This window comes from Carica papaya, chromosome 2, assembly GCF_054855325.1.
Source record: "Carica papaya isolate Zhongbai chromosome 2, ASM5485532v1, whole genome shotgun sequence".
Taxonomy (NCBI): domain Eukaryota; kingdom Viridiplantae; phylum Streptophyta; class Magnoliopsida; order Brassicales; family Caricaceae; genus Carica; species Carica papaya.
In genome coordinates, this window is record NC_142310.1 from 411,496 (window position 1) to 483,102 (window position 71,607).

The 71,607-nt window shown below is 34.0% G+C and overlaps 6 protein-coding genes and 1 long non-coding RNA gene across 20 annotated transcripts in view; 4 read left to right on the forward strand and 3 right to left on the reverse strand.

The window, feature by feature from the left end:
- Window positions 1-17,175, reverse strand: part of LOC110814540 (uncharacterized) — a 21,980-nt gene extending 4,805 nt beyond the window's left edge. Inside the window, exons 1-4 of one of the 6 annotated variants that reach the window (XM_088212407.1) lie at window positions 17,016-17,169; window positions 5,743-5,951; window positions 5,526-5,656; window positions 3,449-3,588 (exon numbers count right to left, since the gene is read on the reverse strand). In XM_088212407.1, the coding sequence (XP_088068533.1) occupies window positions 3,449-3,506 (58 nt within the window). In that variant the 5' untranslated portion in view covers window positions 3,507-3,588; window positions 5,526-5,656; window positions 5,743-5,951; window positions 17,016-17,169. The other 5 variants (XM_022042023.2, XM_022042026.2, XM_022042025.2 and 2 more) reach the window with 5 other exon arrangements.
- Window positions 17,176-18,301: 1,126 nt separating this feature from the next.
- On the reverse strand, window positions 18,302-23,410 carry LOC110814604 (rhomboid protein-like protein). Its single transcript, XM_022042132.2, has 8 exons — window positions 23,214-23,410; window positions 22,898-23,022; window positions 20,527-20,587; window positions 20,263-20,429; window positions 19,875-19,980; window positions 19,559-19,761; window positions 19,304-19,441; window positions 18,302-18,629 (listed from the first exon to the last, which is right to left on the reverse strand). The coding sequence occupies exons 1-8, from the start codon at window positions 23,223-23,225 to the stop codon at window positions 18,542-18,544; spliced, it is 900 nt and encodes a 299-aa protein (XP_021897824.1). The 5' UTR covers window positions 23,226-23,410; the 3' UTR covers window positions 18,302-18,541.
- Window positions 23,411-24,839: 1,429 nt separating this feature from the next.
- Window positions 24,840-38,898, reverse strand: ATATH8 (Protein kinase superfamily protein). 4 transcript variants are annotated; one of them, XR_015816756.1, is made up of 17 exons: window positions 38,412-38,896; window positions 37,655-37,830; window positions 36,883-37,048; window positions 36,632-36,684; window positions 35,494-35,637; window positions 35,259-35,363; window positions 35,056-35,181; window positions 30,789-30,989; window positions 29,932-30,038; window positions 29,686-29,848; window positions 29,422-29,487; window positions 28,801-28,894; window positions 27,940-28,052; window positions 27,391-27,461; window positions 26,345-26,501; window positions 25,048-25,802; window positions 24,840-24,976 (listed from the first exon to the last, which is right to left on the reverse strand). XR_015816756.1 is itself a non-coding variant. In XM_088212409.1 (16 exons), exons 1-16 carry the CDS (start codon window positions 38,728-38,730, stop codon window positions 25,362-25,364), a joined length of 2,502 nt encoding a protein of 833 aa, XP_088068535.1. In that variant the 5' UTR covers window positions 38,731-38,896; the 3' UTR covers window positions 24,840-25,361. The 4 variants fall into 4 exon arrangements, 3 of the variants coding, with proteins under 3 accessions (XP_088068535.1, XP_088068536.1, XP_088068537.1); XM_088212409.1 differs by having other exon boundaries at window positions 24,840-25,802; XM_088212410.1 differs by having other exon boundaries at window positions 24,840-25,802; window positions 36,883-37,016; window positions 38,412-38,552.
- Window positions 38,899-39,495: 597 nt separating this feature from the next.
- LOC110814546 (E3 ubiquitin ligase PARAQUAT TOLERANCE 3-like) lies at window positions 39,496-49,981 on the forward strand. 6 transcript variants are annotated; one of them, XM_022042035.2, is made up of 16 exons: window positions 39,496-39,933; window positions 40,044-40,468; window positions 40,741-40,837; window positions 41,145-41,229; window positions 41,326-41,492; window positions 41,626-41,702; window positions 41,927-41,992; window positions 42,098-42,254; window positions 42,362-42,510; window positions 42,710-42,874; window positions 43,036-43,341; window positions 43,596-43,637; window positions 43,723-43,969; window positions 44,134-44,253; window positions 46,939-47,017; window positions 48,842-49,981. In XM_022042035.2, exons 2-16 carry the CDS (start codon window positions 40,303-40,305, stop codon window positions 49,568-49,570), a joined length of 2,652 nt encoding a protein of 883 aa, XP_021897727.1. In that variant the 5' UTR covers window positions 39,496-39,933; window positions 40,044-40,302; the 3' UTR covers window positions 49,571-49,981. The 6 variants fall into 6 exon arrangements, with proteins under 6 accessions (XP_021897727.1, XP_021897728.1, XP_021897731.1 ...); XM_022042036.2 differs by having other exon boundaries at window positions 39,496-40,468; window positions 46,942-47,017; XM_022042039.2 differs by having other exon boundaries at window positions 39,496-40,468; window positions 43,036-43,332.
- A 2,071-nt stretch (window positions 49,982-52,052) lies between these two features.
- On the forward strand, window positions 52,053-54,235 carry LHCA1 (chlorophyll a-b binding protein 6). The gene is made up of 4 exons (XM_022042224.2): window positions 52,053-52,334; window positions 52,483-52,585; window positions 53,185-53,473; window positions 53,936-54,235. The coding sequence occupies exons 1-4, from the start codon at window positions 52,135-52,137 to the stop codon at window positions 54,085-54,087; spliced, it is 744 nt and encodes a 247-aa protein (XP_021897916.1). The 5' UTR covers window positions 52,053-52,134; the 3' UTR covers window positions 54,088-54,235.
- Window positions 54,236-56,817: 2,582 nt separating this feature from the next.
- On the forward strand, window positions 56,818-59,687 carry CCR2 (CRINKLY4 related 2). Its single transcript, XM_022042019.2, has one exon. It carries the CDS (start codon window positions 57,317-57,319, stop codon window positions 59,624-59,626), a length of 2,310 nt encoding a protein of 769 aa, XP_021897711.2. The 5' UTR covers window positions 56,818-57,316; the 3' UTR covers window positions 59,627-59,687.
- A 7,516-nt stretch (window positions 59,688-67,203) lies between these two features.
- Window positions 67,204-70,983, forward strand: LOC148268635 (uncharacterized). The gene is made up of 2 exons (XR_015816757.1): window positions 67,204-68,661; window positions 68,747-70,983. It is a non-coding gene; the product is annotated as an uncharacterized LOC148268635 (long non-coding RNA).
- The last annotated feature ends 624 nt before the right edge of the window (window positions 70,984-71,607 follow it).

A 71,607-nucleotide genomic window follows, 5' to 3' on the forward strand; every position in this document is an offset into this window, starting at 1 on the left:
CATTCTTTATTTCAATTAACTCCCATATGGAATTTGATTCCATACCTATTTAACACTACCTTCTTCTACTTTACTTCAAAAATCCTAGTTCACTTTCTTGTCAAAGTAACTAGGTATCATACCTAGGATCCCTTAAGTATCATGCATTGGAAAGAAATGTGGAAAAAAGCATGCATGGGTAGGAACAAATTCTAAAATTGTATAAGGTAAAGGGTTGTCATGGGGGACAAAGTTCGCTTCTGGCATGCTGCTTAATTAAAGGGGATCACTCAGATAACAGTTTTCCCAAATATATGATATTAGACAGCACAAGAATATCTCAGTACACGAGTCATATAGAGATAATAGGGAGGAAGGAGAGTGGTATGTGGAAGTAATAAGAAACCTCAACAATTGAGAAGTCAATAATTATGAAACTCTCCTCCGTACACTCTCTACCACTACATGCAATGAGAGTAACAACCAACTTATTTGGAGACTCAATGCTAGGTCTTTCTCGATCAGATTATTCTATAATTATTTGACTAAAAATGGGATTCTAGACACTAGTTTTTCTTTTCGGCAAATCTTAAAGGTTAATACTCCACCTAAAATTGCTTTCTTTGAGTGAGAAGCAGGTCGTGGATGTATCCTTACTATTGAAGAACAGATGTTTCTTATGTAAGAGGGAGATGGAATCCTGTAATCATATTTTCCTTTTGCCCGTTTGTGTATAAATTGTGAATCTTGGTTTATGAGTTACTCGGAATCCTATATTTTGGATAGGATGCAAAGAGAGGAATAGGAGAGCTTACGAGGAGTTAGAAGATAATTTAATAAGGTCGGAGATAAATGATTTCAGATCCTGGTATTTGATTATGGATCATTCTCTTTACACAATGGAGGATTTTGAGGATTTTATTGATATTTTAATTGACGTGTAAGTATTCTTTGTAAATGGGTTGACACCATTTGGTGCTTGTGAATGATTGAATCACACCATATTTTTTATTTAAAAAAAATAGTGTGCTTTGATTGCACCAAAAAAAATAAAACACAGTTGCATCACACAATCATAAAGCATAAATATATATGCCCAATATAAATTCCATCAATAACGTGTTCTATCGGAAGAAATCACAAGAGTACTTGTAGACCCTAATTTTATCTTACCACTTATCTTACCCTGTTTTTAAGATAACAGGAGAAATATAATATTAACAAGCACCAATGAGGTGCTAACACATCCAAAGGGTTTTACAAATGATCAGACAGCAAAATATCTATAAGGTTTCTCAAATTCTCTCCATTCAAAATAGAACGCCATATAGAAAAATTACTCTGGGTACGGTACCAATAAGCTCTGGTTCTATCAAAAGAACCAGGTGTCCTCATAAATCCTCTTTTTCTTTTCTCTAAATAACCCAAAAGATATGATTAGGTATAGGAATTAAGAATTTCTTTTCTCTGCTTAACTCCAAAGGGCTCTTTGCTGTTAAGACTTTTTACATGCATCTAGTGAATAAGAATGAAACTAGTATGGAGCTGCTTGCAAAGCTGGTCTGGAGGTAAATGCGTCGCCTAGGGTGGGTGGATCTTTTTCTGCTTGGGAGACTGCTAGGGAGTGTAACCTAACTTCGGAAAAGTTGATTAAGAAGGGAAGAGTTTCGGTTAATGGCTGCTGTCTATATAAAGAGTGATGTAGAATTGTGTGACCATATCTTGCTGTAGTATCCATTTTCCTTTCGTTTATGGATATTAGTCTATTGTTTGTTGGGTACCAATTGGATAACATCTGGTTTAGTGTGGAACGAGATTAGGGCAACGAAGGGAGCCTGTAGGGATAAGAGGTCTGGATATGTTCTGGGGTATCTGAAAGGAAAGGAATAGGAAAGCTTTTTGAGGACACTGAGTCAAATTTTAATAAATTCAAAAAACTTTGTTCCAGACCCTTTTTTGATTAAAGGTCATCCTCTTTGTCCTTTTTAGGATCTTGGGAACCTTAGATATTTTGCTTAACAGGTAAATCTTGTACACAAGTTGCACTCTCTTGGTGCTTGCGAATTGATGATATTTTTTCTTTCAAATTGCTCGCCTAATTCAAGCCCATAGCTCCTCTGCTACCAACCGAAATCAAACAAAGACAAGTTGAGAAGACCTAAAGGAGAATCTCACAACCTTCTACTCTCCAAAAACCAAAAATGAAGATGGTTGGGGAATTTTTATTCCTATAGGCACATAGGAGGTCCATTGATAAATTTCTTTCCTTTCTTCCTAACACTTTTTGTGGCCAAATCCTTTTCGAAGCTCCTTCCATGAAGAAAAGAAACAATCTTGGGAGATGTCATGCTCTCACATATCTACTTCCATGGAATTTGAAGGCCTGTTCACTCTGATCGCATATGCTGTGATGTGATTTCACTTAGAACTTTCTATCTTTGCTAGGGATCACATTGGGCAGCTCATCTTTTGATGGATCCATCTGGCATTTGGATAACAATGCCATCAAACCAAAGAACTCAATCTCCCTGCCATTAAGATTTCTAGAGTGTTGAATATTCCAAGTCACTTGGCTATCCGAAATGAATTCTAATAAGTCATAAACTGCCACATTTTCGTTATTGATCAACAAAAAAACCATCAAATGCTCAATGTTCTATCTCCACAACCACCTATCCTCCCAAAATTCATGTATCTTCAGAAATACCATATAAAACCACCTGATCTGAGAACAAGCCCTAAACATTCTTATCCATCTCCATAAATTAGTTCCATAGGTAATCTCCATCAACACAATTCCTACGACACCTCCCCTTCAGTTCCATACTTAGCTTCTTATTACCTCCCACCAAAGTTGACCCTTGCACGTTATAAACTTACGCATGCTAAGCTAATAAAAGCCTTTTCATCTTAGCCAGAGATCTAATGGCAGGTTCCCCTACCATGGGGCTGGTCCTCAACATCACCTCATTGCAACTACTAAAACCTTTATTTTACCCATACTATTACAATGAATACCAAATCCAAAAAAATATATTTCCTAATTTGTTTAGGAAATCTAAGAAACTAAATCTCCTCTGCATGGCAACAGGACACCCAGAATGGATACTGGCAAACTCATAGATGTATTGTCCATGGATAGTAGGAGGACAATTAATGGGATTTAATGTCTCCCTTGCAATGTAAACAATGGTTTATAAAAATTTTCCCTCCTCAAGATGTCTAAAGCAAAAACTTAAAGGGATCTTAAAGCTTCATATTGGAGTTCAATTAAAAAAAGATGCTAAGATATACAATAGTCCGTTAGTGGAGAAAAGTTCAATAGCCTTCTTGAACCATATAAGGAATCTTTCTTAGATTTTCCTAACCTCAAATCATTTCTAAAATGTCAATAAAATGAAAGAATTTGAGGATTGTCAGCAAAGACACTGAACAAGGAATATATAAAGTCAACAAAGAAATCCAGTACCCATGTGAATATTAGAATGTTCAGCTGTCATATTATTGTGGTTCCGATCTCGACCCATCTCAAATGATTGCAATATGTGGGTTAGACGTCTCCGTTCTATAGCCCCCACAATACAATATTTCACATTCTACAGCCAAGATCTGCAAAAACACCAATATGCATTTGCATAAATGAATATCGATGATCATTAGTGTCATAAATACAAAAAAAATCTTCATAACACAAGCTTACATGAATAAGTAAGAAAATTAATTGGCAAAGAAATGCTATCCTTATCATGAGTTCAAATCTGAGAGAAAAAGAAAAGTAACCAATAGATTTTTGCTCCAAAGAATTAGTTTTTCTAAGAAACTTCCACAGAAAATTAAACTGCTCTATAGAAGTCAGCCACATAGTAAGGTCTGTTAATATAGCACAAAGGACGGAATTGCTACTACAATAACTACTAAGGTTTAACTATGACACAAATCTCTCAAAGGCTTGTTCAAACTAGTCAGACTACAAACGAAAGGAACCAAAACAATAAATTCTGGTTAGCAGAAAACACCTCCTTTATTTGTTCTCTACCCTTCATGACAAAATGAAAGAATTTCCTATATTGGTAAAAAATATCTTCCGAGAGAATAAAATTAACATAGCCCTAATGATTGCCCCAGTAGAGGAAAACATAGGAAAAAAATCTCAAAATATGGATTCACAAAATATCCAATGGTTACAAGGGGAAGATATTTGTCAGAACTTTCCTTCAAGTTACTGCAGCAGTAACTGAAATGTTAAGTGAAGCATTCTGTTATGTTCTTGATAAAAGTAAAACTTATCCAACCACCTCTGGACATAAACATATGCCACCAAAGGGACGGAACTTTTTCCATTTATTGAGAAGAAACAAACAAGTGCCGTGGCAATACACCAATAAGATCACTTGGTTAGCAACTGTTCTTCAAATTATTGTCTACAAGATTTCATATACCACTAACTCATTTGCTTCTAGAGTTACTTTCAACTTCAAAATCTTGAGAAAATCATCAGATGCAGAAAGAGGAACATGCTAGGAGCAGTGCAGTCACTTGTTGACGGTAATTTTACGGAAGGCTTGATGTTTTATCATCAGATGAAACTTTGAAACAATTTCAGATGCACTCATAAATCCACCATATTTGGAACACAAAGTCACTATTTACCAGCAAAATGATAATTCAAAGGAAATGGTATAACTACAATGCTAAAGAAAGGTTGGGCGAAAAAATAATCAGGACAGGCATAGAGTATAATAATCTTATCAATTGATAAATCCAACTTCATTTGCACACAGATTTTATCATTTTCCCAACAAAACCATAACCCATTAATGCCTCATAGAAGCACAAGGACATGACCATTGCACAAACTTGAACAAGTATCCAAGTAATCATCTTGCTCATCAAATTCAATTCAGTAGCCATGTGAATCCTAAAGACATAGTTTGGGAACAACACTTCTCTGGATGAGTAATTGCCTCCATCAGTGCAGATTCCAATCACATAGTGACTATACTCTCTCATCTCATGGAATCAACAACCTATATTTAACATTTTATTGCTTCAAACTATGGGCAGCATATAAAAGGAGACAAACAGCAAGCCTTTCATCATTTAGGCAAGCAAGTTTTAAATTAAGAAAATTCTGCACAGGATTCAGAGATATCATATTTTCTGGCTGTATCATACAGTCTCTTACAGCACCCCAAGATTTAGATTGCAACTGATTACAATAACCACTTTCTTTCGGGAATCCATGGTATGCAATAATATTAGTAAATTGATGGCAGAATGGATCACTTAATATTTGCAGAATTCATGATAAAACCTCCTTGGAAAAGTCATCAAAATATTTTATGATAAAACGCCTAGGTTGCCCCATGGATTCTAATGAAATCGTAAATCATGTGAGAGAAATCATACCACAAGAGATATTACAATTTCATGCAAGAAAATCGTCTTAGCTCAGCATGAGGTAATGTGAATATAAAAAGCAAACTCGGTTCTTTCACACCCTAGAATAATCATCACAAATGGAGAGAATGCACCTCAAGACATACACTAGTTCTATGGCCATATCGTCTTTGAGATCAACAGTTTTTACAAGATAAATTTGGGAAACCCTCCAAGCTTGCAGTAAGTCAAGTATCTTTGTTGTCTCCATTGTGAAGAAGATGTTATAAAACCCTTCCTTTTAATCAAAGTAAAAAAGTTATTGGACTTACTGCAATTTTTCAGCAGCAAATAAGTGAATTCTAGCATGTAATTGCCGTTAACCTTGTATGAATAAAGGATTTAGAAAATGTAAATCCTTTCTTCTCGGATCAGTTTTCTCAAAAGCGCCTCCAATGCAACACTATTGCATTTTAGCTATATACTGACATGGATGAAATTAACTATCTATCTATTAGATCACATCCATCATTTAGAGAACCAGCTACTAAAACTCCAACTTCTAAGTGAATGGATAAGTTGGAGAAAAGGACCTGCAATGGCAAAATTTCATAGATTAAAGAGTAGATAAACTAGATGTTCACATTCCTTTTTTTTTAATAGAAAAATAGGTATTATTGAGAAAAATATGAGAACATTATAAAGAAAATGACGGATAAGTTATCCAGCTGAAGCAGAAGAGAAAGAACAAAACAGAGTAAAAATTAGATAACAAAGAAAATATAACAGATCACATGACTATAACATCCCAGCTCTTATAAAGGATAGTAAGAGCCTTGTCCCACAGGGAAGCCATAAAATTCATTTTTTCCCAAATAAACATGTCTAGCAAAGATTGGTTGTTAGATGTTTGCCAATTTCTTTCTAATCAAATTGTCCAAAGACCTGCAAACAACATTAGTTGCCATAGTGGTCTAGCCTTCTTCCTGCCACAAACCACCAATATTAATGTTGATGAAACAATCCAAAGGAGTGACCCACGATAAGTTAAATGTGTCAAATAAATAATCTGTTCTATAACTTCCACACCACCTCACATTGTAGAAAGAGATGATTATGCGTCTCTCATCCTTTATGACACATTATACACATGTCAGGCTTACGAACTTGCAACAGCTTGTTGGTGTTTAGCCAATTAATAATTGCTGCCCATACGAAATTCTTCACTTTTTAAAGGAATCTTGACTTGACAGAATGCTTTGGTGAATATGCTATGATAACAATAAGGGTTTTTAGGTATGTGATCAAAAAACGATTTATACGTATATGTACCTGATGATTCAAGACTCCATACCCAACAATTAGGCTGCTGAGAGGATTGAAAAGGTTTTGATAAGCTTAACATGGTAAGAAGCTCATCAGTTTCTCTTTTGTTCAAACTACGAAGAAAATGAATATTCCAAGTACGAGAATTGTTGGAGAAGCAAAAAAACTGGTGCATCGGGGTTTTATGATAGGACGATATACAAAAATGATGGGAAAATTGGGAGTTGAAGAGTCAGTTGCCCCTCCAAAGACCCTCTAAATGTTCACATTCGTTTAGAGGCCCCATTTGTAATACTGGAAGAATTTGGTCATTGCACATACATAAGAATTTTATGATGACTATTTAGCAAAAAGGAAATGGAAGGAGAGAGAGAGAGAGAGAGAGAGAGAGAGAGAGAGAGAGAGAGAGAGAGAAGTGGTATTTGTGGATCTAGAATGAAACTGATGAATCAGTTAGCTCCAAACACTGTTTTCAGGCAAACTGGAAAGGGATGTGGGCTCAACAGCAAGCAAGTTCACTCATTTTGGAAGCAGATCTTATTCATTTATCTGTCCCTGTTAATAAATCAAACATTTTCAAATGGAAAGAAAAAAAGCTTTCAAGTAATCTCAAATGAAGAAAGAAGAGTTAAAACAATAATCCTTGCATCATAAACAAATATGCATTTTACGAATCACCTAAACCTACATGAAGATTAAAAAAACGTGGAAGTGAAGCAATATTATTTCTTCTTTTGATAAAGAAAAGTTTATTAGAGAGAAAGAGAAGTTATAAAAGAGGAGAGCAATAGATATCGTCCAACCAGTAAAAAAACAAGAGAGAGAGAGAGAGAGAGAGAGAGCACAAAGCCTTAAGAGAAAATAGAGATCTAATCCCTTTGTAATGTAGATAGAAGCATCGCCCTAAAGAAACCATGGGGTTTAGCTCAAAGAGACATGAAGATCATCCTATTCCAAACCATATGAAGCATCTAAGAACATGTCCTCCTTTAATTGCAAATTGAACTCAATTAATTTGAGCCTAAAACATATGAGGTAATATTCAAATAGATATTTCAAAAAAAGCTAATTATTCAAATAGTGGTAGAAGAAACCAAATTGGATTTGTTTTCCCCTAGAGAGAACAAAAAAAAGAAACTGAACTTAAAAAGAATATTTGAGGCCTATGACAGCCACTTAAAGCAAAAGATATTTGAGCTGGGATATAAACGATTACTTTAAGCAATTTCTAAACTTTAGAAAGTTGAATATCTGTTTCAAAAATTCATTTTGTTGAAAAGAGAAAAGGCAAAAGGATTAACTCTTCTCAAGAGATATAAACACTGCTCTTCACCTGGAGAATGAAAGAAAAGTAGAGATGTTATAAATGGCCCAATGGTTCCAATAAGTATACTTTATAAAAGCAAGGAACATGAAAGAAGCAAAACTTAAGCTATCTTGATTTCCATAAAAATGGTCTGAAAATGTTTTCTTGAGAAAATTAGAGCAAAAGGAAAAGAAAATAATTTTCTTGAAGTGTTTGGCTTATAATATTTCCTCTGAAACCCTTAGGTTATAGCATGTTAAACCCTTTTCACCTTGAATTTCCTATGAAATGTGCATGATTACTCTTGAAGGAACATTTATTTGTAGGGAAAAAAGTTAGTGGTCAACTCCACAGGCTTTCTTTCAAACCAAATACAAAGAAAGTGAAGGGAAAAAGTCTACTTTCACTTGTTTTCCTTTTCAACCAAATGGAAAGAAGGAAATGCCAAAATCTTCGATTTCTTTTAAGTAAGATAGCCTGCTTGATAAAGAGTTCAGCCACAGAAAAATTATGCTGTCACAAAAAGCTTTCCAGAATGTAAATCTTTTGTCTTTAGTCACTTAAAAGTTCCCTAAAGACCAAGTTTCCTGAAGAGTCTAAAATGATTTGGTAAAGCCTGAAAAAGATAGTCTAAAGTTAGCAAGAAGATAGTAAATTTGAATAAAAGAATTTCCCAGCAAAAACCAAAAGCTTAAACTTCACAAATAATAACTGAAAAAAGAACAAGACAATCAGATGAAACAGTTTTTCCATTAAAACCAGTAACTCACCGTCTTTCCAGAGTAGTTGCTGCCATTTTCCTACAATATAATAGTTTATTTCAAAAGGTCCCCTTTTTGTAAAATGTTCCCTAAATCTCAAAAGAAACAACATATAACCATTTCTCCCCAAGATCTACATTAATATACATGAACCTAAAGAGAACCATTTTTAACTTGTCTACTTAGGCAAACAAATGATAAGGAATTCTTTCTCCTCTCCCACACAATCATAAAAGACTGTCATCTCCAAACTCCATAATTTCCAAAATGTCAATCTTCGGTATAAAACACACCCAACAATATGAATGTCAAATCACCTGTTAGCAGGTCACTTCCATAATAGTATCCATAAATTAAACCTATTAATCATTTTGTAGATTTTTGAATATATCAATCAGGAAATATACTCTGAGTCTATCCATGTTTTGAACATAAATTATCTGCTGCTTTGTTGGATCAGGGCCCTTCTTTTGGAATTATTTTTCTTTAACAGAGGGGGCAGTATACCAACCGATTTTTCAAATCTGCACTAGAATGTTTTTTTCTATTCCCTGTATCAGCATACTTGTATCTTTTCTCCTCTGTCATCCTATTAATAACCAACCTACAGATAACTAACATGGTTTTCTGCATATATATGCTTTCTATATTCCCTTATTTTTCCAGGAATATTTATAAAATTTAACAAACGCATCTCTTGTGCGTACTGAGCTTATAGTGCATAAGTAAATCTCATGTTCAGTAGATTATGCATTAGATTCTTTCATTCATAACGATTAGCAAACAGAACATTCAATGTTTCTCTATCTCCAATCCTCTAGTATACGATAAGCATACACTGTTATAGGGCTCTTGTAGTACTTTCTTTATGTAATTAGAATATATAATCCATCAACTGCTATAATGGCTTGTCCATCTCTTTAGTGTTTTGACTAACTCTAGCAAAAAGCATAAGGTCACAAAAAACTAATATTTTTATTCAGAACTAGTACAAATACACAAAGTGATATTGAGATCTCTAAGAAAATATACAATGTTAGTAAGATTTCAAGAAAGGACTAGAGAGATACAAATATGTCCATCAGAGTGGAGAGACATCTAATTTGCAATAGAGTAGGATGATAAAATCACTTCTGAATCCAACATTCTTGAAATATAAATAAAATGGAAAACAAAACTTTCCAAATACTAACATCCCATCAACATGTTGGTTTATCTCCTTAGGCCTTGCAAAAAACTACTGATTGAATCTGCAATAGCCCTTCTATCCTAAATTCCAAGATTTCTCTACCCTTGCCTCGCAAAGCCTGAACAAAGTTCCATGTTTGAACCATCATCAGAATCTTGATGTCTAAAGAAAGTGAAAGAAATGGAACCCATTTCCCCTCTAAAGAACTGTCAATTTCAATAAAATCCACATCAGCAAAAAGGCACCAAATGAAAAAAATCTGGAGGTAAAAGATAAGCAGCATGCTGCCAGAAGACATAGCTCCACACCTGTTTGTCATAACTTTTAGAAACAAGGTTTTTTTTCACAATAAAGAATGCCTCTGTTCCATAGTATTTCTTCCTGTACAGAAAAATGAGTCAGCCCACCTCAAAATTCTTAATCTTTTCCACTGGCTTTTCACATAAAGTTATATGAAGATTAAACCCCTTTGTTTTCTGTTTCAAATTTCATCTTCATATTGACACTACTACAACTTAAAAGTAAAATATACTGATTGCAACTATAGATATTAATCAAGGCCAAATTAACTAGAACAATGATAAGTTATGCTGCTTATCAAATACCAAATGTCAAGTATAACAACTTAAAATTATGAATTTTATTGCATTAATACAATACTACTGATAAAATAAGAAAGAGGCAAAATAAGTAGTGATGATGAATTTTTTACTGAAGAGTTAATATGAGAAATAGGTACCCACTCATTGCATGATATGGTAAATAAATGATGAAAATAAAAATAATTATTTATGCATTCGTACACCAGTCACACATAACCCTTTCTCATCTCTCCCCATCCTCCAATCTTATCCGGTGTCTACCTCATCAACAATTTTCTTTCATCTGAATAAATATTATTAATTCATAAAGGAGGATTTTTAGCAAGGGAGATCGTCTAAATCCGAAAGAACAAGAACATTAAATATCTTACCGTTTTGTTTATCTACATATTGAAAAGAACAAAAACATTAAATATATAAACAAGGCACCAAGGACGTGCCATGCACTTATAGAATAGAAACTTACAACGTTATCAAAATGTCCATGAGATCCCTAACATCCTCATTAAAAGTAAGATGTCGGGAACCATGAATCCCTAACTCTACCAAAAGGGCAACATCCTTGAAAGTCCTTCTGTTCCTCTATCTTCAGATAACAATGTAGTCACAGAGTTATTACAGAGATGAATTTTTCCCTCCAGTCAACTGCTGCGCCTCAATGTGTTTCAATGAGAACTAGCTAGCTTTTTGACCAGTGGCATTTCTTTTTTTTAAAAAATAAAAGGTGAAAGTATTATTATTTACAAAGGTACTAAGGGAGTACCACCCAGTTACAAAGAAATTACAAGTCAATTAGATGGTCTATGACGCATCCCAAATCTTCCCAATGTAATATGTCATGACCAAGTAAAATGGAACCAAAGGTATATAACTATCTATCATTGATGTTTACAAAATCCGTTTCAATGCCCTCAAAAACTCTAGTATTCCTTTCCTTCCACACAATCCAAAAAATGGTAAGTGGAATAAAAAATAAATGTTTTTTCTTACAAAAACCTGTCCATGCCCATAATTCTTTACAAACGTTACCCGCCATTACCCAACTCACCCACATCATACTGATAACCGCCATCCATAAACTGTGTGTAACCGGACAAAATAATAGTATGTGGTCACATGTTTCCTCATCAGCCTTGCATAAGTAACATCGGTTTGCAAGAAAGTTGTCCCTCCTCTTTAACATGTCAATAGTCAAGATACTTCCTCTAGACACTTCCCAAGAAAGAAAGCTATCTTAGGGGGAGCTGAAATTTTCCAGATTTGTTTAAATAGGGCTGTCACATTGATACCATCGTCCTCCTTATCTATAAAAGTGTAGTAGGAATTCACTGAAAACCCATTATTCTCATCCAACTTCCAAGTCCTCCTATCCTTCCTATTGTTCAAATTAATACCAGCCAGCACATTGAGTAAACTGCAGTAGTTCGAGTGGCATTTCACCTCTAACCACAACTCATTTGCTCATTCTCACCACAAATACCCCCTATTTTTTTAAATAAAAAGTATGTACATGTATTAATATTAGCACCTAGGGGGTGCTTGTCCATTTACAAAAGTTTTAGGAAACAATCAGATTACCAACAAGGTTCCATAATTCCTCTAAAGAATGAAGAGAGTGACCCAACAAAAAAAAAAACTAAGGGTCTGGAACCATCTATTATTAAGTAAATTAAACCCACCAGCATCATCAACCTCATCAAACGCCCTTTTGTTTCTCTCATTCCACACAACCCAAAAGATAGTGACTGGAATTAGTTCTGTTTGCTTCCTTCTGCCACTCAAATCGTTCCACACCCAAATTTCATCTCTCGTTGAACCTGATGTCGCCCAGCTGATACCAAGAAGGCTATAGATCATAATCTATAGTTTACAAACCACTAGACACCAGAGCAGGACATGGTTACAAGTCTCCTCCACCCTCTTGCAAAAGTAACAGGCATTTAACATGATCTTACCTCTTACCTCTTCTTCTAAGCTTATCAATAGCCAGAATACACACCCAGCTAGCCTCCCATATGAAAAAAGAAACATAAGGTGAAATTCTAGCCTTCCAAATTTGTCTGTACGGGAGAGAGTAGCTAATGTCATCATGCTTGAAGAGCTGCCTATAGAAAGACTTAACTATAGAAGATTCATTCTTAATATGACTCCAGAAAGGAATGTCATTGCTACCATCCAGCTTAACACAGGAAAGAATCCTTAGTAAGCTCTCGTATTCCCCAATCTCCCAGTCATTCAAATATCTCTGCATTAAAACCTGCCATTCTAGTGCTCTAACTACACTCTCCACAACCGCATCACAAATCTTGACCTCTCTCACCACGGACACCCTGCCGCCAATCTTATCAATAATGAAACTAGCCATTACCCAGTTAAAGTGAAGAAACTCAAATGTAATTCACTAAAGGCAATAGGAGAAAGGACACCACAAAAGAAGATGACTCAATCTCTTAGCCAAGGAAATAAAAGAGATGAGTTTTTTCTATGCTTATCACCATAGATATCCCGGCAAGCCCGAATCTCATTAGTAATGAAACTAGCCATCAGCCACCTCAAGCGAAGAAACTCAAAAGGCAACGCATCAAAGGCAATAGGAGAAAAGACACCACAAAGGAAGATGACTCAATCTCTGAGCCACTCTCTAGCACATACAGCACCCATTGCGCATAACCTTCCCTCTTTTCTTGATATTATCAATAGTAAGAATCCTCCCTTGCACTATCTCCCAAGCAAAAAAACCAATCTTGTATTACAAATTAAGCATCCAAATATGCTTCAAGGAAAACTGTAACGGGTAAGGGAGGGCTGAGCAAAGTGCATTAGAAGAACTTCATAGAGAAGGGTCCACTAGCACCCAAATTCTAGACGATCTTGTCCACCAAAGATAGATGCATATTATATAGGGAAAGGAGATGAAGGAGACAAACAATTTCTTCTTTCTCTCAATCACTCAAATTTCTTCGAAGGTCCACAATTGCCACATCTTGTGACCAGCAAATATGGAGAAGTAGTCCATCACAGTAGCCTCCTTATTTCTTGCCAAATAGAGCACATAAGAAAGTTGTTGATACAGAGAGGCTCCATCATACAAACATCTTTCCAAAAGCCTATACTCTTCTTGGAGCTTACTGCCATTCCATTGAACTCAACCCAACCCAAGTTAAATTTCTTTCAAAATCGATTAACCCTAAGAATCCAATGTCACATAGTGGAACATTGCCCTCATTATCACCCCAAAGAAACAACACTGAAGACCCCTTAACTTTTTTGTCAGAATATGTGAGGAAACAAGGAGAAGAAATAGATGTGTAGATTAGACAACATGCACTTGAGATGAGTGAGCTTGCTTCTTGGATAGAAATCCTTTCCACCAGCCAATCTTTACTCAAATCTAGACATTCTTGGTTCCAAAATAACTGTCTTTGAAATTTGCACCCAAAGGCAACCCCAATATTTTGAAGCTAATATGGACACCTTACACCCCATAATATGGGTAAACCTTTCCATATCCAATCCCTTCCCAAGAAGGACCATCTCTGACTTGGCCAGATTAATCTTCAGTCCTGCAACAACTTAAAAACATAGAATAATGCATTTGATATTAAGGAAGGACTTACTATAAAGCCTGCAAGATAAGAGAGTGTCATTAGTTAATAAAGAAAAAAAAGGGAAGGCACCTATGCCACCGTCTCCTACTCTGCCACAATCGACCTGAATTATCTGCAACTCCTCATGTTTAACAGCTAACCTATTGAGGGCTTCAATCACAAGGATGAAATGCAAGTGGAGAAGGAATCCTCCTACGTAAAATCCTTTGTGATGCAGAACAACAAGATCTTATTTGGGAATAAATTTTCTATCATTATTATTTTTTTATTTTTAAGATTATTTAAATTTCTTTTGGCATTATAATATTTTAGTTTCATTTTATGTAAATTTTTTAAATATTAAAGGAACTAATCTTTTAGATTTTCTCTTTTATGATGTCTATAAAAAGGTCATAGCTACCAACAAAAAGAAGAAAAAATGAATAAATTTTTTTTCTGTTACGGTTTTATTCCCTATTATCTCTTTCTTTGTTTGTTCTTCTAGTTGTTATTGTCTCTAATCTACCTCATTCATTCTACTTCTCCTCATATTTCTTCACCTTGATCCCCAATTTTCTTGCTTATCTATATTCTGTTTCTCACATAAATTTCCTCTATTTTCTGAATTATCTGCAGGACAGTTAGTTTAGCCGCCATTCGTCCTAAATCAGTTGGTATCAGTGTCCAACTTTTATCTCCACTTTCCACAATTTTTATACTGCAACAGAAAACAAAAGAAAAAGAGCCTCAAATTTTCTCATTATAACATATTTGTTAGATTGCACATCAGAGTCACTTTAGAGCACATTAACTTTAACTCGATTTGAAATCCAATAAATTTTTTGTCATAATTTATTATATAATTTGTCCAATTACATATAATGTTTTGTACCATATTTTTGTTCATATGGATGTATAAAAAGCATCGAGATATATCCACAATCAATTTGTATCTAATGTCAACATATTAATATTTTTACCTATGTTAAAAACTCTCTTAGTAGTCATTGCATATATGAAAAACTGTTGTCAGTTAAATATTGAATATGAAATATACATACTCAGAAATTTAGGAAATCTTAGGATGCTTTGCAAGAATTAATGATTGAGTTGAAAAGCATAATTAACACTTCTCTCATAACCACCGGTAGCAGCACAAGAATTTGCCATCATTAGCAATTAGAGACATCTAGAAATTGCCTTCCATCAACAAAAGCATGCCAAGGCTCTTCAACCATACTGCTCATCATCCACCCAAGTCTTCTAGCTAACGCCTTAACAATGAGCTTGTAAACACAGTCAACCAAGCCAATGGGTCTAAATCGTTTATAAAAAGCACCTTCAACTTAAGGTATGAGAACCAAAAAGGAAGATTTAAGGCTAGAAACCGTAGAGAAACCATCAGGACATGAGACCTTTATCCCCTTTCGGCTCCTTCTTTAAGTCTTAAAAATAATTTATTTTGCATTTTTTTTCTCAAGAAAAATTGTTTTCTTTATCTACTTCCTTTTTCTCAAGCACATGACTCCAAATCTTGTTATGACTACCAAAAGAAAATTTGTTATAAATGAAATACATTTTTGTCGAAATTTCTGCCTAACAGAAGAAATGATAGTGAGAGGTGCATCTAGCCAAAGGAATCCAGTATTATCACTCACAATCACAAATGAAAGTAATCCATTAGAACTTGGAAATAGAAGTTATTAATTGCCAAAAAAAGTCTGCAATCCAGCTGCATGGATATAGCACTTTCAGTTAATTTCCTCACGTCTTCATTTGTTAGGGAAATTATTTACTACCATTATATTAACATCTTAAACCAACATGGCTTAAGAGACAGTTTATGTGAAAAGGAAGTGGGCAGAAAAGAAAGGATGCTTTCTCTGAATAAAATTGTTTGCATTTCATACTAATTTCCTTATGTTATCCACAACAGAAGCTATTTTTTAAGGCTAGTTAATGAACTTTATCCAAATAGCAAAATATGATAATTAGGATATAATATAATAAAGCTAAAATAAAAAGTAGCCATACAAGTATAATGACGTTTACAGAGAAAGCTTGATCTCAAATACATGCAACCTCCAGTTTACAACCAATTAGAAGAAAAGTAACCGTATTACCAGTATTACACAATGATCAACGTTTATTCATAATAGGCAGAAAGAGAGATACAAAAGCAAAGTGACTGAACACTAAGAAGAAAATTCTGATATATGTGGTAGTTCCACAAATGAAGCAGCCAGTGAGGCGCCAAAAAAGACGCCACTAATGACCCAGTAAAATCAAAGATAAAAAAACAACTGACATCTCAAATCGACTTCCCCATAAATGAAAGTAATAACCAATGGATCGCCTATTCAACAACCATAGTTAATTTTTTGCAACGTCATTAGCACATTAAGAGGAAATAATCCAATTGATGGAATTACAATAAATATGATAACAAAATTTAAAAATAATAATAATAAATAATAGTATACAAGAAAAGAAATACAAACTACAGGATGATCAAATTCAGAAACCAAGATTGCATTGCGAAATACCTAGAAATTCCATATTAAAATGTCACAGGAACCAGGAAAAAAAGAAAAGAAAAGAAGAGAAAGCAAAGAATCATCACGATATCTTAACCAGATATTTAACCAAACAAAAGAAACACACCATTGTATCGCATCATAACCATATAAAAACTGCAACGAACAGAAAAAAGGAAGAATCATATAGGCAACCAAAATTCCATAATTGCAAATAAAGCGAACAAAAAAAAGGTTTCACAAAATTGAAACAACAAAGTGAGGAAACGTTTACGCGCAACAAAGGATGGAGTTTGGCCGATCAATCGGCGGATGATCAGAAAACGATGATTCTTTAGCAGGGAGTTACCTCTTCACTGTCCGATTCGACGTTGAGTCGTCGATGGTCAAATGATCTTGCGGTTGAGAGAGAGCGATGAAGAATTACAGGTGGCCCTTTTGGTGGAGAAAGTAAAATAGCAGCGCCTGTTTGTTTGTTGCTTTTATAAAGCAAAAAGTGCCAAGAAAGATCAACGCTGATGGGCTGCTTATTTTATTATTGGATAATTCGTAAATTTGTCCTCTGAATTTTGCCCTTTTTCTTATTTTGGTAACTAAGTTTAAGATTCTTAGAAGTAAGCACCTACTTTTTAATTATTTTTCAATTTGGTCCCTCAATTAAACTAACAGTTAGATAGAAAGGAATTTATGGAGCAGATGCCATGCGGCCGCTTTGTAGATGCCGTGAGGAATCGTAAACAATGATGTGTTGTTTTGTGTGACAGAAAATTGTTCTAAAAATATTTAAAACTAACGTTAGGGACACAACGCCATTGAAAAGATTCGAACTTTCTAAATTTTTATTTGTTAAAATAGAAATGTACCGTATTAAAATATTGTTGTTAGCGTTTTATATGTTTAATATACTTGAAATTATTAATAATTTAAATTATTTTTGTAGGAGAAGATTTTAAATGATTTAGATGGGGGGTATACATGCACAAGAACTAACTTGGTTTATATACATTATAAGCATGACTTTTTTATTTATGGATTATATAAATGTGTGCATCTATTGTTTGCTTTTGAGGGTATACATGTAGAATTTAGTATTTAATTTGTGGGGGTATATAAATATTGGCCTTAAGATGAGTTATTTTTTTAATTTATGGAGTATATACATGTGTGTGTGTGTATATATCATTTTGTTTGTGGAGTATATAAATGTGTAAATGTGAGCATGGATTGTCCCCAAAATACATAACTAGTTGTATAAACAAAAATATGCATTTATATATAATCATGTTGAACCATTGTGATAATTATAGATTGAATATATTAAAAACATCTAACCCCCCCTTTCTCTAACTTAAAAAAAATGTATTAAAAAATAATCAATTCTTAGTAAAATATATATATATATATATATATAAATTAATATTTAAATAATATGTTACTCACCAATATAATTCAATAGAAAGCATCATGTAAGAGATGAGTGTAAGTAACCAATAAGAAGAGAGAAAAAGAAAAGCTTATTTATGCTGAAAGAAGGTTTTCTTCCAAAAGAAAGAATTATGAAGATCAGAAAAAAAAAAAAAAAAAAAAAGGCGTATTATGTATTACAAGAGTATACCATGCCAAACAATGATAATGTAAGAAACAAACAGATTTTGCTACTACTAATTTTGAGGGTAAGGATAATAAACAGATACGAATTCGATTTGTTCATTTTTTTTTTTTTCTCTACATATGGCGGGGAAGGATGCAGACGATTTTTGCACACGATGCACAAAAAGAAAAAGAACATGGTATCTATGGAGCTATAATTCAAGGCAAAAGTATGACAAAACTGTCCACCTGAAATCCAGAAAAAAAGGATTTATGTCCGGCCTCTCAGACATTCTCAGAGGCATCTTTTTGTGACTCATCTGAGCTCTGTGTGGCCGCCAATCTTTCCTCCAGCGCTCTAGCCCCTCTTTCTCTGCAAGGAGGATAATAAATCAGAAGCTATATAAATTCCTTCTTGTTTCCTGCACAAACACCGCGTAATTATGTTTTCAATTGATTGTAACCCCATTTTCCCTTTTATATATCACCCCGAAGCAAATCTTTTACCGTTTGCTCAAACCACTCTTGTCTGAAAACTTCCACATATTCCAATTGAACAAGGACATGTTGAAGATTCCATTTGAAAATGATGAAAACATGCCTAAAATTCCAACCAACACTTGATTTATTTCTACTTTTACTAAATTATATTTACTTTTACTAAATTAAAGTACTACATTTGTTTTTATTAAATTATTGAACTCCAGACACATTGCTAACGTCCAAGTCATTTATTTCTGTTTCTATTTTAACTGCTCCACCCTTCACAAACATGTTGCAGGTGCTCCTTGGAGGTTTTAGTTATGCTTGTTGACCATCAATAAACTAATGGCATTAAACAACTAAAGTTAGTTTCAGTCATTATGTATTGAACAGAAGTAAAAATCTCAGTAACAGCCGGATGATAGTAAAAAAGTCAGCAAATCCCATAGCTACTTGTACTAAAAAACAAGTGAGTGTAATTCCTTATAGACAATAAAATATGTTGACATGAGGAGGGACATTAATTCATTAAAAGGGATGTTGACAAAGTAGAAAGAATGTTACCTCCTCCTAGAAGCCTCAATAGGGTCAGAACCAGGCAATGGAGCACCTCCCAAAGTATAACCCTGGGCTTCTTTTGAAGCTTCAGATCTTCCACAAAGCAACCGATGAAATATTGATGCAATGGGATCAATAACAGGTCTGCATCCAAACAAGGAGAAACACTTGGAAGTGAGAGAGATGGAAGAAAAAAATAAACTCACCATATGAGCCAAATAATACAAAGATGGGGAAACTTAAGAGGAGGAACTTCGTTACCGAAGAAACTCAGGAAAGAACGATGAGAATGCAAAATCATCACTTGGATCACCCCTAAGTTTTGTTTCTGGATTCCTTTGTAGATATCTGAGGAAAATCCAGCCCATATATGTACCGAATATTAAGGTTGGAAGATATGTTGCTGACTCTGCTGTAAAGAAGCTTACAACAATGGAGACAGCAAGCATAATAGAAGGCAGCCACTGTAAAATACAACACATCAACACAGATGATGAGAAGGCACATCTTGAATTCACATAATTTCCTATTAACCTAATCATGGGTAGATTAAGATTGCTTTTGAAAGTGTGCATACCTTCGCTTTTAGTCTCAATATAGACAGCTCTTGGTCAGGTATTATTTGCTTGATACCGACTAAGAGCCCAGCGAGGACGCCATGGAAGCCTGAAAGAGGCATATAACTAGCAGAGGAAAAAGAAAAGAGTTGATAAAAGGAAAACAAAGACAAAATAGCAAAAAATAAAACAACCTTAATCTACCAAGCTAGATTCCTAATAACGAAATAGCATACATTGATAAATAAAAATTTAGGGTGCATGAACTTATGGTTGCTGAATGATGGTTGCAAATAATGATGTAGGTAAGTAATAACAAGGGAAAAAGAAAGGGATGCAGAGACAGAAGCAGAAGTAAATCAAAACTAAAAACTCCTTGGAAGTGTAGAAATATCATCCAGGACTCACAGGTAATTTTCCTGCCTTGTTATATAGTACAAGGCAATAGCAGTGACAAAAACACATAAGGAAGTAAGAAAGTTGACAACAAAGACGAATTTCAGGAACTCCTTAGAACCCCAAATAGGTTCAAGCAACTTTCCCATGAAAAGGAGACCGACAGTGCTGGCAACTACCTATAAATCCACGTTGATCACTTATCAGTCCAATTGTATAAACCAGATCATATGGTTAAATATCATAAACTTGATTAACAGCAAAAGAAGTGCATACCCCATAGACTGACTGTTCAATGTAACCAGCGGTAATAAGATTCCAAGCAAAAGGAATTGTCCTACAAAATGAACATCACATCAAAATAAATAACATTCCATGCCAGCGAGTAAAAATTGCAAGCAAAAAGGACTTTTGTATGTAATCTTTCCCTCTTGTGAAAGGAGTAAATGACCACAGTTAAAATTAAGTCCAAACAAATAACTAATCACATATAACCATCAGCTCAAGCTTTACTTCACATGATCAGAGAGTGCACCAAGAAACTCCCACACGTTTACAAAAATTCATTAACTCATTGTCCATTACCACAAAGCAGAGATTTCTTTTTTCCAAATAAAAAGTATAAAAAAAATATTAAGTGTGTATTAACACATTGGCACCAAGGGGCCCATGTACAAAAATATTTACAGGTCAGTCCATATATCAATAGAATTTCCAAAATACTGCACCCTATTAATATCACGACCTAAGCTCAAAAATCCCACATAGTGTAGTCATCTATCCCTAACCTTAGTTATCTCTTCTACAATCCCCTCAAAAACACTCCGAAAGTAAGAAAATAGCTTCTAGAGTTCACACATTCAAAGAAGTCATTGCATTGACCATGTTTGAGTCTCGACCGATAAAGCCCAAAAAGATAACTTAACAGAAACTTAATGATAGAGCATAGCTTTTTCACCATAAAGAAAGGGAGAACTTCATATCTTTCTAAAATTGGGAGCTGTTTAAAGGCTTTTTGAGAATTTTTTTGATTAACAGTATAACAACGCCAATACCCATTGAAACATTTTCAGAACCTCACATGCAATAAATTTTAAGAGTTTAAAGGAGGCAGTCTCCATAATTAAGAGTTCGGAATTTACCAGGTGCACTCTATCCTTTCTATTTAAAAAACAAAAAAAAAAAAGGCTGTAGGAAGTTCAAGGAAATAGGTCACCTGCACTAAGACATGACCAACGTCCTTAAGGCAAGAGCAAAGTCATATTTGACAAATCAAAGCACTCATGAAATCTAATTAGAGACCAGACAACAAAAGCTTAACTGAAGTTTAAGATACCGTGCTCCTAAATAATCATCCTCTCCTACATCTTTAATACAGAGTATTAACATAAAACTAACTCACTGCTGAATATGCAGAAGGGAAGATTTGGTTTGATGGGTGCTACTTATACAAAAGAACAAGTGGGTCGTTCAAACCACAATTTGTTATGGTGCTCTTTTGCTTTTCGACTTTGGTGCATAGCATTTGATTTTCTAGGTTTGAGTTGGGTGGTGGCTGATTAGAGAAGGAAAAATTCTTTATTCCTCTAGCTACCTCGTGGATTTTTATTATTATTATTTAAATAAAAGTATAAATACCTCGTGGATTATTTGGAAAGAAAGAAAGAGAATAATCTCTTTGGTTAGAGTTTTCCTTTTGATAAGGCTAGGAACATGTGGTTCCAGATCCTGTATTTTTGTTATAAGGGTCATCCTATTAATTCTGATGAGGATCTTGGGAACCTTATTGATTTTCTAACTGGGATGTAAATCTCTTTTTATCTCCCCTTTGTGCCTTATTCATATGTTTTTCTCTTTTCTCATCAAAGAAAGAAAAAGTTACAAACAAATTGCTGCAGTCCCAGGAACGGAAAGTGAAGAATAGTATTTTTTAGGTTACCTTTGTCAGATATGATATGCTAAAAGAAAATAATTAGTGAACTCCTAAGTCCTCCTGACAATCCCATTTATCCAATAATGTGACTAGGAAACAAATTAAAAGCTTCAAAATTAGTTTCCATCAGGTAGCCACTTGCCAAAACCTTTTCTATTTTTATGAGATTCCATGATTTTATTCCAAAATCCATAATAGGCACTACATGATGACATTCAAATGGAGACCCACACCACTTTGGATTCAGGTATCCGGACACAATCATTTTCAATGGAATGGAATTTATAACCATCAAGATAAGAAGAGAACGGTTAACTTCTGAGTTATCACATCACAATATACAGATGAACTAAGTGTCCTTACACCTAAACATCAAGCAAAATGCACATGAAACACAATTAAATAGTATAAGAACCATGTTATTCCCAAAAAAAAAAGTATCAGTAACCATGAAGTTCTAATAACAAGCATCTTTGACTACCCTTATTCATGCACAAGCAGATCCTGCAACTATAACTACAACCCATTCGTTTCCTGAGTTCCAAAATCCACACTTAGATACACATGGTTATGCCTAACAAGAATATACCAAAAGCAACAACAACACTACTAATTCATTACCAATTAATGCATTAAAAACCATGAAACATAAATCCACAGATCAATAACTGAAAACCGAAAAGGGAAAAAGGAGAGAGAGAGAGAGAAATGTACCTAGCAGGAATAAGCGCAAGGTATGTAACAGCAACAGGAAGAACTTGAACCGCAATGTGACCCGCTACAAGAACCACAGCCAATCCTTTGCATAGCTTAGTAAACCCAGTGAACATGCTTGTTCCCTGCCGTTTTAAAAGACAACAGCAAAACACTTTTAACCCACAGCAGCAGGAAAAAAAAAAAAAAAAAAAGAACGCGGATTCTCCTTCTTTTCCCCCCTTTTCAATTCAATCCAAACAATAATTAAGTAATTTGAAGATCTGAAATTAAATAATGTCAGATATGTAAGAGGGATAGAGAGAGAGACACTTACCGGAGAACTCATGATGAAAGAAGAGGAACAGAGGGGCAGAGTCAATGGTGACGATTGAAATTCAACGCCGGTGATTAGAAAAAAAAAAAAGGAAAAAGGAAAAGAACTGAAATGAAATTCAATGAATTGGACTTCTGGGTTTTGTTGGGTTTGGAGGAAATCTGGATCCAGCACCGGGAGTGAGGAGCAAGGCAAGGTTTATGGTAAACGGGGTGATCAAGTGCAACACGAGCTATTATAATGAGTCTCTGATTATCCGATAATATTTCTTTTGCTATAAATTATTTCAGTATTTAAAATTTAATATGCCACATATTAAAATTATTAAATTTAATATTTACTAATTTGTAGAATGGGAATTCTTTTGATTAATTATTATATTTCATTTTTGCATTGAAATAAAATTTGTAGAATTTAATATATACTATTTTTAAGTTTCACTTTTTACAAAAAAAATTTAGAAATAATTTTTTATGTATATTTAAATAAATCTTAATCCAAATTTAATATTTATACAATAAATAAATAAATAGATGTCTTATTTTTTGGAAAATTAAAGAACAACATATAAATATTTAAAAATTGAAGAATAAACTCAAGATTAATTATTATTTTAAATTAATTAATAAATTTACATTATACTAAATGAGAAAAAAAAAACCCAATTATTTGGAATGATATATGAGAAAGCAATATATATTTATTATTTATAATTATTATAGCATGCGGTTTTCTTTATATAAATTAAAAATTGAAAAAGACACATCATTATATAAATTTAAAACACAACTAATTAAATAATAAATTTTGTTATTATATAACTCCATTGTTGATTATTATATCTGAATAATTAATGAATTTATTAATATTTATTATGAAAAGACACAAGTCCTTATAAAAATATATGTGCAAAATTAGTGTTATATATGTGTGTGTGTATATATATACATATATATATATATCATTTTATGATTATTTTTTTTTAGCATGCCGTCATAGATAGTTTATGTAGTACGGACATAGATAGTATGAGATGTAATACATTACCTTCGTTGCACCATGCATTGATTTTTCTCCATTCACTCTCTTTGGCTGTCCTTTTCTCTCACCCTCTTCCCATGTTGAGCAGATTTTGTAGAGGAAAATTCAATAGGAAAAATCGACAATGCATAGGTATAATTTTATAATATTTCACAGTAATTTAATTATTATTTTATAATATTTTACAGTAATTTAGTTAGTTTATATAATAACCGATTAACAATGTAGAATAATGACAATACTTTGACCGCACAACACTTTTAATTCTTTCAATGATTTATATGAAATAAATGAATTATATGAAAAAAAAAATGTATAATTCATTTCAATGTTTAAAATAGATAAATATATTGATTTCAAACAGTCTTAATATTAAATATGCAGAAAATAAAAAACATAACCGAATGAGGGTGACTTGTAGCAACTATTAAATTTATTTATTTTTGACAAAATTATTATTGAATTTATCAAATACACATCCTGGAAGTTATATCTAAATATAAAGTAAATATAATACCTATTGCTCCGTAATTCTGTTAACCACACAAATCATCCAGGTCTTCAAAGAAACAGCAGAGTTTCAAATGGAAGAAGAATAAATTATTTTACATTTTCTTTTTCTACAAAGAAATATTTGATTATTAACATATGGTGTAACGACATAAATTCCTTGACTAGTTACATTCAGGATTAGTAATAAAGTATACTCTACCTGTGTTAACCTGAAAATCAATGTTCAGTTTCAACATATCAGCTTGAAAATTCAAGAAAAGACCATGTGTAGATATCTTACCGGCTGCAGAGCATGAATAGTGCTGGTTGTATATGACAAAGCATGGACTTCCGCAATCTTAGGCAACAGTATACTCGGTGAGGAAGCTCATATTCAGTGCCAGTATTACCTATCCCTTGCACTTGTGCCTTTCGAAACTAGAAAGCCGAATAACAGATTGCTAGTGCAGATACCAAATGCCCAAAAAACCTATAATCCAACTCAGGTAAGACATATCTGTTTGTATGTTAGTTGTAATTCCTATAATTAGTTTCCTGGAAAATGCTTGCATTCAGATCGAATAAGACGCACAATCCACGGTCAGATTAAGAATTTCATGCACTGATTGCATATCGCTTCGAAGTAAAAGGCATAGAACCCAGGTAAGTCTCAGATAAAGACACCAAAAGCCGATGAAAAGCCAAAGCTGAAGCTGTGATGAACATCACAAAGGAAGTCCAGCAAAACTTCAGCATCAACATTGGATCTCTCCTGGCTGAGTCTATCACCTTGGAAAAGATCACCTTGAGCCGTCTATCCTTCAAGAAGGATTGATAATCATAAAATGGGGTGGTTAATCCATAAGATGAACCTAGCTGTTGATTTCCTGGCCCACCTGACAGTCTTACGTTGGAACTGTACTGAGTTGGTGTAATGCCCTGTCCTAAAGCACTAAACAGCCACTGGTACAATATATTTGCAATGACTCCAGAAAGTTGCTGGCGAAAGAAATGTGCTTCTCTGGATACCATCGCTCGGATCAATGAACTTCCGTCCTACTCACCAAAATGCTAAATGAATACCCATAAAATCCAAATATTAATGAAAATAGGGCTTTTATTGCCACAGTGAATAGAATTATGGTTTGCTTGTGTGTCCATAAACAATGCCTTCTACATGACAATAAATTACAGCCAAACTTCATTACTCAATCTTGTAAAAAGGACTTCACTACTGAAAGAAAAACCTACAAGAACAATGACTGGAATGCTCACCCAAAACCCAGGCTAAGAGATACAATATAACAAGTAGCGCCAAAAAATATAATTCACATGCATATTAATATCAGGTTAAATGAAAATGAACTTTCAAGCAAGCATACATTTCTTTAGCTGATAACAATATATATGAGAAGTCAGGTGCCAACAGACATCCAACCACACTGCAGATTGCAGAGGTGATATCCCACCACTATACTTAAACTTGTTCACATAAATGTTACTGTAATCATCAAGAATCAAACATGAAAGATCAAAAAGCTTACCATAGCATAATCATTAACTTCAAAACATAAAACCGCACAGAGAAAAGCACTAACCGCAGTCATTAAGAGTCTTCTGAGAACAACACCTTCCTTAGACGGTAAAAGCTTCAAGACCAAATTTGCAACGTTAATAGCACCACCATTCGCCTTGTTCAGTAAGTAACCATCAGAGGTTGCACTGTTTACTGTTGTCAGTCGCTGCAAGCCCTTCCTGGAGAAGCAACTAGATTAAGGACCAAATATAGATACACATACTAGATAATTAGATATCAGAAATAAAACAAATAAAAAACAATCATAGTAATAGAATAACTGATCTAGGAGAATTGCATTGAAGAAGGAAAAGGATGTCTTTCCCTTCAAGTGCTCATAGCATGAAATATAAAACATTCAATTATCTGGAAACTTCAGCATTTTGCCACTCGCAGATATCCAATAGATTACTCCTTTCCCATCATCAAAACAAACTGATCTTTTCCTTGTTAAATAGGTCAGTAATAATAGTATATACAATTTTTTTTTCCAGCATGCATGCCTTTTCTTTCTTTGGTTGAGGCAAAATGAGAAACTAGCTCCCAAGTTCGTTTAGTTCAGAGCAGGGTAGTTTTGTTTTCTTTCTTCAATAGAAAAGAAGTTCAATTCAAGGAACCAAGGAGATGCACCCATGTAAAACAATATTTATAAAATAGTTTAAATCATAATAGTCAATGATTAGCAGAGAAAAGTTTTTCAGCGATGCCAGAGTTTCAAGTTTCTTGTAAACGAAAAAGTTAAAAACCAAATACATCATATTTTTTAATAATACTTAAAGGATTTGTAATTAGGTCTTTTGTTTGTTTTAATAGAGTATCTATCGGGAAATGGATTTGGACATTTATATTCTCGCTGTTTATGTTTGATGAATGTAGCCTAGACTATATGGTTAAAAAATCACACATCAATCTCCTCAGAAAAACAAACCAAATGTTCAATGGGAAGAAATTGTCCAACACACCAGAAACATCAACAACTCAAGAAATAGAGTGACTTCTGTTTGAAGATTTACTAATCAAATTAGTTTTAGCATTAAAACTTAGGGTGTAAGAAATGAGTCAACGCACCTAGTTGCACCTATTCTCAGGAATAGGGCGACTTTCTGCCATTGGAATTCTTTTCTTTTGTTCAAAACTACCTAAACAGGAACCAACAGAATGAGTAAGAACAAAATAAATATAAAACCAACTCGACAGTTTTCATATTTATCTGTAATTACCGAACAGAAAACTAGTTTCAGAACTCTAATATGTTTTATTTCAAAAAAAAAAAGTTTCAGGACTATAATAATTATGACTACTACAGTAAGATTCTGCAGAGATAATTGTAAGGATGCATGTTGATCAGTATTCAAAAAAATATTTGCTACAGCTTCATCCTCTGAGAAAATAAGTACCGAATACTTGCAGCTATCAGGAAGAGACTGCTGGAGTGAACTACCTAGATCTAGATAAATGTAGCAAGCTCCATAAAATGGTGTTTTAACCACCTCTTTGGCCATAACCACAACTATTGAAAGTTCGAACACAGTAAGATTTAAACATACTACAATATCATGAAAAGGACAAGATTGGTAGCCTGTAAAACAAAAGTAGAGTTCTTAAAGCATTTGATACCGAATATAAAATTTTTCTTGTTGCAGCTGAATTTTCAGTTAGAAGTTTCTCAACAACATAAGGGTATGCAGCATCAAATGTCTTAAAATTTTTATCTGCCGCTACAGCCAAACCTGGGAGAACATCAATGAGAAGTAATCAATTAAAAGTAGGAAACTACAGAGCAAAAGAAGAATCACAGTCAAACCAAGAAACAGCACAGAAAAAAGCACATCCCTGTTTCTTCCAACTACAAAATCAAGTGAGTAAAAACATTTGTCAGAAAAGACAAAGGAGGAGAAAAATAACCAAAGCTGTTGTTACTTCTATATGATCTATATGAATCTCTCCAATGGAAAGGAAAGTTTAGATCGAAACCTGATCACTGATTTAAAAAAAAAAAAAAAAAAACAGAATCTAACATCACTTTCTACTGCTCTGACAATTTTTTTCTTCTCTCCAGCTTATTATTATACAGTTTTAGTACACCACGTTTTCCTTTCAGATCTTGAATGGGGAAAGTTTCTGATCTACACTTCATTTCTCATAATATAGTGGGATCAATAATACATCCATATCAAGGTCTGAAACTTGGTATCGTCCACTTAAAGATCTAAATTAAACATTGAATTAATGACAGTCTCCTTTGTACTCGAGCACTCCTGTCATCATTTAATTGGAATATTATGATGAACTTGCCAAAGGTACAATTGAATTTGTCCAAAGACACTGTCTTGTACCATTTGTGTTTTTCAAATCACTCAACTTCATGGAGCATGTGCATCAAAAGTAATATTCCTTTTGTTTCAATGTCATGTGCATCACAAGATATTGGAACTCTTAAAAACTGAGAAAATAAGAGGTCCACATGTGATAACATACCTTCAAAAGAAGCAAGAGAACGTAGTAAAAGTGTATAGTACGGTGGCATACGGAAATGATACTTCAAAGCTACAGACCATATTTTTGCCAGAACCTTCAAATCATGTTACAAGAATCAGCCACTTGAAGTTACAAAGGCTATAAAAATTTTGCATGACCATAATGCCGATGCAAAGTGCAAGAAACATATAGATTACTAATATCCCATAAGAAACCAATTTAAGTACTTAAAACCAAAGAATTGTTTTTCTTAAAATATGAAAATCCATAACAATTATGTCCCTAAAGATAAAACCAATTAGGCAAAATGAGCGAATACATAATACAAGGTATTTTAGAATTTCACGGTACTACAACTGGATTTACTGACCTATAGGAAAAAATTAAAAGTTAAAAAAGTGTGAAGAAAGACAGAACCAAGTAGGTAATAATCACCTCTAGTATCTCCCAACTCCCCGAAACTCTTAGAACCATATATGTAAAAATAATATTTGAACAATATGATTTATTCAATTCAACAATCAAATCTTTTGTTTGAAAATTTTCTGTGGCTTAAGATGCAACACTATCCTCAATGTTATATGGTAGGGGATTTTAGTTACTTTCAGATTTGGTTCTCACCCTGCTGAACTTGACATCAGGAATTCCATCTTTAAATTCTACCTCTCCCAAGGCAACCTCCAGATCCTGAATCATTTTCAAAGCTCCAAACAGGTACAAATATCAAAAGGAGCCTCAGAGTGTTCAAATGTGAAATAAAACAACAAACTTGAAATCCAATATATAACTATTAGCATAAGCATGCCTGTCTATCTTCCTAAAAGTAATGGTAAAGAGGGTCAGCTATACAAGAAGCTAACAGAATTTCACTAAATACTTGTGTACCATGGTAACAAGGCGAGTATTTGTTCCTGGCCTTACAACATCCATTTCGGTCAGAGAATGAACAAGAGATGCCCAATCACCATTTACAATGTGCACAATTGATGCTAGCATAGCATGCTGATGCTTCTTTTCCATTCGACAAAGCAAACCAAAGTCTAGAAACCTGGCAGAGAGATCATTATAACTTGCACCAATTTTAGAGAACAAATTAACTGGTCCCTATGCAGGAAAGCATTCAAAATATACCCTATCTGTCCTGATGATGTATACCGCAAGTTCCCAGGATGTGGATCAGCATGTAATATGCCTGTTTCAAGAAGTTGAATGAGTGTTGCCTCCACTCCCTTGTTAACCTAGATAGTTCATGCACAGGGTTCAGCTGATTACTTGTACATAGAACTTGACTACATCAAAAGAAAGGAGCAATAACACATTAGAGATACTAATCTGGTATATATTTTAGCTGGAACTACCAGTAAACTGATAGAAAATGATGTTCTCAACATTACACTTAGGGGGTGAAAATGATCTGAACTGAATATCAGAGCACTTGTAAACTATTGTTGATCTTGAGCCTGACTAGGGAACTTGATTTTGAGTTTTTGTTAGAGCTTAAGTTTGAACTGAATCACAGATTATGCTCGCGCTTTATCTGACTCAAACTTGACAGTACTGTCCCATAAAGTTATCAATTTCAAACATGTTTGCCCTTACATGAGCCATAAATTGCACTTGAGCTCAAAATAAGAGATATATATACTTATTATTACATACATCAATATTCAAACATATTTTGGAACTTCCAACAAGTTTTTGACTTAATAATATAAATAAGTATGAAAATAGCATCAGGTTCAACTCAAAACTCAGTCAAACCAAGCTTGAACTGAAAATCAACTAAACTGAGTCTGAATTGTTCACAAATAGGTCTAGTTCAGTGTCAGCTCTATTCGTGCAACTGAACATCTTGGGTTATAGTGCATAGAAGTAAAAATTAGCAATTCCGTAATAGTGCTCATGACTTACGAGAGAGTTTCATTTAAGTCATGAAAATAAGTTTTACTTGCCAGTATTAACAAAGAAGAAGAAAATTTGTCACCTACCAAATCAAGAAGGCGTCTTTTGGCATCAATTTTCTGCCTGTCTGAATATGTGGAAAGTTGATTAACAGAGTTACCAGCAGTTATGGCGAGTAAATCAGTGGGGCTCTCACCAACTATCCATTCCATTGTCAGAACCCTCTTTCGACTTAAATTTTCAAATACTTTTGGAACATAAATAAAAGGAAAGCGGGAATGAGCTTCCTGCAGAGAAAGCAAATAAGTTCAATTAGAAGGAACAGGACAATGATGAAACTAAAGAAAAACAACCCTAGAATTTTTGTTTGCCAAACGAAAAGCCTTCTAAAAAATTATTAAACTAGTCTTTGGGCCACATAAAGATCTTTCCTCTTCTCTCTGTGTCTATCTGATGTCTCCTCACTCCTGCTGTCCTGGTTCCTTCATTTTTGTTTTTTCAGATAAAACTCATCAGTCTTCATTGTGCCATAAAATCCTGGAGAAGTATGATTTTTTTTTTTCCAATTTTTTATGTGAATAACCACAAAACTATTGTGGTCTAAAATAATACCTATCAGATTAGTTAAGAGTTAATTTAAGTCCAACAATCTAAATGGAAGTAGGTTACTTCTTTCTTCCTTTTAACCGAGGTAATTTTGTGAGATATACCTGAATTAAAAACATTTCATCTAGGAAAGAAGTTTCTTTCCAAAAGTATAAAAACCATGTTAGAGTGGAAGCTACAACATTATATAGAAAAAATGACACTAGAAACATAAGGGTAAAAATTAAAGCCTCGGAAGAACCAATATCCCATTTCAGCCATGCGGCTGGGTGGGCCCTAGAGGATTTGGATGTCCTGTGTAGGGCAAAGAGAGCTTGAATGTAATACTTAGAAAAAATATAAAAATAGATATCTCAAATCTCAATAACCAAATCAATAACTCAATGTTTACACAATAATCATATATATAGTTACCAAATAACAAAAACGAATTTACCCTATTTACAGGTACAAAATATAATGAGAATAGAAATTCTTAAATCAATCTAGAAAATCTACTATATAGGAAAATAAACTAACTATTTGAATAACTTATAATAAAGAATAGCTAAACAGGATCGTAACTAATAGGAAATAATAAACACATGCCATCACAATAAGCCTACAGGTAATAATTTCTAAATGGATATTACAATTGCATGAACATCTTCATATACAAGTTAGGATCTTCTTATTCTGCATCATTTTACTCATTAAAAATTTGACCTCGAGTTTTGAAATGTCAAAATAAGAAGAATTTGAAAAGTGGAACTTTGTTGTCAAGTGAACATCAGGTGCAAGGTTATTAGTAAGGGGGATAGATCAGACTTGGGAAGACTAGTGGTTGGAGGGTGGTACTCTCAGAGAGCAGTATCCATAGATTTATGACTCATTTTTAGAGGTTGGAGGAGTGGAGAAAGAATGACAGGTTTTTGTGATGAGAAACTTGAATAACTAGGAGATTCGTGAAAATGTGAAGTTGCTAAGCACTCTATCCATTGTGAATTTGGATGGGAGTAATGATATTCCCTTATGGCGTCCTACTACAAGTGCGTCTTTCACAGTTAGGTCCGTCTATAAGCAGTTGTTCAAGCATGATGGAAAATAGCTTTACTTTCCCATTTAGACAGATTTAGAAGACAAGAGCCCCACCTCATCTACCGTTTTTAGCATAGGAGGCTAATAGGCAATGTATTCTGAAAATTAATAAATTAAAGAGCCAGAATAATATTTTGGTGAACACCTGTCATCTTTGCAAGAGGGCTGAAGAGTCAACCATGTTCTGCTCTGATGTCCTGCAGTACAAGCTATAGACTATGGTTTATACTCTACTAGGCATAAGTTGGGTGACTACAAGGTATGTGAAAAATGAAATTAGGGTGTGGAAGGGTATTGGAGGAAGGAGAAAACATGCAGAGCTAATACCACACTATCTTTTGGGTTATGTGGAAAGAGAGGAACAAAAAGACTTCTGATAGGGTAAAGAATGTGGATGCTTTTGACTTACTAAAGATTAGATGGTTCCAAATGTTTGGTCTTTTGTTGTTGAGTCATCATCTTCATTCAATGGAAGATTTAGGAAATTCTATTGACACTTTAAGGTTCTTTCTTTTGACATTTCTTTTTTCAGATAGGTTGAAAACTATTTGGGTATAGGGTTTTGAAACTTTGGTTGTTAGGATTCTTTTATCTCTGATACCAACTAATTTACGACAAATATGGTTGATTTGTACAATTACGAATTTGGGGATAAAAAAGCTAGACATTACCTAGGGTTTCTTAAACATCCTATTTAAGAAATCTTAAGTATCACTTAGGATTTCTTAAATGTCTTATTTAAGAAATCTTAACTATCACACTTAAGGGTTTAATTACATCACACAACCAGAAAACCAAAAAATTCTGAAAATATTATTGAATACTTAAATTCTCCAATAAGTAAAATTACAAACTTTTTATAATATTTTTAAACAATCTTTCCTAAATAAAATTAAAATAAAAAATAATAAACTACTAAAATTAGGAATTCTAATAAGAATGAGAGACTAATTTTAATAATAGTAGAAATATTGAGAAAAGTAGAAATTCTAAATTATTAAAATTTTAGTAATACTCTTAAATAAAAAATAATAGACTCTTAAATAGTATAATTATTTCACATTTATATAATTACAATTTTTAATTTATTTCGAAAATCTAGCGTCAACCCATTCTGGATCATAATGCTACTAGCAATACATTCATTTTCTTTTCTCTAAAGCCAATTAGAGGACTTAATATACATTTCAAATCAAGTAATTTAGTTAAATTCATGAGTAGATATTAATTCACTTGTCCAAATAATCAATCTACCCAAAAAAGTCAGTATAGATTGTCACTTGACTGAAAAAAGTAAAAAGGCACGCCAGAAAACTTTAAAAACTGGTCTAAAAGGTCAACAACTGGTTTGGAAGTTGCTGAACCAAGTAACTTAAACCAGATTGAGTTAAACCAATTTGAATATGTCAATGGAAGGCTTCACAATGTTGAAACCTATACCCACTAGTCCACGAATGGGAGTCATCTGCCGACTTTCGTTAGTCCTCTAACATCAATCTTTTGGTGATGGATTGCACTAGAGGCCCTGGTTCCAAATTTAGTATCAATGTTACTTGTCACATCTACGAAGGAGGAAATCCATTGATTGTTACAGTGTCTGACGATTTCTGGTGGGTGAGATGGACTCGGGTCATGGTAGATGATGAGATTTGGTGCAGGCAAGGATTGGGTCCTTCTAAAGCTGATGGACTTGGCTGGGTGACTGGAGAAAATTTTCACAGCCGAACAGTCCTTTTTGGTGTGTTGTTTCTACAACTTCTGAGGTTTAGGGTTGAGAGGGTATTGTTGTGGTGGCAATACATCATGAAGTTTGGAAAAAGAATATATATGATTTTATGATAAATTGAAATTAGATTTTGGCACCAATAGATGTAGGATGAAGAAAATTTAAACACAATACTTAAACAAATTTTATTAAAAACCAAATTAGTGATTTTGAATCTTGATAACCAAGTTAAGAACTAAATATTTATGTAAATACTTTTGTATAGAGGTGACACCCCCTTTGGTGTACTATTACATGTTTTTATCTAAAAAAACTAAATATTTATATAACAATCATATGAATAGCCTACCAAAGAACTAAATTAGAGTAAATTAGTACAAAAATACAATCAAAATAAGAATTCTTAAGTCAACCAAAAAAATCAATTAATAGAAAAATAAGCTAATTAATTGATAACCTATAACAAAGACTAACTAAATAGGATCTTATAGTTTGAGCTCATACGGGCTAAGAATATCATACAGTTTAGGCTCTTGCGAAAAGGAGCAAATTATCATGCAATTGAAGCCACGCAACATGGAGCTCGACATTGTGCAGTTTAAGTTCTTGCTATAAGGAGCTGATATAACTACATAGAGGACAGCAAGCACCAATACTAATCCGTAAGGAATAATTTTAAACAAGCTAAATATCTAAGTAATACATAAACATTACAATTACATAAATATCTCTTATTATTGAAATATATCCAATTTAAGATCTTCTTGTTACCCTTGTTCCAGACATGTTCCTTCCATATTGTGGCAAAAAGTGTGACCTCCAATGACAGATTTGTTATGAAGTTTTAGCCATAAAGTGCGACCTCTAATGGCAGATTTGTTATAAAGTTTAAGGCGTACTTTCTCCAAAAAAAAGTGAACTTCAAATAAAGAATGAAAGAGTACCAGATATTGGGAAGCATTGGCAGCCTCTAAAATATAATCTAGCTCCCCAACTAAACCTTTTCCAAGCTCGTCAGCATACAATCGAAGGTCACTTTTCCTCTTCGCTATCTTTTGCAGCACCCCAAGCTGAAATTTGATCATTAAATCATTAGATTCATGTTTTTAAATAGAGGGGAATAAGAATAATAGTTTTCAATACAAACCCCAAGCCGGAGAATGTAAATATCTCGCACTACCACATGAAGCAAATTAGGGCGCTGAACTTTCACAGCAACATTAAAACCATCAACCGTACGTCCACGATAAACCTAGAATGCATGCCCCATATACAAGTGAGAAGCAAATTAAAAGATCCTAAAACAAACACAACCACTAAGGAGCTATTAATGCATGATATATGGTATCAGCTTTGTGCACAATATCTGCGTAAAATAACACCTGACCAAATGAGGCTGCTGCTACGGGCTCTTCAGACATGTAGCTAAAAAATGATTTTATGGGAGAACCTAATTCCTCCTCAATAATTTTCATAGCAATAGACCTTGGAAAAGGAGGGATTTGCTCATTCAGCTCAGAGAGTGCCTGCAATGACATGATAATAAGGTATATAGAAAAGGATTCTCTTTAGCATAGTAGTGTGCATGAAACTCTCATTTAGGAGAATAATATGAACATATAGCATCACATCATACATGTATGTACACACAAGAATCTACTAAAGGCATAAAGGTAAATATGCAACTTATCCAACTTAAATTTCTGAAATATGAATACATTTTTTCCTTTTTTTAATGCCCAATAAGGAGGGATTTGCTCATTCAGCTCAGAGAGTGCCTGCAATGACATGATAATAAGGTATATAGAAAAGGATTCTCTTTAGCATAGTAGTGTGCATGAAACTCTCATTTAGGAGAATAATATGAACATATAGCATCACATCATACATGTATGTACACACAAGAATCTACTAAAGGCATAAAGGTAAATATGCAACTTATCCAACTTAAATTTCTGAAATATGAATACATTTTTTCCTTTTTTTAATGCCCAATAAGGAGGGATTTGCTCATTCAGCTCAGAGAGTGCCTGCAATGACATGATAATAAGGTATATAGAAAAGGATTCTCTTTAGCATAGTAGTGTGCATGAAACTCTCATTTAGGAGAATAATATGAACATATAGCATCACATCATACATGTATGTACACACAAGAATCTACTAAAGGCATAAAGGTAAATATGCAACTTATCCAACTTAAATTTCTGAAATATGAATACATTTTTTCCTTTTTTTAATGCCCAATAAGGAGGGCAAACTATACAGAATGTACAATGTTAACAGAACAAAATGAAAAGTTAGAACCATTTGCCATGAAAGGTGAAAATAAATAGAGCTTAAATGAATGACGAACAAAAGGGTGAAATAAATGAGAACCTTGAATCCATACTCTGCCATGACCCACAAGAAAAGCTCTAAGAGTTATGCAAATTAACAACTTGAATTTCATAAAATTCTGAATGTCATGAGCATCTCATGTTAACATAAAGGAAGACAGAAAACTACCTTTTATCTCACCTTGGTAATTTCAGTACCAATGATATCTGGCCTCGTGGAAAGCGACTGACCAACTGCACCATTGAACAGATATCTGTAACTATCATGTTGTGTTATCTTATCACAGCGGGAGAAATTTAAAACTCTCAGCATATAACCTAAAATTAGCACTTGAGGAAGCATGAAAAGGTAGAATCTCAAAGAAAAGAACAAATTTTGATTAGCAAAATTTCAATATGTTCAAATTAAACTTCATGAATAATATCACTAACCTTTGACAAAAGTAGGACCCAAGTTTAGCATTGTTTCTTTCAATACCATCCCAAACTCATATTGTGAAATATTCCTGTTAGTATCCTTATTTGAATCCGATCTTAGAAACTTTTTGATCCCCGACATTCGAATTCTAACCGCAGCAAATGCAAAGGAGGAGAACACCTTCCATTACATAATGTTGCAAAGGCAATTAAGATGATTTCTCTAAAAACCTAAGAAACAGCAGTTCATATAGATAAATGAGATATGCTGATAACAGATATATCTAGAAAACTGCAGTTCAGGCTAGAATGCTTGGTGGAAACAGCAATGCTTCATAAGTTTGGAGTCATGTCTCTGCATGAGATCATTGATTGCAGGTGACTGAGCTTGCATAGTGATCAATCCTACGTATGAAATCACAGCCTAATTAAAGAACAAGAATCCTGTACTAATAAATGAACTTTGTGTTTCAGAAGAGAATTCTCGCAAAGATACGATTGAGCTGCTTCTTAGCTATATCATCCAAATGAATTCCAGAGAGACATTGGTACTAATATCAAGAAATATCAAGCCTCTTAGTGGCTTGGAGGTGAAAGAAACATGGTTAGAAGTTGTCTGTGGCCATCCCAGGGAGATGATGCTAGAACTTCCATCAAAAGAAAGTTAATATACAGTGCCTTTAATAAACATATCCTAGAAGAGAAGAAAATGAGACTACTTACGGTTAGGATGCGTGCATAATATTGCATTATATATGAATTTTTAGCATAGAAATATTATAATTACCTCCAGAAGTCGAAGGCCCACAACATGAGGCCTGCAGCTGAAATAGGCAGCAACGTCTTCTGGATCATAGACTTCAGGAAGTGGCTTCGACCAAATCTTGGACAGATAGTACAAATAGCTAGCATAGGCCTCTAAAGCTTTGAGATCAGCCATAAACAAATCCACACCAGAGAGTTCTGTCAATGGTCGACACATTTTAAAATCAGTTTACAAACAATCCTTTGATCCACCTTGCAAAGTTTGGCACAATCACACAGAATTTCCTATGAGCTTTTCCAAGAGATTAAAGATAACTTTCAGTCTTCTGTATTAACTATGTCATCTACATTCAGAAATTGCTCATGAATACATGATAAATGAACAACACTAATTTTTTAAGTCCCTGGTATTGGAACATGTATCCGCAACTATGGGAACATAGAGTATACCAATAACAGCAATCTCTTTCTCATCCATAGAAATGACTCGCTAATCGCTATAACGGAAGAGACAAAGAGAAAGGAAGGCCAAGCTTATCAACATTCAAATACGGGTAAAGAAAACAAAAAAGAGATCAGAAAGAAACGAACACTGCAATGCCTCCAAAATCTAAATAATTACCAAGAATGTGGTTTCTATGAGTACTCAATAAATAAATATATATTTGTAAGTAATACGTACATACCAAATTTCAACAGCCTACATGTATACAGTATATGTATATTACTTTTTTGAAAAAAAAAATAAACAGCATACGTATATTACGAAAAACATTCACCTGGATAGGAAGGTTGGGGCAACGACTGAGGCTCCATAGGAGAGAGCGGGTCCTCGAGATTACGAAGCCAAATTACGTCGTCTACTGTCTTCGCAACTTGAGGAATATGAAGCGCCTCATTTGCCCACTCGATTCCTTTACTAATTTTCTTCTTCAAGAACTCCATATCTTTACGCACCACGTCACCAAAATGTCCGAAATTACCAATTGCCGGCACTCGTCTCTGTTTCATCTTCTTCGACGCTGTCTTGGCTGCCATGCCCGACCGAAGCCTCACGATAGGCGTCGTCGAAGACGGCGATATCGCCAAAATGGCCATCTCCGAAAGCAAGAGTTAATCTGGACACAGAAATTGCGGCTAATGAGTAATTCGCGATTGGTTGGGGTTATGGAAGAGATGGAAGAAGGTGAGACTGAGAGAGAAACGAATGGCAGAGAGAGCGGGAGGTTGCGTGAGTGGCTCCTTTTCCAGTGTGGAGAGAAAAAAAAAAAGAAAAAACCACAGGGGAAAATCAGGTGTAGCCGACTTAGTGAGACATAGCGTCTTATGGACGCTTCTAGATGTGATACGTGTCATAATCGTGTGGACTTCAGCCGTATGATGGATATGTCGGTGCATTAAAGTTGCCGTTAGTTTCTTTTTACCGTTGCCTGTAAAAAATGACATATTTAATAACAATAAATTTTAATAGAATTTGTATGATAATAATTTTTTTTTGTCAATTTACTAAAATTAATTAAATATAAAGCTTTTAAGAATTATTTATTTATTTTGGTTTATGTTCTTCTTTATGAAATCAATTATAATTATTGTAAATTTATAATAAAAAAAATTATGAATTAATATAATTTTATAAATTTAAAAAGAAAATTATAAATAAAACTTTCAGAATTTAATTGTAGTATAACAAATATTTCGAGAACTAAAATTATTCATTAAGAACCGACCCAATTGAGCCGTCGCAAAACCGAGCCAGACCGAGCCCTCACGTTTCCACCATTTCAGGCCGGCCCGATTAGAAAATAACCGGGCCGGTTCAACCCAATCCACCACTAAATAAACAAGTTGTGACTTATTAGTTGATTATTTCATTGGCAGCAAGGCAATCCATCAGTAGTTAGTGAGCAGTGATTGGACAGTTTTGTTCATCCGCAGCTTTAATAAGCCATTACTTCTCCTCTTTGCGGGGACCTCTGGTTTTCCCAACTGAAATCTGCATCGCTCTCGCCATTGACAATCTTTATAAACCCTCGAGTTCTTTCCGTTCACCATTTCTTAAACTCTCAATCCGACTCACCGTTCATGAACTCCCACTTTCACGATTGCATAACGGTGGAAATCTTCTTTTCTGTGGCTCAATCGGTGAGCTCTATTGTCTGTTGGTGATTGCATCAGTTGTCACTGTTTGGTCATTTCTTCACCTCGCTGATTCAATCGCTCAGCTCCATTTTCTGTCGCTATTGGCATCAGTTCATCACTATTCGGGACTCTCTATGACATTCATCGCTCCTCCTTTGCCAGGTAGTTCCTTATGTTTAATCAATTTCGGTTAGATGGCGTTCTGTTTTTCGCTACTATCTCGGACCGAGGTTTGTGCGTGAGATAATTGGGGGAAGTTGTGATTTATGAAGGATAAGAAGAAAGCTACTCGTCTGCAAGAATAGGAGGAGAAATTTTTGTATGCCACAGTCTTCCTGGAGTCCTTGGGCGTTGGGAGACACGAAGAAGTTTTGGCGAGATTCTGCCGTTTGATCGGTTCAATCTTATTGTATAATTAAAGAGAATTCATGAAAATATAGCTTTTATCTTTTTTTTTTTGTAAATTTATTTGGAATTATCAGGCCTTTTTTTTTCAGAGGCCTTTGTTCTTTTTATAAGGAAGAAAAGGATATGGCTGTATATTACAAGTTTAAAAGTGCAAGAGATTATGATTCAATCCCCATGGATGGTCCTTTTATATCTGTTGGTGTTTTAAAAGAAAGAATTTTTGAATCAAAGCACTTGGGTAGGGGTACAGACTTCGACCTGGTGGTCACAAATGCTCAAACTAACGAAGGTTGGTCTTGCTTTCTGTTTGATTTTGCCCAGATCAGTAGTTAGGGTTGATTGGAACTGCCACATAGTTTACGTCAATGAATTATTGTTAGTTAGCTTGGTTATTTTGGCAACTGGGTTGCCTGTATCCTGGCCAGTCAGGAGAAAGTAATGTAACTTGGAAACTTTGCCAGTATTTGATTATGGAATTTGTGGCAGTATATTTGCACTTGCTTTATGCATTCAGAGTCTCAGACTTGTTTCTCTCTCTCTTTTCCTTTTTTTCAATTTCAGAGTATCTTGATGAAGCAATGTTAATCCCCAAAAATACCTCTGTGTTAATTCGCCGGGTTCCTGGACGTCCTCGTTTGCCAATTGTTACTGAACAAGAGTACTGCATCAAACCTTTAAAATCTTAATCACCTAGAAGAGATTCTTCGATCTTAGTTGAAGTGCTTAGAGATAAATAACTGTGGAATATTGTCTTTAGCTTCATTATGTTTGCATTATTGTTCTTCTAAAAAAATGTTTGCAATATTGTTTCTTGATGATTTTGCCTCTTTGCCTTTCAATCTTTGGCAAACCTATATCCTGGCCATGCTATATGGCTTAATTAGGTGTCTGTTTCTACTGTGGCCTTTTGTTGTTAAAATTTCAAGAGTCTGGCCTGAAGTTTTTTCTGGTGTTGGATATTGCAGTCCAAAGGTTGAAAATAACAAGGTGGAACTCACTGAACCTGGAAAGAATAACATTCCTGGTACTGAACCATCCACTATGAAATATGTAAGCTTTATTCTCATCAAACGATTCTTAAATTCAACCTGGCTTTGGTCTCAGTATTGCAGTTTATCTCAACTCTTCTGTTTCTATGATCTTTAGTCCGAAGAGTCTGAATGGGATGAATTTGGGAATGATTTATATTCAAATCCTGAAGTGCTGCCAACTCGGTTGAGCAATCCACTTCCAGATGCTCAGCCCACAAATAAAGCTGATGAGGACAGCAAGATTAAGGCTTTAATTGATACTCCAGCCTTGGACTGGCAGCGGTGAGATGCATTCTTTGTTTTTGGAGCCATGTTTTTTCAATGAATATATATGTTTTTAAATTTCTGGTCTGTAATGGTTATAGATTTTATTGTTTTCTCATTCTTGCATGCTAAAGTTTCTTCTGTATTGCAGCCAAGGTTCTGATGGTTTTGGCCCCGGTAGAGGATTTGGAAGGGGAATGGCTGGAAGGACAGGTGGACGTGGTTTTGGTATTCTCTTGCACCTCGTCCATTTTTCTTTTAAAGAATACATGCATAGTTTAATACATATGCAGGCTTGATAAGATTAAATTCTTTTTCAGTGTATTGGCATTTATGGTGCGGACAATGACCTTTCTTTTGCATCACTGAGATTTTTATATTTGGTTGGTCTATGTTGTTATAATCTACTAGTGTTATGTATAATACTGAAAAATTATGTTTTCTTTGTTGAGGTCGATTAGGATTGGAGCGGAAAACACCACCTCAGGGCTATGTTTGTCACCGGTGCAAAGTTCCTGGTATGTTCATATTTTGAGATTGGTTTTCCCTCTTAGCTAAAAACAATGCATATTGGTGCCTAATAAGGGAAAGTTTTTTTTTTTTTTTTTTTTTTTTTGGTTCAGGACATTTTATTCAGCATTGCCCTACTAATGGCGATCCTAATTTTGATATTAAAAGAGTAAAACCTCCAACTGGTATTCCAAAGTCTATGTTGATGGCAACCCCAGATGGATCATATGCATTGCCAAGTGGTGCAGTTGCTGTTTTGAAGCCAAATGAGTAAGTGACAACGTAATTATGTTTTTGGTCTCATTAATCAATGACTTCTAGAAATTTTGCTAGGTGGATGTAAGTTTGTCTGCTTTCTTTCCCCTTCAATAATGTAGGGCTGCTTTTGAGAAGGAAATTGAGGGCTTACCGTCAACACGCTCAATTGGTGATCTTCCTCCTGAACTTCATTGTCCATTGTGCAAGGAAGTGATGAAAGATGCGGTGTTAACAAGCAAATGCTGTTTTAAGAGTTTTTGTGATAATTGTAAGTTCTGTTATTGCTTCTTTCAACTATTTGTTTTATTTCTTGTTATGAGTCTTCAGATTTTTGACCTTTTTAACATAGTAATAATTAGTTCTTCTTAGTTTGGCTTGATTTTTACGCATTCTTATACTTCTACCTTCTTTGTGTTTGCTTTTATTTTATATTCATGCTACTTAACATGTAACTAAATGCATTGCAGGCATTAGGAATTACATTATTTCAAAGTCGATGTGTGTATGTGAGGCAAGAAACATACTTGCAGATGATCTTCTCCCAAATAAGACACTTAGGGATACCATTAATCGAATTTTGGAGTTTGGCAATAATAGTGCTGAAAATGATGAAAGCAGCTTTCAAGTTCCAGGTTTGTTACTTCTACCTTTTCTTTTTCAAAGAAAAAAAAAGTTGAAGGCTTGTTACTTATTTTTTGATGGGAACTTATTTATATGAATTTCATCTCATTTGTTATTGATCTAGTAATTAGTTCCTTAACTGTTCTCACAACTTCATGTATTTGGAATTTAGACATGGAGTCTGCACGTTGTCCACCGCCTAGGTTTCCATCTCCTACTACTTCAGCTGCATCAAGAGGAGAACACCAAAAGGCAGCATCTGCTGTTCAAGAGACTCTAGCTGTGAAGGAGGTGGTAGAAGAGGGACAGGCTGTTAGTGGCCTGAAGTCTGCCATAGAGAAAGTCCAAACTGCCAAAACAGTTATTGATGCATCTGAAGCTACACATGAGTCATCGAGTATGAAGGAGGCAGCTTTACATGGGAGTGCTCCCGTGGTTGAGGAAGAAGTACAACAGAAGTTAGTTTCTGGTGAGCTAGGTAATGGTTGTTTCATAATTTGTTGCAGAGTAGAGAACTTGTTATGCTTTTCATCTGATCTTATTTTTTTCCCTCTGTGATCTTCCCTCTCATCTGGAGTTAGGCTCATTTAATTGCTTCTGACAAATAAGAATTTTTTATAGTCGTCTATGATGGAAAATGAAGAAAGAAAATTTTGATGTTGTATTTTGATATATAGAAGAGACATGACAAACATTTTGTTGTCTACTCTCACGTTGGTTTTGCTTTCTCAGGAAAGAAGAAGAAAAAGAAGAAGGCCCGCGTGCTTGTAAATGGTATTCCTGCTGCTGTATTTTATCATTATGAAGATTATTTTTGTCCATCGTTAATATTTATCATTTTGGTTTGGATGCCTTATAGACTTGCAGTGGAAAGGTCCCCAAGATCAGCTAGCTGAAAACTACATGATGCCAATGGGCCCATCTGGCTTTAGTCCATACTGGACTGGCATGCAACCTGGAAGGGATGGATTTATGGGTCCTTATGCTAGTTCCATGCCCTATATGGGCTATGGACTAAGTCCCTTAGACATGCCGTTTGGGGCTTTGGTGCCTCAGGATCCTTTTGGTGCACAGAGCTTTATGCTTCCCAGTGTACCACCTTATAGGTAAGCTGCCTTCTTGCACAAATTACATTCTCTCTCCCTCGCCCTCATGTGACTGGTTGGTGAAGATGTATGAGGGTGAGGTGGTTAACTCATCATCGACCCTGCATGCCATGTTAAGTAACAAATTAATAAGTAAAGGAATTTGGTATGTTCTGTATTTTTAGGGATTTCACAGGCTTTGGAATGGGTATGAATATTCCACCTCCTGCCATGAGCAGAGAGGAATTTGAGGCCCGGAAAGCTGATTTGAGGAGGAAACGTGAAAATGGGAGAAGAAGCGAAAGGTAACACAACTTCCTCCCAGTCCCTCCGGCTGTTAGATAATTTATGTGTGAATTTCTGGGTAGAACTTTCTTTAGACAGCAGGCAATATAAGGAGTTGCTATTATGCTTAAGAGCCCAGATTGCTTTATATTCTTTTTTTCCTTTTTTTTTTTCAATAAAATGTTATTAGAAAGGAGGAAGAAGATTACAAAGTAAGGTCATGTTTGTTACACTGGATCGGATAAAATGAGGTATTAGTCAACCGACCTAGTAATTGTTAACTAAAACTGACCTGAGCAGGGTAGGCCAAATACTCTAGCAATGGTGAATCGTGTTATTGGCCCCATTAGGGCAACTAAGCATCACTCAGTCTAGATAGTGTATATTTTACCAAAGTGCCCCAGTTCAATTTTAGTTTCATTCAAATTTAACCTTCATAACTACAGCGATTACAAAAATAATAGTTATTTCAAGAAAACCCCAAAAACAATCCAACACCACCCTGCTGTCACCATACGATGTGAACCTCACCAAAGAAGATTGAAACCACCGTCAACAATTCATCTAGATTCTTTGGCATCAGTGAACATTTTTGGCTGCAGGTGAATCTTTTGGTCACATTGGAAACCACTTATCTGGATGTTCCTCTTGGTGGTCCAGTTAAACTTTTTTGGGGATCTAATGGTGAATAGGATATTTAGAGGGGAGAGAGTTGGAAGGGTGATTTATTCTCTCTTGGGAGTTGGGTTACTCTTATCAAGCTTGCTTATCTAGTATTCCCTTACATTATCTATTTCTATTTAGGATCCTGGGTGATTATTAAAGTTGAGAAGGCAATTTGTAATTCTTTTACTGTCTGGAGTGGGTGAGTCTTTGAGCGACACCTTGGTGCGTTGGGATGCATCCTTCCTAAAGAGGATGGTTTAGGCATCAGGAATCTCTTATCTGAAAACCTCTCTTTGGGCTAAATGATTCTGTTGCTTTCCTCTGGGACCTTGTTCTTTGTGGTACAAGGTGATAAAGAGCAAGTATGGTCTGCACATGAATGAGTGAGATTCTTTGACTAGGAGTACAACTCACTGGTGCCCTTGGAAGGCTATCTCACAACTGTATGATGTGTTCCTCCCCTCACTTGGCTTAAGTCGGTGATGGCTCTTGTATTTTGTTTTGTGAAGACATTTGGGTTAGAGATATTCCCCTTTCTAATCTTTTTCACCACCATTATGATCTTTATATGCATTATCATGCGCTTATATGCCAGTTCCTCAATAAGATAGATGGATAAATCTCCTGGAATCTTATTTAAAAAAAAAAAAAAAAATCCTGGAATCTGTTTAAATGATCACGAATTTGAAGAGGTGATATCTTTGCTCAAAATTCTTAATATTTTTCGTCAGTTCCAGATTGTCAAATTTGGTTTTAGAGTCTTCAAATCTATTTTGTTGCAAGTATTTTTTTGCAACTTGCAAATTCCTCCTCTACCCTCAACAAAACTTTCGAAAGTGTTCTTTTGGAGGGCTAAAGCTCCCTTTTTTGGTTATGATTTTTATATGGATGATGGTTCTAAATAAGAAAGGAGCCTGTTTAACAAGGTTGATGCTTCTGCTGTGGATTGTCAAAGTGTCGTTAATAGTTATTTTATAAAATTGCTTTTAGTAAGAAACTGCTGTGTTTGGTACAAATAACTATAAAAAATATTATTAATTTAAAAAACAAAAATTGTTGTGTTTAATATGAATAATTATTGATACTGAAATGACCAAAAACGATATAAGAGAATAAAATCAAAGTAGAAGTTGTTGTGTTTTGTGGAAATAGCTCTAAATACTATGCCCAAGCGCTTGTGGCTCATAATCTAGCAATTGAAAACTTTGCCAAAATATTATTTCAGTTCTCTCCCCAAAAGGTGGTCTAGCAAAATAGCAACACCTAGCAAAACAGTTACTCTCTAGAGCATCTTATGATCCTTACTCTTCTTGAAAGCAAATAAAAAGGTGGATTTGTGGAAATGTACATCTCCAAGTTGGGAGGGCACATCCTGAAAGCAGGGAAAATAGAAAATAATTTAGTTCAATTTGTCTACATTTGAAAATAATTTAGGAAATAACTAGAAAATGACTATAAACACACATATGAAGAGAATGCTTTCTTAGGTCTCTGAGTACCCGGATTTCTTGATTAAGAAAGGATCTAGAATATCTTTTTATCTTAACTAATCTGTTACTTGAGAGTATTTATGTTTTTCACTCTTTTCGTTATTCCTTGTTTCTACATGTTTCCTTGGTGATTTAAAGTGTCTCCTGTTTCTTACTTTTGCAAGTGAGATAAATTGATGGCGGTGGTGATGGTATACTGATCACATTCACGCAACATGAACATATCGATTTTCTTTTGAAAAGAACATGACAGTATAGAAATATGGTGGCCATAGCACAAACCTAATGCCAAGGCATAGAGATGAAACATTTGTTTTATGTTCATTTCCATATTAATTGTTTTTTCACCTTTCACTGTGGTTTAATAGGAACTTCTTCTCATCTGCATTCTACCCTTTTTCTTTTTGTGTTTGGGATGACCTTATTGGAGTGTATTGTCATGCTGCAAAATGTTGGTAATGAGTTCAGAGCGAAGTGGCTGTTATACTTCTCTTGTAGTCTTGTATGATATTGTGACTCGAGAATTTCTTTTATGCCCTCAATCTTCAGCAGGGAGTTCTCCAGAGAGTGGGAACATGGTAGAGAAGCAAGCAGCAGTGTGGATGTCTCCTCAATGAAATCAAAATCCGTATGTATTTTTTATCCAAAAATGTCATTTTCTTCTCTTTGTTATCTATGGCAATAGGTACATGATGTAGTTTTGAACAAGATTTTTTTAGCTGGAACAAACCAGCTTGGCAAGATAAATCTTTATCTTTTTGCTATGAAGAAAAAGACATTTTTTTTTTCATTGCTGACAAAACCGTCTATAATGTTTTAATTTGTCATATTTCTTGTTATTCAAGTTATTAATAATATTTGCCCACTTTTCTGTTATTTTGCCCTAATAATATCCATTTTGATAATATGGAGAATTCTTAAGAAACGGTCAGAAACTTGGAATCTTCTAAAGGCTCTTCAACTAGCTGCCTCTTGTAATATCTCAGATTTTGATCGATTCCTTTTATGTTGTTTCCGCTTTTATAGAGTGTTGGTGGAAAAGAAACAAAAAACAGAGACAGGTTAAGGTTGCAGGGTGTGAGCAAATTCAAAATGCCAAGTCTTGTGCTCTTGTTTGTAAATTCAGCTAGCTTGAATAGGAGTTACCCTTTCCAATTTGTTCTTTGCATATCAAATTTCTCTTTTATCCATCTGCCCAGATGTTTCAGTCTACTAGGTCAGCCATTTCATTAGAAAATAGAATTTGAGATACTATCTTTGGACATGAACATTTACCAAGCTTTATCCCCTAGAATTATCGGCAATATCATTGTCCCCAACAATTCCATCTCCTACCAAAACAACTGGAAATAAAGTCATTCACTCTTCACAGCAAGGAAAAGTTGAATTATAGTGATTTCCTCAGATCAGGTTATCCATTTTCCCATGTAGATGATGTTACAAGAATTTAAGGCTATGATATGCTGCCTTGTGTATTCTCACATTTTCATATTGTAAATACATAATATTTTGGTGTTTATTCTTTCAAAAAAGAAAATGAAGTTTTGGTGTTTATATGTGGATTTTGATCTGCAGAATGGAGTCACCAACTTTTCTTTTATACCCATTGCCTTCTCGTCTAAAGTTATCCGCTAGCCACTTTTTTATGGTCAGATGTATGTTAATTATCAATTTGAACTATCATTAGTGGTGTTGATTAGAGCCATGAGGACTTGGAAATGTGTTGGAGGGTTATGAATTTTCACTAAATTTTGTTATCTTTTTTATTTCTCTGGTGTGGATTTGGTTGGGTCTTTTCATGTTGGGTTCATGAGAAAAATCAGATGTCTAGAGAAGTATATACAAAGAAGTTATCAGCCAAATAGTGCTCTTGCATGGTATAAATTTCATGAGAAAAATCAGATGTCTAGAGAAGTATGATTAGCCTACCAAGAAGGGCAGAAAGCTATTTAGTAAGGGTCTTTGTGTCTTGAGTTTGTTAAAAAATGTTTCAAGTTCTTCTTTTCTCCCTTTCAATGAAATTTCTTTTATCACAAAATGTTTCTTTTAAACTCTACCACAGTCTCTACTTCTTTGAACCATTGAGCCAATTAAAAATGTTGACTGGCAAAATGTTTGAAGGTGGGCATTGCCTGTGTAAGGAAGAGAGGAAGGGTAAAGGAATTCAAGGAAAATACTTACTAAATGCAATATAACGGGTTTGGAAGCCTTGAAAAACTGGTTTATTGGTTTTGCAGGCTTTCACTGGAGTCCATAACAAAAGAGAAAATTTAATAACAAAGGAGAAAAATGTTTTTCTGTCTGGAAATTGAGAAGCTCTCTCTTTCTTTCTTTTTTCCCCTCAAGGAAATATGAATTTGGAAAAAGCTAAAAGTATTGTTTAAGACTTATGACACATGGTCAAAGGGTAGAAGTTAAATAATTTATGCCTTTCATTTCTATGTTGTTGCAGAAACCAATCTCACATTCACTCTCGTCAAGTGGAGACCACCACCACCGCCACCACCAATCTGAGAGGTTATCACCAGAACAGGCTGCACATGACATTGAACCACCACCTCGACAATCCAAGCGGAAGTCCAACCATTATCACGAACACGAACGCGAACGCGAACATGAACAGTCTCGTGACTGGGAGCATGATTTGGACTATGATCACTATGAGAAGGACCAAGAACGTGATAGAGACCTTCGCCGTCACCATCACCACCATTCTGAATCTTATTCTAAGCCCTTGTTAGAAACTGCACCCAAACCCACCTCAACAACCACTGCATCGGTGGCTGCGGCAGTTGGAGCAGCAGCAGCTGCAGACAAGAAGCAGAAGGCAAGTGTGTTCTCTCGAATAAGCTTTCCAGAGGAAGAAAGAACCAATAAGAAAAGTAAGGTCTCTTCTGCGACAGAAGCAGCTGGTGCTTGTGGTTCTTCTACTCACCAGAATAAGGCATCCTCGATTATGAGTGCAAATTGTGGTGGTAGTGGCGTAAAGAAGAGTAAAACCAGTGCTACTGGTGATTATGAGTCAAATGATGATGAGAGGCATTTCAAGAGGAAGCCATTAAGGTATGAGTCATCGCCACCAACAGCTACTGACTGCAAAGAGGAGCTGCCTCGTCATTCAAGGGGCTCCAGGGATAGAGACCGTGAACATGAGTACGAACGCCACGGCAAGCACAGATAGATGACCCGAGAGTACTTGGAAACATCAAGTTCTCGTCACAATGTAATTCCTCCTGCTGCTACAGCTGCTGCTGACAAAGAGAACAAAGGAAATGCCAAGAGAGATCTCCCTCTGACTATACTCTGCAGAAGTCCAGTATCTCTGCCAAGTGATCGATACATGAAAGAGTGGCTGACAAAGAAACGATCTGGGGGAACAGATAAATGTTGTACGCTCTGAAACAGATACGGACATCACCCCCAGCCTTTTAATGAGTGACCTATCTTTTCCTTCTCAACAAAAATTTAAAAAAGAAAACTTTATGTATCTGTTTAGAAATGTTTAAGATTCGAGTTTTTGTACTTTTTCAAGTTTTATCAACATTTAAAAGAGTTTGTCATTTCATTTCATATTGGATTTTGCTTTAATTAATTTATGCTTCACCTCATCTCAATACTAATGACTGGCTTTCTTCTTTTCCACTAAGTTATTCCTTCCTCTCTCTGTTAAATAGAAATGTAATTATAAGATTAATGATCTTGCTCTCAGTTAAGAAAAAAAGAGAGAAAATTCCCAATCTTATAAGTTACACGTACGAGCTATTGAAAATGGATATATTACAGGGAAAAGAGCCACTTACAGCAATCTCATTAAAGAGATTGTCCAGTACATAGATGTTCTTTGGTGATATGGAATTATCTGAATCCTCTCCTTTTTGTAATCCTTACTGTTTGGTATTTAAAGTGAGTTTGAGGATGTCATTCAAAGTGTTCATAGAGAAACCATCAGAGCTGCATATGTTGTCTGCAATGCAAGCCATGTGCAAAAGCTGCAGAACAGTCTGTCAGATAAATGTAGATGGTGGAGAGGTTTTCTCCACTGTTGCAGCAGGTATTGACTTCTTGGATCTGATTCTAGAATTCACTTTAGGGAATATTTCATAATTAGATATCTGCATGTATTAATCGTTTGTCTCTTATACTATGATATTTTATGTAAGTTCTCATTTCATGCTTTCTGCATCAGTTTATTTGCAGCTCATCTCAACCACTCTGAACTTTTTCTGGTTTGCAGGTTGTAAAAAACATTCAGAGCTAAATTGCTGCTTTGATGAACATCACTCTGCCATTGCAGATTCTGTTAATGTTCTTTTGTGAAACCGTTCTGTAGTAGAGGTGATAAGGATTGAGATGGTCATCCTGGTTTGCATTTATTTAGATACTGAACAGTTCTGGGGAAACACACTATGTTTCAAACGGGTTCCTGGTACGTTGCACAATCTCCCGACCCTGCTGCACTTTTTTAATCTCTCTCTCAGCTATGACACCCTGGAGCTTTCATATCTTTAATGATACGTTTCCAGATCAACAATTTTCAATTAACTTGTTTTCTGCATGCTGTTGATTATTATGTAATTGTCTGAATTATCGCAAGAGGTTTGTTTTGCCTCTTCAGTTTGGCCTTTAGGTGGCCTGTTGTAGATTTTTAGTAATTAGACAGAAACACAAAATTAATTGAGAGATAGATTGAGAAGTATAGAAGGGAGGAGACATGGCTTTGCAAACATGTGAAAGCCACATCATCACCGTGTCGCATCTCAATCATAAAACCTAAAACCACTGAAACTACCCCTTTGTTTCATGTTTAAATAAGAATCTTAGTCTTGCATTCATGACTTGGGTTCGTTCTGCGGAATAATATTATAATTAAGGCAAGCAGAAAGATAGATTCGGGCAATACTGCTTCAAGTTCTCCACTTGCATATGGGTCTTTTAGATTGCAGCCTATGGCTATGGCAAACAATGTTGAACTTTGGCTGCTTTTTTGCTGAACAGTTAGTTCGTTCTCGTCAATGATGAAATTATTTATTTTCACTTCTGGAACCAGGTTAGATGCTGACACAGCTCTGAAACCAGGTTAGATGCTTTCATATAGACCCACCCTTGACCAGCAGATGATCTTTGGTACTTTCTTATTGCATCCTGGGCGTCAGCAGTCTTGATTGGAGCCAGACAGGGGGCTACATCGTGGTCTGCGTTGAGCCTCAGATCACGTTGTGTTTTGAGTGGAGCCATGTTGCTAATTCAAGAAGTTCAAGAAGGTCCTGCTCTGTCTCTGCTTTGTGTTGCTAATCATATAATCTTCTTATTCTGTGAGAATATATGTTTTAATGAATTAAACTAAACTTAATTATATAACCTGGCCTGAAATTTTAAAAACTTGATTTTGTAATTTGCTTTGAATCTAGAGTATAAATTATATTAAAATAATTTATAATGAACCTAATTTTTTGTACTTAATTTAAAAAAGATAGAAATAATAACATATCCAATCTCTACCACAAATCCAAAGGATATCTCCGATGGTCCCCAACCGGATTGCCGGACTCCACGTGGCCCAATCATGTATCACCTGCAAGTCCTCTCGGCCAATAAAAATCCACTACTAGATTCTCCCTCTTCAACAGCTATCTTTCCCATGGCTGTGTACCCCTATACCTTCCTCTTCTTTAGCTCTTCATCAACCTCACCCGCTCCATTCCTCTATCCAAACCCAGATTCCTCTTGGGAAAAATTCAAACACTCATGGCTTCCAACTCGTTGACGAGCTGCGGCGTGGCCGCCGCCGCCTTCCCCGCTCTCCTCTCCTCCTCCAAATCGAAGTTTACTGCCGCAGTTCCGCTCCCCAGCGCCACCAGCAATGGCGGCCACGGCCGTGTAGTCATGTCAGCTGACTGGATGCCTGGCCAGCCCCGGCCGCCTTACCTTGACGGCTCAGCTCCTGGGTAACAATAACAATGAGTTTTGAATTTGTGCTGTAATATTTTGCTCAAGTGACGTTTTTGTTAGAGTGCATTGGGGATTGAACGGTTTTGTATTTTGTTTGCCATTTGGTTGATCTCTAAAGCATTGTGATGTGTTGGTGTGGTGCAGCGACTTTGGGTTTGACCCGCTTCGGCTCGGTGCGGTTCCAGAGAACCTGGAGAGATACAAGGAATCTGAGCTCATTCATTGCAGATGGGCTATGCTTGCTGTTGTAAGTTTTTCTTTTCTTCCTTTTTTTCTACTATTGTCTTGTAGCTATATAATTGATTTACACACACACACACATATATATATACACATGTATTTGCACATATATGATTAATACGCATGGCTTTCGTTTCGTAGAAAATGAAACAGGTATTTTTGAACAAATAACATCATGTAACCAAACCTCTATCACCAAGTATTTAGGCTCTATTTAGCTGTAGAAACTTTGTTTTAAGCCTTTCCTTGTCAAAATTCATACATTTTTATATACAAAATATGTATATTTGTTAAAATGAAAACTATATTTGAAAAATGAAAGTGAAAATATATTATGAATTTGAGAAGAATAAAAAAATCATTTTAAAACAACCCATGTTTCTACCATCATTTTCTGTAAAAATTTATTGTCATTTTCAGCAACTATTCGTATGTGATGTGTAAAAGATGTATGAATCTTAAAAATAGAACTCAAAACGTTTGTCTACAACTGAATATGGCCGTAATAACTTGATCTTTAATGGGTATTGAGTGTTTGTTTATGGGTTTAAATAAAGGTTTATTTTTTTCACTTCATTGTTGATTTGAGTAGTGTATATTTTGCAGCCAGGGATCCTGGTACCTGAGGCCTTGGGTTTGGGTAACTGGGTAAAGGCTCAAGAGTGGGCTGCAACCCCTGGTGGTCAAGCCACTTACCTGGGCAACCCAGTTCCATGGGGCACCCTCCCTACCATTTTGGTCATTGAGTTCCTGAGCATTGCCTTTGTGGAGCACCAGAGGAGCATGGAGAAGGACCCTGAGAAGAAGAAGTACCCTGGTGGTGCTTTTGACCCTCTGGGTTACTCTAAGGACCCCAAAAAGTTTGAGGAGTACAAAGTCAAGGAGATCAAAAATGGTAAACTATCATTTCTTCATTCACCATTTATGAATTTTAAGGTTGTTTTTCCCTCCTAAGGTGGCATGCCATTATTTATATTCACCCTTCAATGCAGTTACGCCATTGCTTTAGCCAAAGTTCACAGCGAGTAAAATATAGGACCATCACACCCTCAAAGACACTATATTATGATTCGATTCAAGTTTCAAGCTCTGACCTCATTCATTGTTTGTAAAACGCCCTTATATTTACCATTAGAGCAGTTACTTGATTTGCACAATTGGAAGATTGTTTGATGTGTTTTGTGATAACACTGGCCCATCTTGAATTTTCTGATGATCGAAAAAAACATGAACATTATAACTGAGAATCGATAAGGAATTGGATTAGAAGAAATGAACCAAATGCAACCTAATTTGTGATCTCTTTCAATGTTTGTTGAACGAATCTGACATGTGTTGGTTGGTTTTTTCGTTTTAGGTCGGCTTGCATTGCTGGCATTCGTGGGATTCTGTGTGCAACAAACAGCATATCCAGGCACAGGACCGTTGGAGAACTTGGCAACTCACTTGGCTGATCCATGGCACAACAATATTGGGGACATCGTCATCCCCAGATCAATTTTGCCTTGAATGATTGATTGGATTGGGACTCTTAATCAGTGTCAAATTACCCACTGTGTAAAACTTCTCATGTGAAAATCTGTAAGGAATCACCAACCCATGTATCCACTCATGTGTTCCATGTAATTAAAGAACCTAGAACTGATGAATTTGCTGCTGTGACTCTCTCCACTAGTTGAAAGTTAAAATGTTGTAGAAGATAGCAAGTAAAATATTCTCATCATTAATAGGGTCTGATTAAACAACTAATGAAGGAGATTAATTGAGTAATTAGTTGACTAATCTGAGAACTGAGAATAAATTAGCAGGAAAAACAGAACAAGTTGTAAACAAACTATTAATGGGGAATCAACAAATATGTCTCCATTGACTAAATATCTTCATCTGCATTGATTACAAACTCTATACGTTTCAGTACTTCACACCACATTTTGCCAGCCAGGTACGGATGAACTCTTGGGCTAGTTTGGTTTTTTTTTTAATTAAGTGTTTATTTGCTTATTTTAATTCATTTAATGTTCTTATATAATATAATTTCTAATGGGTATAAGTGGAAATATATATATTATCATATACTTTAGTATGGTTACTAACATACATAGTAAAACATTACACTACATATTGTTGGAATAAACTTTTTTTTTTTCAAATTTGTAAATCTGTAAAACTAAACATATAATTTCGTCGTACTGAATTAATAAGAAATATACGCGGACGCGTACCTGAATCTATCGCAAAAAATTTGTTCGCGTCCGATGATAGAATCAACACAACGTTTTAAAACTAATTTTTTTTTTCTTGTAACGGAATTTTAAAAAATAAAATAAAATAGAAACTTTATGATTCGGGGACCATAACCGCATTTAATATCGATAAATTTTTACAATTTTCATTTCGAGCATCATAAAATAAAAATATTACAAAAATAGTATTTGCACGTTATAAATTCATGCTTATACCCGATGTAAGACCCAATACTGTTTAATCATATTTGATTACTTTTAAACGAGTTCATTAAATTAATAGTCTGATCCGCATGTCAAGACCTACATTAAGTTCGCAGTCTGAAAAAAAATCGAATATACATAAAGTAATTAATTATAATTTTGGCATGCTATAAGATTGATAAATATATTTTTGTGCCATTCAATAATTTTGATGTTAAGAATATGGAACAATGATTAAGTAATAAAAGATTATCAAATAATATATATATATATATTGGAATTTAGTTATAAATAATTTGAGTTATAAAAAAATAATAATAATGGGTTGATAAGGTACATCTCATAATACAAAGAAATTAGTTTTGGCCACCAAACATATAATATATATATATATATATATATATATAACTTTGAGAAGATACCAATTTCTCTTCCAAAATCTTATTTTCTTTTTTAATTAAATTGGAATTTATTTGCAAGGTGGCTTGGGCCCCAATTTTATTTTTTTTAAAAAAAAAATAAGTAAATTATATGAATGTTCTTAAATTTTAGGTGTTATTACAATTAAATTTATTATATTTTTTAAAAAAAAAATTAGAATCTACTCATTGTAAATAATTATAATTATATAAAAAATTCAGTACCTTATTATAATTTATTATTTAGAAATAACATGAAAACACACCCATAATTTCCCATGTTCCAACTTATAATTTTGTTTGCAAATGTCCAAATAAAACAGATTATGAAACCCAATTGATAACCCAAATCTTAATATTATTATTTGGGGGAATAATCATAATTTAATAATGTAATTATGATTAGATCTTACTTAATACTATTAATTAAAAATAAAATAAATTATTAAATTAATTCTCGATATTTAATATTTATTATAATTTAATTTCTAATATTTATTTATTTATTTTAAATGATCATTTTTATTTTACGATACGAAGAAAAAATTATTATATTTTAAAAAATATATAACAAATGTTTAAGGTGCAATTGGTTGAGGGAACATGAAGACAAGAAGCAAACTCAAATTGGCCTGCATTACTCCGGTGTCATCTCCCCTGGATACAGCCTGTTCTTCTCCAGCTCTACCATGTCAGTAGTTTTCTGTTTGTTTTCCTGGAATTATTCATTTTCCTGGATTCACCATTTAAAGCTGATTTACCTTCTCAAGATCAATTCAATATTCTCAGTAAGAAATTGAAATTGAATGTAGCGAAATTCCATAAGCTACATATCATTAGTTGGCACGATTCAATCGATAGTTCAAGTCACACGCTTAATCCGTGAAAAAACAAGACACCTCTTAAGTTCTTGGATCGATAAATCATCTTTTAACTAATCTAACATTGGTTTGATTACTTGGATGATAAAACTCCAAGTGCATTAAATTAAGTTATTACAAAAATTGAAGAAAGTCAAACTAAGCTTTCCATAATTAGACCAAATGCCAAAGCTACTACTTCATGTTTAACTATAATTTCAGCACTTAAATATGGTTTATGACTAACTTTCGACTTGTGGGTCAGTCTCAAAATTGGATTTTAGCATACCGTTCTCTGGTTTTCCTTTTCAGCTTCTATTGTTCTTTTGTTATGTTTATCTCATACTGTATTAACTATGAATTAGTCTACTGAGCCGATTGGTTAATTGCATAATATGCTGATTCAAAATGGATTAAAGCAAAATTTTATTGCATGGTGCATAATATACTGATTCGGGAAACAGAAAGTATGAACTTATGATAATTGTTTTACAGAGTTAAAACCGTTCAAAGAGCAAGAATAATAGAAAATATTACACAGCAGAAGATCAACGAAATAGTTCAATCGAAAATATAAAAAGAAGTTTAACTAATAGAATGATTAATTTTCATTTGGGTATTAATATAAAATTTTTTTGGAAACATGTATAGAAAAGAAGAAGAATGCATGGATATTGGGTGAAATTTTCTTAGGGTATAGATCACGCAGTGAAACAGAGCTGGTAGTTCATGAGAGCTCCCATTTTTAAAGCAGAGGAAACAACTGAAACTACCCTCAAGTTGACTGTCAAATTGAATAAACAAATCTCTGGTGATGGCCACAGACTTCCCCTTTGACTTGTAACTGTCTGATCCCCACACACAGCTCACTTCAAATGAAAACAACTGTTAATAAAAATGGCCGAAACCCCTCAATTCCCTTTCATCACCTTCAACACTTCCCACCAGCAAAGAACACCTCGGGAGACCACCAACACTCTTGAAACTAGAAACCCATCAGAAAAGATTGCAGATGCCAATACAGAGATGTCTTTTCTTCAAACCCATTTCAGTAATTCTCCTTGTTTTTCCATTACTCTCAATCACCGCATCTGGGTATGGTTCGCCAGGGACGATTGCCGCGTCTTTTGGCGAGAATGGCTTCTTCTGCGCCATAGATGCCGGTGGGAAGCAAGAGATCATATGCTGGGACAAGGACAATAAATCCACTGTCTCTTCAACGGCATTTTCCAGTTCTCTTCCAGCCATGGCTTCTCTCTCTGGCGGTGAGGGGTTTCTCTGCGGCATTACGTCGAACAACTCTCGGATTTTCTGTTGGGACTTGGTTAATTCGGGTGAGAATCTTGTCCCCGGAGCTTTTAGATTCAGTTCTTACTTGCAAGTAGCTGCTGGTGGGAATCATGTTTGTGCTATAAGAGGATCTTACTATTCTGGTACTGACTTTGGGTACATTGATTGCTGGGAATATCATCAAACAATTGGTACTCATAATTTTACTTTAGGGACTGTGAGTAATTCTTCATTTCATGATCCTTTTATTGATAGTCTTATGTTTAGGAGGATTGTCTCTGGAGATGGATTTAGTTGTGGTGTTGTTAAGGATGGAAAGGTTGTTTGCTGGGGACCCAACTCATCTAATTTGGGTCTTCCAACTACCTCTGGTGAGCTTCAGGTTTTAGCTTCAGGGAGGAACTCAATTTGTGGGATCTCTAGTGTCTCTAATAAAGTTGAATGCTGGGGAGACGCTGATGAATTTGGCACCATTCCGATTGGGACCAAGTTTGTTGGTTTATCAACTGGTGCACGCCATTTCTGTGGCATCCACAAGGATGATCATGAAGTAGAGTGTTGGGGAAGTATTGATTCATCTTCAGTTCCAAAAGGTTATGGATTCGTGTCAATTGCATCAGCCGAGTTTATTACTTGTGGCATGCGAGAAGTTGACTTGGTTCTTGATTGTTGGGGTGTTCATGGCCAGTCTCCTTCGGGTTATAGCCCTCCTCTGCAGTTATGTAGTCCAGGCATGTGTTCACCTGGGCAGTGTGGTCCAGGGAGATTTGCATTCAATGCTAGCATTCTTAACGAGCCGGAATTAACAAGCCTTTGTGTTCAAAAGGATCTGAAGATTTGCCTGCCTTGTGGAACTAATTGTTCCGAAGGATATTTCCCTTCAAGCATGTGTAGTGAGAATGCAGACAGAGTATGTACTGCTTGTTCACTTTGCCAAAACAGCTCTTGTTGGGATGTTTGTAGGCTTCCTTCATCCGGGATTCGACAGCAAGAGCAGCAACAGATGAGGAGATTGATAATAATTATTGCATCATCTGTGGTGGGCTCATTAACAATCTTAATAGGGTGTTGTCTTATTCCTTACAGTGTCGAAAGTAAAGAAGATGAGAGGGTCAGAACTCAATGCATTTTCTGTATAGGCAAGCCAGTGGTTGAAGCTGACCCTGATCCCAGTCCACAACCACCTATCTCTACAGCCACATCTATCGGTGATACCCAAGTTTTCCGTCTTTCAGAACTGAAAGACGCCACACATGGATTCAAGGAATTCAGTGAGCTTGGCCGAGGAAGCTTTGGTTTTGTTTACAAAGCTGTCCTGCCCGACGGTAGGCAACTGGCAGTCAAAAGAGCTAATGCTGCCACTATAATCCACACCAGTATCCGGGATTTCGAAGCTGAATTAGAAATTTTGTGCAAACTCAGACATGCCAATATTGTGAATTTGTTGGGTTATTGCGTTGAAATGGGGGAAAGATTGCTGATCTATGAGTACATGCCTCATGGAACACTTTATGATCATCTTCATGGTGAGCTCTCTCCTCTTGATTGGAACTTGAGGTTACGGATTTCTTTGCAGGCTGCAAGAGGATTGGAGTACCTCCATAACGAAGTAACTTCTCCCATTGTTCACTGTGATGTAAAAACATCAAATATCCTTTTAGACTCCGAGTGGGGCGCAAGGATTGCAGATTTTTGGTTTCTAAATGCTAACGAAAGGGATTTAAACGTGGGTATGGAGAACCATGTCTACAAATTCGGAATTGTTCTGCTAGAGATATTAAGTGGAAGAAAAACATACGATACCGACTGCATGCCTCCAGGGATCGTTGAGCGGGCATTGCCATTAATCAGACAGGGAAAGGCAGCTGCCATTATTGATCAAAACGTGGCTCTTCCAAGAAATGTGGAACCGCTGCTTAAACTTGCTGATTTAGCAGAGCTAACTTTGAGGGAAAATCCAGGCGAGCGTCCCAGCATCACGAATCTGGTAAATACTTTGGATATAATTTGTAATAGTGGATTGGCCTTCTGATCATATCAGGATCCATATAAATTTTTTTAAAGAAACACTTTTTTTGGCTTTTCAACTGTAATTTACCTCTGTTGCAAATACTATATATATATGTTACTGCTTCATGCTTTTCACAATGATCATATCATGTTTCATTTACTAGTCCTTCTCATATGAGCTCTTTGATAGGCTTCTTATTTGATGGGCAAATGAAATTTATATACATAGCCTTCATGTGTATATATATAGATAGCTTATACTGAATTTGGATTTCCAGCTTATACACATGAAAAACATTTGGTATTATAATGTATATGCCCAGACTGCTGAGAAAAGCTCCTTTTTTTTTTTAAGTTTTTAGAACATAATTCTGGTGGCATTGCCTGTTTACTTGGAACAACTGGTTCAGTACGTAGATATATACGTATACATACATGTATATATATAATGAATACATGTATATAAAAAATTGCGATTAAAATTTACAGAAATCAATAAAATTTTAAATATATTATTTTAATTTTATATAAAAAAAAAAATTATATAATTTAAATTTTTTATTAAATTTATTTGTTCTTAATTTTGAATTTATTTACCAAATTCATCAACCCAGTAAGAAGTTGGAGGTTCTGATCAAGCCCAGTATGATCCGTGCAGCTTTCCTCATTGGGTCGTTGACTTTTTCGAATTGGGCTATGGATCCGGTATTTAATGACCCGACCCGAGGCCCAACACTACTTTTCTTCTCTAGTTCGATAAGCTCGCGAAGCCGCATTTATTTAGTGTTTAAATAATTCTTATTATTTTAAAAAAAAAATAATAACCCGTTAAATTATCCCAACTATAAAAATCTAATCGTCATAAAATATTTATTTTATTTATAAATATAATAAATTCAATAAAAATTAACTCAACGTTAATTATTACGGTTTCGTTAACATATAAATAAATTAAATTTTTAATTTTATTAAATTAAATATTATAGACAAAAATTTATTATTATTTACTATAAATTTTATTTAATCAATGAGGAGTTCTTATTAAAAATTATTGGTAAAGTTGTTGTATAATAAATATATTTATTAATTTAAATTTAGTTTGTAATATACAATATTTACATATACGAAATGGTTAAAAAAATAATATATATATATATATAATACAATCATTATATTAAATAATACAATTCAATTAATAAGTCTAAGCTTATTCTAAACATTATTTCAATTTTTCCAAATTGAATTTATATTTTCTTAGTATTAAAACTTGTATTTCCACAACAATTAATATAAAAATATTAACAAAATAATTTTATAAAATAAGATTCCATTGCTTTAAAGTAATATAATTTTCTTGCTTTCTTATTTTTTTAAAAAAATAAATAAATAAATAAATGAATAAATCGACCCACCTACTAATTATGATTGATTAAAGAGGTTTGAAAATATGTAACCTAATAACCCAACAAAGCAAAATCCCCAAACCCAAACATTCAAACTGCTATAATTATCCCTCTTACATATATATATATATATATATGTTACTATTGCTATAATATATAGATAAGAGATATAGTTTATATATATATATATAGATATCTATACACTTTGCAAGTATATATAACATATATATAATATTGTCTGCTGTAATGGCAACAGATAATTTGAGTGTGAAGTAATGATTCTTGTTTCCAGCTGGGTGCATGCCTCTGCTTTTTCTTTTTTTGGATACATGAAAAGTTATATTAGTATTCAGCACTAAAGCAAAAGTTATATTAATAAACCCATTACTCCATATGTATACATATATATATGTGTGTGTTTTTAGTGTAAAAGTAAAATAAATAGAATTAAGACAGACCGGAAAGTCAATCAAATAACTCAATATGCAAAAGAGATGAACTAAGTAGGTTTACTTTTTCTCCCTTGCCAATCACACCCATATATCATCATAACATATACATCCATATACCTTATATATATATGCAGATTAGGATGGTCAAACTTATATATATGTAGAAGATGATGATGTGGGTGTGTGTGTGTGTGTATATATAAACATCCGATGACATGCATGTTGCTTGTGTTAACTTCGAGGACTACTCTCTCTCTCTCTCTCTCTCTCTATATATATATATATATATATAGGGAGAGAGAGAGAGAGAGGTGGAGAGCACATGAGGGTGTGCAGGAGAGGAGAGTGACGATGATGATAATTGTAAAGATACGTGCGTTTGTGTGTGCAGTTCGAGGCGTATAGAAGCACCAGAACCACCCTCCTATTCCACCCACTATCTCCCACTCCACTTTTTCCCACTTTTATTTTATTTTAAACCCAAAATTAATTAATTAATTAACTAATTAATTAACTAACACTACACCATTTCCAATTCTTTTCTTATTATATAATTAGATTAATTAACATTAATAAAAAAATAATTACAAATTATTACTGTAACTAAATAAGTAAATTATCCAGTGACATACCCTTTTCTTAAAATAGGAATTTCGAATTAATTTTTTTTTTTTTTTTTTTTTTACATATTCTCATTTAAAAATTATTAATTTAATTTATTTAAGCTTACTTGACCAAATTAAACCCTAAAGCTACACCAAATAAATTTGTTTATATATATTTATATAGATACACACATGCACATATAGTGAGAGAGAAAGAGAGGAGGTTGGAGTAGAATCTAACCGGGAGACATGAAGAGAGAGAGAGAGAGAGAGAGAGAAGGATTATATATGAACACAAAACCCTATTAGGCTGCTGCTATACATGTGTATACATGTGTGTGTGTGTGTGTGTGTGTATGTATATGAATATGAATATTATATATGAAATCTGACAAGATGATTCCCACACTTGTAGCTTCCAAGACTATAGACGATAAAAAGAAGGAAAAGAAAATAAAAAATAGAAATAGAAAATGGGATATATGCTCTTCTCTTTTTTCTTCTGCGGCTCTGATCGTTTACCATTTTCTACATACCACGAAATTACAAAATTCTTCCTCTCTGCAGCCTTTTCTACACATGCAACATCAATCACCCCTCCTCTCTCTTCTCTAATCACCTTTTCTTCTCTTAAATATTAATTAATATATTCACATATATATATATATATATAGAGTTCGAGCGTATATACATACATTTACAGAAAGAGATAAACTAATCATATACATACCATCTTCGAAATGAATAGAGATAACCAAAAAAAAAGAAAAAAAAAACATTTTAGTTAAATATTATTTGAATAGTTAAAATAAAGTAATGTACCTCAAAGTCATCATGCGTAAACCCTACCTCCAATACACACACACACACACACATATATATATATATATACTATACATATAATCCTTCTTTTTTGACCACCAGACAGACATGCACTCATCATCGTGTCCTATATATCTCTGTTTCTCTCTCTTGTCTCCCCTTGCCTAATGCTCTAAGGCATGGACAGTCTTTGTGCTTCAATATTTAACAACTGGCCAAATTGGGTTTGTGCTTATTAATCAATTGGGTTCTTTAGTTTAATATTAATTCACCCATAATTAATATATACACACACATATATATGTGTACGTACGTGTGTAAGTATGTGTATTTGGGTTTTAGATGATGAAGGGTTTGTTTGGTTTGGTTTTATTATGTTTGTTTAAAGTGTTGTTTTTTGTATTGTCTCCAAATGCTCGCGTACTTGAAATTCACATTTTGTTTTTCTGTCAACTAATTAGCTTTTTAAACTTTTATGTTGGCTTTTACTTCACAACAAGTATGTACAGTGTATCTTTCTACCAAACGTTACTTAATTTTTTAATTTGATCTCACCTCATCACTAAATTAACTTCATATAATTATATTATTAAACACTAATTATATATATATATATATATATATACATATACAGAAGATGGGTAATTGGGTAAGTTTGCACAGCCACTTTTCAAAGCACCAACATGCCTGCATGCCCTAATTTCAATGGTCTTATTCCTAATTAATTATGTTATTTAACTAATTAGTCTATTAAGTTTGTCTCTATTTGATGAATTGATGGTCACCAATAGAGAATTAATGTTTGAAAGGTACTTTTCCAGCACTATATTATATAGTTATGTCTCACATATATATATATATAATTTAAGTTATATATACATATATATATATATATAGATTACCATGAGAGTGGCAGCCTATCTTCCAAGTTCCAATATGTATACCACCTCATGATACATTGTATGTAGCCAAACTATACTTGTTAATTTATATCATGAATCCAATATTTGGGTATAAATGAAATGTTACAATTGTCTCTTCTCATATACATATATACAGACATGTACATATGTATACAAACACATATGTATATATTCATTCACACATTTTTAATCATTAAATAAAATAAGAAAAGAGTATAACTCTCACATACATACATATATATATACATATGTGGGTAGAATTCACTTCTTATTTAAGTGAGAAAAGCTTAATATTGTGCCAAATCTAATTATAAAAGAAAATATTATGAAGAGATTAATTGAAAATTAAACCCATATTAATTAATAAGGATCCAAATGAATTAATTAAAAATTATTATATAATTGCAAAACAACTTTTCCTTTTCAAACTGGATTAGACATAAAGAAAAAAGTACTACATGAGAGGTATCAAACAATATATTGTACATAAAATATATATATATATATGTATGTATGTATATAATTAAGTAAGAGGAAATTACTTATATATGTATATATATAAAAAAAGGAGCTAGGGTTATCATGCCTCCTTATTCATTGTCAAAACCACGTTCTTTGCCTGCTTTTGGTCACTTTAATTTTCATGTCCAAAAATTCGCATTTCAAATTGAGGAATACACACACACATATATATATATATATATATATGGTGTATGATATATAAATTATGATGTAATAAAAAAGAAATGTATGTTGATGAAATTATGAATGGGTTGGTGATGATGTACATTTTGTAGCTTTACACTGTGTTTGGATGTACTGGCATGACCCATTGAAATAGTCATCATTATAATGCAATTTTTGTAACATTTGATGAGAAAGACAAAGTGCCCACCAAACAGGAACACCCATGTGTGTTATGCATGTACATATTATACTCCATCATGTACCATAAATATAATTATTTATAAATAAATAAATAAAAGAGCGAGAGAGCCAAAAGACAAATCAAATACGCAAAGAATAAAAATATATATGGGTGTCACACATATATATTACATTTTTAACCCGTTATAACTATTTTAATCGAATAAATTTATTCACCGTAGAATTTACCGATTTAATTTACTGTAACTACTACAGTATACCAATGAGATAGACTCTCGGTTTCACCCAACCAAGTATTACAGGTTCTGAAATCTATCAACTTTAACAGAAGAAACTTAATCGTCACGAAACTTCCTGTTCGTTCAGAAATATAATGAACTTATCGTGATCTACCGACTTGATCGTTACGGTTTCATTAAAATATTAATGAATTAAGTTATCGATTTTACTGAATCAAACATTATTGATCGATCGCTGACGCTCGGTGCAAAAAGGTAAAATGAATATTTTTATATTGTTGTTGGAGTTTTGAATTCTTGAAATTTTAAAAAAGTTGGGAGATAATTAACAATAAATAATTCGGGAGTTAGCATGAAAATCAAGAGAGGTATTAAAATAATAGAGAGAAATACAAGAAGTGAGGACTGAGCCTGACATGCATCTGTTTGGTTTGATGTCAACCCTAAAATTCTGTTGGTGGCTTTTACTTTGTACAGCTCAAGATTCTCATGAAGATATTGACTATTCGTAGCTATTACAATACCATGTATTCTTATTATATATATACATATATATCTATATATACACACACATCTATAAATATACATGTATGGTAAATGCAATTATTCAATATAAATTGTCTATATTCACATTATTTACCAAAACAATATATGGTATGAGAGCACTTATTAATTGGTATGTGTGTGTGTATATAATATATATATATATATATATATATATACATACACAATAACTTAATCTTATTTATGTTTGTTGTTTTCTTTACATTTAAGTAAATTTTAGTGGGTTCAGTGCAATAAATTTTTTGATTAATTTATGTTTTTTATTATAATAAATTTCTTTACATTATTAAATAATATTTTTCAATTTAATTTTTTTAAAAATTAATTAAAATGGATTAATTCAAAAAAAATTAAACAAGAACCTTAATTAGAGAGTAAAAATATTGCTAAAAAAATATAATATATGCCTTAATGTTTGCACAAATTTGTATCTCCTACTGTTTGTTTTTATTTTAATTTGAATTATATATGTAATTTTTTTTTTTGTAATTAAAAAGTAAGAAGTGAAAAGTAAAATCAAAATAAGCAAATTAAATATAGTTAAATGTATATGCCAACAACATACGATAGAGATATTTAATTGCACACTATATTAGATCTTAACCACTGATAATAATAATAACAGCATAATAGTAAGTCACGAAAAATATAAATAACCCTAAGACAACCATTAAAATGAAACAAATGCACGGGGGAATATAAACGGGTATACGGGTAAAGTAACAATAACTTAATCGCTAATAGACTAAGAAGTAAAAACGTGGAGTAAAACTTAATAAAATAAAAAAAAAAATGTACAACAATCTCAAGAATAAATGAGAGAATTGATTTTCAGATTTTACTCGAAATACATTTTAAAAGTTATAAACTATGCTCGTGACTAAAAATGGTTAGATAGAAGTTCAATACTCAATATATAAAAATAATTCACGCTAAATGCGCACAAAAAAACTACCAGTCTCCTCACTCTCATCGTTATTAAAGGATCCGCCATCGAACTCTTCTTCCTGTAAACATTTATGAAGGAGACAGCTTTAAACTTATTGAAGCCATTTGTCATTGAGGTTGATAAGGGACTCAATTTTTAACTCACGGTATAGTCACTTGAAAATCGATTTGCGAACTTCTTACTAAACGATCTTAAAGGTATATTAAGATCTTACACTGACCCAGTAAAATCAAGATTTAAAACTCTAAGTAGTTTTAACTAAACAAAAGTTAGATAATCAATACAGAGAGGTACCTCATATTACAACGTGATAAGTTTAATTAATACTATATATATATGTGTGTGTGTGGATGGTACTATATGAAGAGATTGATATGTATATTATATATCGAGATTAACACAAGTGGGAATTGAATTGATGAAGAGAGGTGGATTAGGTAGGTAAAGGTGGGGATGGATTATTCCAAAATCTAAACAGAAAAGTGTTGAGAATGAGAATCTCAGTTTTGCTTTTAAACAACTAAAGTGGTAATGTAATGATGAATTAGTGGTATAAATTAACTGGGGACTGCCTTTTTTAAAAGAGAAGCAGTGATGGGAGGGAAAATTGAAAAAAGAATATGATCGCATATATAAATATATAATATTGTATGTGTCCAGACTGATATTAACTACATTTTATAAGTGTGTTTATATGTTTTAATTATATTTTTACAGTAATCTCACTGTTCCAGTATATATATACAATAAATTATTTGTCGCCAAAAAACTCACGACGAGAACTGTTCGTACATGTTAAAGCCACGGTCAATCGAATTTTGTGGTAAAACAAAAAAAATTAACTTTGAATGTATACTGGCCAGATTTTTACGTAGTTGAAAATATATTTGGAACAATTCTTAGACGAACATAACACCCATTCAACCAAGTGTTCTAATGATACTAAAGATTGAGTTCTGGTTGATTATGATATAATGTAGTTAAGTAATAATAAAACGTTGGGGAATTTGATAAAGACGTAGTAGTAAAGAAGGAGAGTAAAATTTCTAATTATTTACTATTTACTTTTGATATATATATATATATGTGTGTGTGTGTGTGTGTAAAAGGAAAAGATATAAATATAATATATATATATATATATATAAAGAGAAAGAAAGTAGAGAGAGAGAGAGATAGAGGAATCCATGTGTATCCAAGCACTCAAAGACAAAATGAGGTTCAGAGGAAGAAAAGCAACGTTTGCTTTAAGACCCAGAAAAGGAGATTTCAAAACATACACCCCCCTCCCTAGGGTTTGCTTAGGAAATTGCGTGGTTCCTAACCCAAACCCAACCCACCTTCTTCTCTCTCTCCGTCTCTCTCTCTCTCTCTCTTTCTCTCCCATGGTGGATTTCTATATTTAGTGGCCTAGATCGGGTGTGACTCAAACCCCACACCTTCCTTTTTTCCCTCTCTCAAACATAAACAGAGATAATCATGGAGCTTTTTCCCCAAGATTAGTAACTGGGTTTTGCTTGCTTTGTGGCAATTCAAACGGGTTTTGTGGGGCTTTCCTCCATTTTCTTTGATTTTGACCCTTATTTTCTTCCTCGCCAAACACCTTTCTCTCTCCCTCTTTCTCTTCCGTACATATAGATATTTATATACACCCCCACTACTCCTCTCTTCTTCATCCCTCCCACCTGATTTCCTGGTTTTACACTAATCCCCATAATTCGTCTTCTAATCTTTCAAAACATTCATTTTCTTGGAGAATCTTAATCTGGGTTCCTCAAACCATGCCTCGTATACCCTCAGAAGACATGTGTGTATGTAGATTCAAATATGCATACATGATTACATGCATATCTCATGCTATATATTCATTACATGAATTCATGATACATGTATAGATATATATATATATATATATACACATATATGTGTAGGCATGAGGTACGCATGTGAGTGTTGTGCCTGGCTCCCTGTATGCCATTTGCAGAGCCCACCGAGCATCGCTGGCCTCCGTGGATGGCGTATGAGGAGCCATGCATACTCCCACATATATTATCCATGCCTCTTTTTTTTTTGTCTTCTGCAGATTTTTCCTCTTCCCTGTAAGGGTAGTTTCGTTATTATAGGAGGGAACTGAGGGCAGCAATGTAATTTCGGGAGGGTGTTTGGGATTGCAATTTTGCAGATGAAATTTCCTGATCTTCTCTGAACAAAGGTACTTCTTCTACTTCACATATATCTCTTATTCTATTTCCTTCCTGCATGCTCATATTTTGGGTACTTGGGTGATGTTTCTGCAGATAAACCATATGTATACATGTATACATAGACCATATATACATATATATATATGTATAAACTTTTCTTGAGTGGTAAACTAAAAAATGCGTGGAAGAATATTACCGATGGTTTCTCGAATATTCCAAGAGTTTCAGATCCTCCACATATATATATACACATATAGGTACTTGGGCAATTTTCCAGCTATGGAAAACAAATATGTATATATGTATATATATATCCACAAACCTAAATCACAGGGATTCATTACAACTGTAAACCTGTCCAACCGAAACATGTATGTAAACGAGACTAAATCTTCATAGGTAATAATATTATAAGCTGTTATTTTGCACAAATCACATAACCGAGTAATTCTTATAATGAATTATATCATCAAATAACATTTGCTTCATCACTTATTAATTAGTTGTAATATATATACACATGTATGTTTATAGCTAGATCCAGTTTATATGTAGACGTGTGTGTATATATATGTAGTGCTGGAATATGATTATAGCCATTTGATATATGGACGTATTATGATTATTATACCAGCTGTCTGTGTTTGTTAATGATAATTAGCTTATTTAGTTCACTTAAAACCAAGTTGCTCAGTTATGTATATATATATATATATATACACACACAAGAACATATTTATATATATGGGATTTTATGAAATGAGATCCCATTTGATCTCATAAGCTAGCTGCTGGGCTGGGGTTTAAGAGAAAACCTACATGATCAAACACAAAAGCCAACATAAAATAATGAACTAGTATATTATATATATATATATATATGGAGTACATTACATATATATATTTTTATTAAACTAACTAGTAATTAAGGTTAGTTTCTTGATTAACAAAACAGACGTTTTTCCTGACCCATAATAGACATGATTGTTAATGCACCTTGTTGTCAATAGCTACTGGAACTACTAGTACTAATCATGAGTATTTTCCACAGTACATATACGCATATACATATATAATATAGCAATTGTATCAATATCGTGTTCTATTATATTTTAGTTAGAAAGAGTTTATGCATATAGGTTTTAAAAATTAAAAAATGGTAATAAAAAGAGACATATGTGTATACATCACAATGTATCTATCAAGCTAAGTTGGTCAAGCAAGATATGGAGGTACAAAACCTATCCATCTTTACGTAATATCTTTCTTTCTCATTTTCTTTCTCTTTCTCTGTCACCAAACAAGGGAAAGTGTGTGAAAGAAATTATCAAAGTTATGGAAAAGAAAAGTAAAAGTGATGATGATGATGGTGATTATAGGTAGCTATATACTATATACTGTACTGTGTGTTTGGGAGTGGGGGAATCTAAATGGACCACCTTCAAACTCTGATTCAACAATAGGTTATTATAATAAATATATATATATATATAGATATACGGTCAAAGCAGGTCAAATATAAAGAAAAAGAAAAGGACATTGCTCAGTCCAAAACACTTTGGACCACCTTCAAGATCTCCTGAAATCAATTGGATCTCTTCCTTTTTCTTTTTAATTAATACATATACATACACATACATATATATAATTGATTTATGATATACAGAGAACTTGTGGTTGATCTACCCATTCAATGTAATTAATAAAACATGACCAATATATATGTAGATATACATATAACTCATGAGTAAACTTACTTAGATTTTTGTCCAAGTTATACAATAATAATCAGTAAAATAAATGGAAAATATACATAACCCATAAGATGTTTTCATGTTAGGTTGATAAGAAATTAATGTTTATTATATCATATCACGCACTATATTACAGTTGATGTGTGTGTGTGTGTGTGTGTGTGTGTGTATATATCGATAATTTAAAAGAAGTAATTATTTTTTCACATGAGCTGCATGCTTGCGGCCTCACATACAGAACATTCTCCCTGGATGGATCTGCAGAGATGAAAAAAAGAAGGGAGGTGGGAGGTGGGAGGTGGAATAGGGCGGGGTCCACCTTCTTCCTCCTTTCATTGTGTTTTATGCTGTTGCAGGTTGTACCCTGTACGCGATCATCATGATCAGTCTCTCAGAAAGTAGATTCTGTATCCTCCTCTCTATAGCCCTTAGCATACATGTAAATACATATATATATATATATATGTACATCTCTCTCTCTGTCTCTCAATTTCTGATGATCATCAGAAATATTATATAAAACACAAAAAGAATAGAAGGGGAAAGAATAAATATAATGTCATTTAATTTCTTGCAATCGTATACTATTACATTATTTTATTATATATAACGAATTATAATGAGAATATACAAATGCATGGTGCACAGCAAGCTAGACTAGCCAAATGATTTCTTGATGGGTACGGAAATTAAAGAAAAAGTTGATGGGAAATTATGACATTATTGTGTTTACAATCTGTCATACAGGGATACATATACATTAATATATATATATATATATATGAAATTCATCATGTCGATCGACCTGATCCCATCTTTTTAGGATTTTCATGTAACTCAAGAGGAATAGTAACCTCACGATAAATCTTCTTTCCTTTTTTAATAATACTGTACTGGGAATTCAAAGAAAAAGTAGGAGCAATTAATTAAAGCCTGATTCTTTTAATCTTTTGATTACTTGTTTTTGTTTACTGAAGTTTAATACTTAATCAGATCGTATGTGTGTGTGTATATATATATATATATATAATGATCAGTGTGTTGTTACCATCACTATATGTATAATTTGTATCTGAAATACGACCTCCGTATATGTAGTACTTATAGAACTATTTACAAAAACCAAGTCCGACAGTACTACGTAGAAATAGAAAGATTCATGGAGGTTATGGAAAATGGATATATTTGTATATACATATA

What these genes read in the sequence shown, in the direction of transcription:
- LOC110814604 (XM_022042132.2), bottom strand. An exon ending in TATTGAGACTAAAAGCGAAG is followed by an intron (nt 19,762 to 19,874) that starts GTATGCACACTT and finishes TGTATTTTACAG; the next exon opens with TGGCTGCCTTCTATTATGCT. An exon ending in TTCTTTCCTGAGTTTCTTCG is followed by an intron (nt 19,442 to 19,558) that starts GTAACGAAGTTC and finishes GTTTGGATGCAG; the next exon opens with ACCTGTTATTGATCCCATTG.
- ATATH8 (XM_088212409.1), bottom strand. Translation starts at nt 38,730, where the DNA reads ATGGCCATTTTGGCGATATCGCCGTCTTCGACGACGCCTATCGTGAGG. An exon ending in ACATCATCAGGACAGATAGG is followed by an intron (nt 29,849 to 29,931) that starts GTATATTTTGAA and finishes TCTCTCTGCCAG; the next exon opens with GTTTCTAGACTTTGGTTTGC. An exon ending in CTGATGTCAAGTTCAGCAGG is followed by an intron (nt 28,895 to 29,421) that starts GTGAGAACCAAA and finishes CATGATTTGAAG; the next exon opens with GTTCTGGCAAAAATATGGTC.
- LOC110814546 (XM_022042035.2), top strand. Translation starts at nt 40,303, where the DNA reads ATGGCTGTATATTACAAGTTTAAAAGTGCAAGAGATTATGATTCAATC. An exon ending in AACCATCCACTATGAAATAT is followed by an intron (nt 41,230 to 41,325) that starts GTAAGCTTTATT and finishes TATGATCTTTAG; the next exon opens with TCCGAAGAGTCTGAATGGGA. An exon ending in CCTCAATGAAATCAAAATCC is followed by an intron (nt 47,018 to 48,841) that starts GTATGTATTTTT and finishes ATGTTGTTGCAG; the next exon opens with AAACCAATCTCACATTCACT.
- LHCA1 (XM_022042224.2), top strand. Translation starts at nt 52,135, where the DNA reads ATGGCTTCCAACTCGTTGACGAGCTGCGGCGTGGCCGCCGCCGCCTTC. An exon ending in GATGGGCTATGCTTGCTGTT is followed by an intron (nt 52,586 to 53,184) that starts GTAAGTTTTTCT and finishes TATATTTTGCAG; the next exon opens with CCAGGGATCCTGGTACCTGA. An exon ending in AGTCAAGGAGATCAAAAATG is followed by an intron (nt 53,474 to 53,935) that starts GTAAACTATCAT and finishes TTTTCGTTTTAG; the next exon opens with GTCGGCTTGCATTGCTGGCA.
- CCR2 (XM_022042019.2), top strand. Translation starts at nt 57,317, where the DNA reads ATGCCAATACAGAGATGTCTTTTCTTCAAACCCATTTCAGTAATTCTC.